Here is a 72,089-nt window from a genome sequence, read left to right on the forward strand (position 1 = left end):
AGTTTCATACAATGCTTCTGTGTAGTTTATATTTGAACATATTCTTTTTTCCACTATTACCCACTTAGCGCTACGAATGTCCAGTTGCATTTTCTACAGACAGAGTGTTTCAAAACTGCTCAATCAAAAGTATGGTTTAACTCTGTTAGCTGAATGCTCAGATCAGAAAGAAGTTTCACAGAATGCTTCTGTGTAGTTTATATTTGAATATATTCCTTTTTCCACTACTACTCTCTTAGCGCTCCAAATGTCCAGTTGCATTTTCTACAGAAAGAGTGTTCAGATCTGCTCAATCAAAAGTATGGTTTAACTCTGTTAGCTGAATGCACAGATCAGAAAGAAGTTTCACAGAATGATTCTGCGTAGTTTATATTTGGAGACATTCCTTTTTCCACTATTACCCTCTTAGCGCTCCGAAACTCCACTTGCATTTTCTACAGAAAGAGTGTTTCAGAACGGCTCAATCAAAACTAAGGTTCAACTCTTTTAGTTGAACAAACAGAACAGAAAGAAGTTTCACACAATTCTTCTGTGTAGTTTTTATTTGTAGACATTCTTTTTCCCAATATAGGCCTCTTAGCGCTCAGAATGTCCAATTGCAGTTTCTACAGAAAGAGTGTTTCAGAACGGCTCAATCAAAAGTAAGGTTGAACTCTGTTAGTTGAATGCACAGAACAGAAAGAAGTTTCATACAATGTTTCTGTGTAGCTTTTATTTGAACATATTCTTTTTTCCACTATTACCCACTTAGCGCTACGAATGTCCAGTTGCATTTTCTACAGACAGAGTGTTTCAAAACTGCTCAATCAAAAGTATGGTTTAACTCTGTTAGCTGAATGCTCAGATCAGAAAGAAGTTTCACAGAATGCTTCTGTGTAGTTTATATTTGAATATATTCCTTTTTCCACTACTACGCTCTTAGCGCTCCAAATGTCCAGTTGCATTTTCTACAGAAAGAGTGTTCAGATCTGCTCAATCAAAAGTATGGTTTAACTCTGTTAGCTGAATGCACAGATCAGAAAGAAGTTTCATACAATGCTTCTGTGTAGTTTATATTTGAACATATTCTTTTTTCCACTATTACCCATTTAGCGCTACGAATGTCTAGTTGCATTTTCTACAGACAGAGTGTTTCAAAACTGCTCAATCAAATGTATGGTTTAACTCTGTTAGCTGAATGCTCAGATCAGAAAGAAGTTTCACAGAATGCTTCTGTGTAGTTTATATTTGAATATATTCCTTTTTCCACTACTACGCTCTTAGCGCTCCAAATGTCCAGTTGCATTTTCTACAGAAAGAGTGTTCCGATCTGCTCAATCAAAAGTATGGTTTAACTCTGTTAGCTGAATGCACAGATCAGAAAGAAGTTTCACCGAATGATTCTGTGTAGTTTATATTTGCAGACATTCCTTTTTCCACTATTACCCTCTTAGCGCTCCGAATCTCCACTTGCATTTTCTACAAAAAGAGTGTTTCATAACTGCTCAATCAAAAATATGTTTTATCTCTGTTAACTGAATTTACAGATCAGAAATAAGTTTCACAGAATGCATCTGTGTAGTTTTTATTTGAATATATTCTTTTTCCCAATGTAGGCCTCTTAGCGCTTAGCATGTCCAATTGCAGTTTCTACCGAAAGAGTGTTTCAGAACGGCTCAATCAAAAGTAAGGTTCAACTCTGTTAGTTGAATGCACAGAACAGAAAGAATTTTCACAGAATGCTACTGTGTAGTTTATATTTGAATATATTCCTTTTTCCACTATTAGCCTCTTAGCGCTCTGAATGTCCACTTGCATTTTCTACAGAAAGAGTGTTCAGAACTGCGCAATCAAAAGTATGGTTTAACTCTGTTAGCTTAATGAACATATCAGAAATAAGTTTCACACAATGCTTCTGTGTAGTTTTTATTTGAAGATATTATTTTTCCCAATAGAGGCCTCTTAGCGCTCAGAATTTCCAATTGCAGTTTCTACAGAAAGAGTGTTTCAGAAAGGCTCAATCAAAAGTAAGGTTCAACTCTGTTAGTTGAATGCACAGAACAGAAAGAAGTTTCATACAATGCTTCTGTGTAGTTTATATTTAAACATATTCTTTTTTCCACTATTACCCACTTAGCGCTACGAATGTCCAGTTGCATTTTCTACAGACAGAGTGTTTCAAAACTGCTCAATCAAAAGTATGGTTTAACTCTTTTAGCTGAATGCTCAGATCAGAAAGTAGTTTCACAGAATGCTTCTGTGTAGTTGATATTTGAATATATTCCTTTTTCCACTACTACTCTCTTAGCGCTCCAAATGTCCAGTTGCATTTTCTACAGAAAGAGTGTTCAGATCTGCTCAATCAAAAGTATGGTTTAACTCTGTTAGCTGAATGCACAGATCAGAAAGAAGTTTCACCGAATGATTCTGTGTAGTATATATTTGAAGACATTCCTTTTTCCACTATTACCCTCTTAGCGCTCGGAATCTCCACTTGCATTTTCTACAAAAAGAGTGTTTCATAACTGCTCAATCAAAAATATGTTTTATCTCTGTTAACTGAATTTACAGATCAGAAATAAGTTTCACAGAATGCATCTGTGTAGTTTTTATTTGAAGAGATTCTTTTTCCCAATGTAGGCCTCTTAGCGCTTAGCATGTCCAATTGCAGTTTCTACAGAAAGAGTGTTTCAGAACGGCTCAATCAAAAGTAAGGTTCAACTCTGTTAGTTGAATGCACAGAAAAGAAAGAATTTTCACAGAATGCTACTGTGTAGTTTATATTTGAATATATTCCTTTTTCCACTATTACCCTCTTAGCGCTCCGAATGTCCACTTGCATTTTCTACAGAAAGAGTGTTCAGAACTGTGCAATCAAAAGTATGGTTTAACTCTGTTAGCTTAATGAACATATCAGAAATAAGATTCACACAATGCTTCTGTGTAGTTTTTATTTGAAGATATTATTTTTCCCCATATAGGCCTCTTAGCGCTCAGAATGTCCAATTGCAGTTTCTACAGAAAGAGTGTTTCAGAAAGGCTCAATCAAAAGTAAGGTTCAACTCTGTTAGTTGAATGCACAGAACAGAAAGAAGTTTCATACAATGCTTCTGTGTAGTTTATATTTGAACATATTCTTTTTTCCACTATTACCCACTTAGCGCTACGAATGTCCAGTTGCATTTTCTACAGACAGAGTGTTTCAAAACTGCTCAATCAAAAGTATGGTTTAACTCTGTTAGCTGAATGCTCAAATCAGAAAGTAGTTTCACAGAATGCTTCTGTGTAGTTTATATTTGAATATATTCCTTTTTCCACTACTACTCTCTTAGCGCTCCAAATGTCCAGTTGCATTTTCCACAGAAAGAGTGTTCAGATCTGCTCAATCAAAAGTATGGTTTAACTCTGTTAGCTGAATGCCCAGATCGGAAAGAGGTTTCACAGAATGATTCTGTGTAGTTTATATTTGGAGACATTCCTTTTTCCACTATTACCCTCTTAGCGCTCCGAATCTCCACTTGCATTTTCTACAGAAAGAGTGTTTCAGAACGGCTCAATCAAAACTAAGGTTCAACACTTTTAGTTGAACAAACAGTACAGAAAGAAGTTTCACACAATTCTTCTGTGTAGTTTTTATTTGTAGACATTCTTTTTCCCAATATAGGCCTCTTAGTGCTCAGAATGTCCAATTGCAGTTTCTACAGAAAGAGTGTTTCAGAACGGCTCAATCAAAAGTAAGGTTCAACTCTGTTAGTTGAATGCACAGAACAGAAAGAAGTTTCATACAATGCTTCTGTGTAGTTTATATTTGAACATATTCTTTTTTCCACTATTACCCACTTAGCGCTACGAATGTCCAGTTGCATTTTCTACAGACAGAGTGTTTCAAAACTGCTCAATCAAAAGTATGGTTTAACTCTGTTAGCTGAATGCTCAGATCAGAAAGAAGTTTCACAGAATGCTTCTGTGTAGTTTATATTTGAATATATTCCTTTTTCCACTACTACGCTCTTATCGCTCCAAATGTCCAGTTGCATTTTCTACAGAAAGAGTGTTCAGATCTGCTCAATCAAAAGTATGGTTTAACTCTGTTAGCTGAATGCACAGATCAGAAAGAAGTTTCACCGAATGATTCTGTGTAGTTTATATTTGAAGACATTCCTTTTTCCACTATTACCCTCTTAGCGCTCCGAATCTGCACTTGTATTTTCTACAAAAAGAGTGTTTCATAACTGCTCAATCAAAAATATGTTTTATCTCTGTTGACTGAATTTACAGATCAGAAATAAGTTTCACAGAATGCATCTGTGTAGTTTTTATTTGAAGATATTCTTTTTCCCAAAGTAGGCCTCTTAGCGCTTAGCATGTCCAATTGCAGTTTCTACAGAAAGAGTGTTTCAGAACGGCTCAATCAAAAGTAAGGCTCAACTCTGTTAGTTGAATGCACAGAACAGAAAGAATTTTCACAGAATGCTACTGTGTAGTTTATATTTGAATATAGTCCTTTTTCCACTATTACCCTCTTAGCGCTCCGAATGTCCACTTGCATTTTCTACAGAAAGAGGGTTCAGCACTGCGCAATCAAAAGTATGGTTTATCTCTGTTAGCTTAATGAACATATCAGAAATAAGTTTCACACAATCCTTCTGTGTAGTTTTTATTTGAAGATATTATTTTTCCCAATAGAGGCCTCTTAGCGCTCAGAATGTCCAATTGCAGTTTCTACAGAAAGAGTGTTTCAGAAAGGCTCAATCAAAAGTAAGGTTCAACTCTGTTAGTTGAATGCACAGAACAGAAAGAAGTTTCATACAATGCTTCTGTGTAGTTTATATTTGAACATATTCTTTTTTCCACTATTACCCACTTAGCGCTACGAATGTCCAGTTGCATTTTCTACAGACAGAGTGTTTCAAAACTGCTCAATCAAAAGTATGGTTTAACTCTGTTAGCTGAATGCTCAGATCAGAAAGAAGTTTCACAGAATGCTTCTGTGTAGTTTATATTTGAATATATTCCTTTTTCCACTACTACTCTCTTAGCGCTCCAAATGTCCAGTTGCATTTTCTACAGAAAGAGTGTTCAGATCTGCTCAATCAAAAGTATGGTTTAACTCTGTTAGCTGAATGCACAGATCAGAAAGAAGTTTCACAGAATGATTCTGCGTAGTTTATATTTGGAGACATTCCTTTTTCCACTATTACCCTCTTAGCGCTCCGAATCTCCACTTGCATTTTCTACAGAAAAAGTGTTTCAGAACGGCTCAATCAAAACTAAGGTTCAACTCTTTTAGTTGAACAAACAGAACAGAAAGAAGTATCACACAATTCTTCTGTGTAGTTTTTATTTGTAGACATTCTTTTTCCCAATATAGGCCTCTTAGCGCTCAGAATGTCCAATTGCAGTTTCTACAGAAAGAGTGTTTCAGAACGGCTCAATCAAAAGTAAGGTTGAACTCTGTTAGTTGAATGCACAGAACAGAAAGAAGTTTCATACAATGATTCTGTGTAGTTTATATTTGAACATATTCTTTTTTCCACTATTACCCACTTAGCGCTACGAATGTCCAGTTGCATTTTCTACAGACAGAGTGTTTCAAAACTGCTCAATCAAAAGTATGGTTTAACTCTGTTAGCTGAATGCTCAGATCAGAAAGAAGTTTCACAGAATGCTTCTGTGTAGTTTATATTTGAATATATTCCTTTTTCCACTACTACGCTCTTAGCGCTCCAAATGTCCAGTTGCATTTTCTACAGAAAGAGTGTTCAGATCTGCTCAATCAAAAGTATGGTTTAACTCTGTTAGCTGAATGCACAGATCAGAAAGAAGTTTCACAGAATGATTCTGTGTAGTTTATATTTGGAGACATTCCTTTTTCCACTATTACCCTCTTAGCGCTCCGAATCTCCACTTGCATTTTCTACAAAAAGAGTGTTTCATAACTGCTGAATCAAAAATATGTTTTATCTCTGTTAACTGAATTTACAGATCAGAAATAAGTTTCACAGAATGCATCTGTGTAGTTTTTATTTGAAGATATTCTTTTTCCCAATGTAGGCCTCTTAGCGCTTAGCATGTCCAATTGCAGTTTCTACAGAAAGAGTGTTTCAGAACGGCTCAATCAAAAGTAAGGTTCAACTCTGTTAGTTGAATGCACAGAACAGAAAGAATTTTCACAGAATGCTACTGTGTAGTTTATATTTGGATATATTCCTTTTTCCACTATTACCATCTTAGCGCTCCGAATGTCCACTTGCATTTTCTGCAGAAAGAGTGTTCAGAACTGCGCAATCAAAAGTATGGTTTAACTCTGTTAGCATAATGAACATATCAGAAATAAGTTTCACACAATGCTTCTGTGTAGTTTTTATTTGAAGATATTGTTTTTCCCAATATAGGCCTCTTAGCGCTCAGAATGTCCAATTGCAGTTTCTACAGAAAGAGTGTTTCAGAAAGGCTCAATCAAAAGTAAGGTTCAACTCTGTTAATTGAATGCACAGAACAGAAAGAAGTTTCATACAATGCTTCTGTGTAGTTTATATTTGAACATATTCTTTTTTCCACTATTACCCACTTAGCGCTACGAATGTCCAGTTGCATTTTCTACAGACAGAGTGTTTCAAAACTGCTCAATCAAAAGTATGGTTTAACTCTGTTAGCTGAATGCTCAGATCAGAAAGAAGTTTCACAGAATGCTTCTGTGTAGTTTATATTTGAATATATTCCTTTTTCCACTACTACTCTCTTAGCGCTCCAAATGTACAGTTGCATTTTCTTCAGAAAGAGTGTTCAGATCTGCTCAATAAAAGTATGGTTTAACACTGTTAGCTGAATGCACAGATCAGAAAGAAGTTTCACAGAATGATTCTGTGAAGTTTATATTTGGAGACATTCCTTTTTCCACTATTACCCTCTTAGCGCTCCGAATCTCCACTTGCATTTTCTTCAGAAAGAGTGTTTCAGAACGGCTCAATCAAAACTAAGGTTCAACACTTTTAGTTGAACAAACAGAACAGAAAGAAGTTTCACACAATTCTTCTGTGTAGTTTTTATTTGTAGACATTCTTTTTCCCAATATAGGCCTCTTAGCGCTCAGAATGTCCAATTGCAGTTTCTACAGAAAGAGTGTTTCAGAACGGCTCAATCAAAAGTAAGGTTCAACTCTGTTAGTTGAATGCACAGAACAGAAAGAAATTTCATACAATGCTTCTGTGTAGTTTATATTTGAACATATTCTTTTTTCCACTATTACCCACTTAGCGCTACGAATGTCCAGTTGCATTTTCTACAGACAGAGTGTTTCAAAACTGCTCAATCAAAAGTATGGTTTAACTCTGTTAGGTGAATGCTCAGATCAGAAAAAAGTTTCACCGAATGATTCTGTGTAGTTTATATTTGAAGACATTCCTTTTTCCACTATTACCCTCTTAGCGCTCCGAATCTCCACTTGCATTTTCTACAAAAAGAGTGTTTCATAACTGCTGAATCAAAAATATGTTTTATCTCTGTTAACTGAATTTACAGATCAGAAATAAGTTTCACAGAATGCATCTGTGTAGTTTTTATTTGAAGATATTCTTTTTCCCAATGTAGGCCTCTTAGCGCTTAGCATGTCCAATTGCAGTTTCTACAGAAAGAGTGTTTCAGAACGGCTCAATCAAAAGTAAGTTTCAAGTCTGTTAGTTGAATGCACAGATCAGAAAGAATTTTCACAGAATTCTACTGTGTAGTTTATATTTGAATATATTCCTTTTTCCACTATTACCCTCTTAGCGCTCAGAATGTCCACTTGCATTTTCTACAGAAAGAGTGTTCAGAACTGCGCAATCAAAAGTATGGTTTAACTCTGTTAGCTTAATGAACATATCAGAAATAAGTTTCACACAATGCTTCTGTGTAGTTTTTATTTGAAGATATTATTTTTCCCAATATAGGCCTCTTAGCGCTCTGAATGTCCAATTGCAGTTTCTACAGAAAGAGTGTTTCAGAAAGGCTCAATCAAAAGTAAGGTTCAACTCTGTTAGTTGAATGCAGAGAACAGAAAGAAGTTTCATACAATGCTTCTGTGTAGTTTATATTTGAACATATTCTTTTTTCCACTATTACCCACTTAGCGCTACGAATGTCCAGTTGCATTTTCTACAGACAGAGTGTTTCAAAACTGCTCAATCAAAAGTATGGTTTAACTCTGTTAGCTGAATGCTCAGATCAGAAAGAAGTTTCACAGAATGCTTCTGTGTAGTTTATATTTGAATATATTCCTTTTTCCACTACTACTCTCTTAGCGCTCCAAAAGTCCAGTTGCATTTTCTACAGAAAGAGTGTTCAGATCTGCTCAATCAAAAGTATGGTTTAACTCTGTTAGCTGAATGCACAGATCAGAAAGAAGTTTCACAGAATGATTCTGTGTAGTTTATATTTGGAGACATTCCTTTTTCCACTATTACCCTCTTAGCGCTCCGAATCACCACTTGAATTTTCTACAGAAAGAGTGTTTCAGAACGGCTCAATCAAAACTAAGGTTCAACTCTTTTAGTTGAAGAAACAGAACAGAAAGAAGTTTCACACAATTCTTCTGTGTAGTTTTTATTTTTAGACATTCCTTTTCCCAATATAGGCCTCTTAGCGCTCAGAATGTCCAATTGCAGTTTCTACAGAAAGAGTGTTTCAGAACGGCTCAATCAAAAGTAAGGTTCAACTCTGTTAGTTGAATGCACAGAACAGAAAGAAGTTTCATACAATGCTTCTGTGTAGTTTATATTTGAACATATTCTTTTTTCCACTATTACCCACTTAGCGCTACGAATGTCCAGTTGCATTTTCTACAGACAGAGTGTTTCAAAACTGCTGAATCAAAAGTATGGTTTAACTCTGTTAGCTGAATGCTCAGATCAGAAAGAAGTTTCACAGAATGCTTCTGTGTAGTTTATATTTGAGTATATTCCTTTTTCCACTACAACTCTCTTAGCCCTCCAAATGTCCAGTTGCATTTTCTACAGAAAGAGTGTTCAGATCTGCTCAATCAAAAGTATGGTTTAACTCTGTTAACTGAATGCACAGATCAGAAAGAAGTTTCACAGAATGATTCTGTGTAGTTTATATTTGGAGACATTCCTTTTTCCACTATTACCCTCTTAGCGCTCCGAATCTCCAGTTGCATTTTCTGCAGAAAGAGTGTTTCAGAACGGCTCAATCAAAACTAAGGTTGAACTCTTTTAGTTGAACAAACAGAACAGAAAGAAGTTTCACACAATTCTTCAGTGTAGTTTTTATTTGTAGACATTCTTTTTCCCAATATATGCCTCTTAGCGCTCAGAATGTCCAATTGCAGTTTCTACAGAAAGAGTGTTTCAGAACGGCTCAATCAAAAGTAAGGTTCAACTCTGTTAGTTGAATGCACAGAACAGAAAGTAGTTTCATACAATGCTTCTGTGTAGTTTATATTTGAATATATTCTATTTTCCAATATTACCCACTTAGCGCTACGAATGTCCAGTTGCATTTTCTACAGACAGAGTATTTCAAAACTGCTCAATCAAACGTATGGTTTAACTCTGTTAGCTGAATGCTCAGATCAGAAAGAAGTTTCACAGAATGCTTCTGTGTAGTTTATATCTGAATATATTCCTTTTTCCACTACTACGCTCTTAGCGCTCCAAATGTCCAGTTGCATTTTCTACAGAAAGAGTGTTCAGATCTGCTCAATCAAAAGTATGGTTTAACTCTGTTAGCTGAATGCACAGATCAGAAAGAAGTTTCACCGAATGATTCTGTGTAGTTTATATTTGAAGACATTCCTTTTTCCACTATTACACTCTTAGCGCTCCGAATCTCCACTTGCATTTTCTACAAAAAGAGTGTTTCATAACTGCTCAATCAAAAATATGTTTTATCTCTGTTAACTGAATTTACAGATCAGAAATAAGTTTCACAGAATGCATCTGTGTAGTTTTCATTTGAAGATATTCTTTTTCCCAATGTAGGCCTCTTAGCGCTTAGCATGTCCAATTGCAGTTTCTACAGAAAGAGTGTTTCAGAACGGCTCAATCAAAAGTAAGGTTCAACTCTGTCAGTTGAATGCACAGAACAGAAAGAATTTTCACAGAGTGCTACTGTGTAGTTTATATTTGAATATATTCCTTTTTCCACTATTACCCTCTTAGCGCTCCGAATGTCCACTTGCATTTTCTACAGAAAGAGTGTTCAGAACTGCGCCATCAAAAGTATGGTTTAACTCTGTTAGCTTAATGAACATATCAGAAATAAGTTTCACACAATGCTTCTGTGTAGTTTTTATTTGAAGATATTATTTTTCCCAATATAGGCCTCTTAGCGCTCAGAATGTCCAATTGCAGTTTCTACAGAAAGAGTTTTTCAGAAAGGCTCAATCAAAAGTAAGGTTCAACTCTGTTATTTGAATGCATAGAACAGAAAGAAGTTTCACACAATGCTTCTGTGTAGTTTATATTTGAAAATATTCTTTTTTCCACTATTACCCACTTAGCGCTACGAATGTCCAGCTGCATTTTCTACAGACAGAGTGTTTCAAAACTGCTCAATCAAAAGTATGGTTTAACTCTGTTAGCTGAATGCTCAGATCAGAAAGAAGTTTCACAGAATGCTTCTGTGTAGTTTATATTTGAATATATTCCTTTTTCCACTACTACTCTCTTAGCGCTCCAAATGTCCAGTTGCATTTTCTACAGAAAGTGTGTTCAGATCTGCTCAATCAAAAGTATGGTTTAACTCTGTTAGCTGAATGCACAGATCAGAAAGAAGTTTCACAGAATGATTCTGTGTAGTTTATATTTGGAGACATTCCTTTTTCCACTATTACCCTCTAAGCGCTCGGAATCTCCACTTGCATTTTCTACAGAAAGAGTGTTTCAGAACGGCTCAATTAAAACTAAGGTTCAACTCTTTTAGTTGAACAAACAGAACAGAAAGAAGTTTCACACAATTCTTCTGTGTAGTTTTTATTTGTAGACATTCTTTTTCCCAATATAGGCCTCCTAGCGCTCAGAATGTCCAATTGCAGTTTCTACAGAAAGAGTGTTTCAGAACGGCTCAATCAAAAGTAATGTTCAACTCTGTTAGTTGAATGCACAGAACAGAAAGAAGTTTCATACAATGCTTCTGTGTAGTTTCTATTTGAACATATTCTTTTTTCCACTATTACCCACTTAGCGCTACGAATGTCCAGTTGCATTTTCTACAGACAGAGTGTTTCAAAACTGCTCAATCAAAAGTATGGTTTAACTCTGTTAGCTGAATGCTCAGATCAGAAAGAAGTTTCACAGAATGCTTCTGTGTAGTTTATATTTGAATATATTCCTTTTTCCACTACTACGCTCTTAGCGCTCCAAATGTCCAGTTGCATTTTCTACAGAAAGAGTGTTCAGATCTGCTCAATCAAAAGTATGGTTTAACTCTGTTAGCTGAATGCACAGATCAGAAAGAAGTTTCACAGAATGATTCTGTGTAGTTTATATTTGGAGACATTCCTTTTTCCACTATTACCCTCTTAGCGCTCCGAATCACCACTTGAATTTTCTACAGAAAGAGTGTTTCAGAACGGCTCAATCAAAACTAAGGTTCAACTCTTTTAGTTGAAGAAACAGAACAGAAAGAAGTTTCACACAATTCTTCTGTGTAGTTTTTATTTTTAGACATTCCTTTTCCCAATATAGGCCTCTTAGCGCTCAGAATGTCCAATTGCAGTTTCTACAGAAAGAGTGTTTCAGAACGGCTCAATCAAAAGTAAGGTTCAACTCTGTTAGTTGAATGCACAGAACAGAAAGAAGTTTCATACAATGCTTCTGTGTAGTTTATATTTGAACATATTCTTTTTTCCACTATTACCCACTTAGCGCTACGAATGTCCAGTTGCATTTTCTACAGACAGAGTGTTTCAAAACTGCTGAATCAAAAGTATGGTTTAACTCTGTTAGCTGAATGCTCAGATCAGAAAGAAGTTTCACAGAATGCTTCTGTGTAGTTTATATTTGAGTATATTCCTTTTTCCACTACAACTCTCTTAGCCCTCCAAATGTCCAGTTGCATTTTCTACAGAAAGAGTGTTCAGATCTGCTCAATCAAAAGTATGGTTTAACTCTGTTAACTGAATGCACAGATCAGAAAGAAGTTTCACAGAATGATTCTGTGTAGTTTATATTTGGAGACATTCCTTTTTCCACTATTACCCTCTTAGCGCTCCGAATCTCCAGTTGCATTTTCTGCAGAAAGAGTGTTTCAGAACGGCTCAATCAAAACTAAGGTTGAACTCTTTTAGTTGAACAAACAGAACAGAAAGAAGTTTCACACAATTCTTCAGTGTAGTTTTTATTTGTAGACATTCTTTTTCCCAATATATGCCTCTTAGCGCTCAGAATGTCCAATTGCAGTTTCTACAGAAAGAGTGTTTCAGAACGGCTCAATCAAAAGTAAGGTTCAACTCTGTTAGTTGAATGCACAGAACAGAAAGTAGTTTCATACAATGCTTCTGTGTAGTTTATATTTGAATATATTCTATTTTCCAATATTACCCACTTAGCGCTACGAATGTCCAGTTGCATTTTCTACAGACAGAGTATTTCAAAACTGCTCAATCAAACGTATGGTTTAACTCTGTTAGCTGAATGCTCAGATCAGAAAGAAGTTTCACAGAATGCTTCTGTGTAGTTTATATCTGAATATATTCCTTTTTCCACTACTACGCTCTTAGCGCTCCAAATGTCCAGTTGCATTTTCTACAGAAAGAGTGTTCAGATCTGCTCAATCAAAAGTATGGTTTAACTCTGTTAGCTGAATGCACAGATCAGAAAGAAGTTTCACCGAATGATTCTGTGTAGTTTATATTTGAAGACATTCCTTTTTCCACTATTACACTCTTAGCGCTCCGAATCTCCACTTGCATTTTCTACAAAAAGAGTGTTTCATAACTGCTCAATCAAAAATATGTTTTATCTCTGTTAACTGAATTTACAGATCAGAAATAAGTTTCACAGAATGCATCTGTGTAGTTTTCATTTGAAGATATTCTTTTTCCCAATGTAGGCCTCTTAGCGCTTAGCATGTCCAATTGCAGTTTCTACAGAAAGAGTGTTTCAGAACGGCTCAATCAAAAGTAAGGTTCAACTCTGTCAGTTGAATGCACAGAACAGAAAGAATTTTCACAGAGTGCTACTGTGTAGTTTATATTTGAATATATTCCTTTTTCCACTATTACCCTCTTAGCGCTCCGAATGTCCACTTGCATTTTCTACAGAAAGAGTGTTCAGAACTGCGCCATCAAAAGTATGGTTTAACTCTGTTAGCTTAATGAACATATCAGAAATAAGTTTCACACAATGCTTCTGTGTAGTTTTTATTTGAAGATATTATTTTTCCCAATATAGGCCTCTTAGCGCTCAGAATGTCCAATTGCAGTTTCTACAGAAAGAGTTTTTCAGAAAGGCTCAATCAAAAGTAAGGTTCAACTCTGTTATTTGAATGCATAGAACAGAAAGAAGTTTCACACAATGCTTCTGTGTAGTTTATATTTGAAAATATTCTTTTTTCCACTATTACCCACTTAGCGCTACGAATGTCCAGCTGCATTTTCTACAGACAGAGTGTTTCAAAACTGCTCAATCAAAAGTATGGTTTAACTCTGTTAGCTGAATGCTCAGATCAGAAAGAAGTTTCACAGAATGCTTCTGTGTAGTTTATATTTGAATATATTCCTTTTTCCACTACTACTCTCTTAGCGCTCCAAATGTCCAGTTGCATTTTCTACAGAAAGTGTGTTCAGATCTGCTCAATCAAAAGTATGGTTTAACTCTGTTAGCTGAATGCACAGATCAGAAAGAAGTTTCACAGAATGATTCTGTGTAGTTTATATTTGGAGACATTCCTTTTTCCACTATTACCCTCTAAGCGCTCGGAATCTCCACTTGCATTTTCTACAGAAAGAGTGTTTCAGAACGGCTCAATTAAAACTAAGGTTCAACTCTTTTAGTTGAACAAACAGAACAGAAAGAAGTTTCACACAATTCTTCTGTGTAGTTTTTATTTGTAGACATTCTTTTTCCCAATATAGGCCTCCTAGCGCTCAGAATGTCCAATTGCAGTTTCTACAGAAAGAGTGTTTCAGAACGGCTCAATCAAAAGTAATGTTCAACTCTGTTAGTTGAATGCACAGAACAGAAAGAAGTTTCATACAATGCTTCTGTGTAGTTTCTATTTGAACATATTCTTTTTTCCACTATTACCCACTTAGCGCTACGAATGTCCAGTTGCATTTTCTACAGACAGAGTGTTTCAAAACTGCTCAATCAAAAGTATGGTTTAACTCTGTTAGCTGAATGCTCAGATCAGAAAGAAGTTTCACAGAATGCTTCTGTGTAGTTTATATTTGAATATATTCCTTTTTCCACTACTACGCTCTTAGCGCTCCAAATGTCCAGTTGCATTTTCTACAGAAAGAGTGTTCAAATCTGCTCAATCAAAAGTTTGGTTTAACTCTGTTAGCTGAATGCACAGATCAGAAAGAAGTTTCACCGAATGATTCTGTGTAGTTTATATTTGAAGACATTCCTTTTTCCACTATTACCCTCTTAGCGCTCCGAATCTCCACTTGCATTTTCTACAAAAAGAGTGTTTCATAACTGCCCAATCAAAAATATGTTTTATCTCTGTTAACTGAATTTACAGATCAGAAATAAGTTTCACAGAATGCATCTGTGTAGTTTTTATTTGAAGATATTCTTTTTCCCAATGTAGGCCTCTTAGCGCTTAGCATGTCCAATTGCAGTTTCTACAGAAAGAGTGTTTCAGAACGGCTCAATCAAAAGTAAGGTTCAACTCTGTTAGTTGAATGCACAGAACAGAAAGAATTTTCACAGAATGCCTCTGTGTAGTTTATATTTGAATATATTCCTTTTTCCACTATTACCCTCTTAGCGCTCCGAATGTCCACTTGCATTTTCTACAGAAAGAGTGTTCAGAACTGCTCAATCAAAAGTATGGTTTAACTCTGTTAGCTTAATGAACATATCAGAAATAAGTTTCACACAATGCTTCTGTGTAGTTTTTATTTGAAGATATTATTTTTCCCAATAGAGGCCTCTTAGCGCTCAGAATGTCCAATTGCAGTTTCTACAGAAAGAGTGTTTCAGAAAGGCTCAATCAAAAGTAAGGTTCAACTCTGTTAGTTGAATGCACAGAACAGAAAGATGTTTCATACAATGCTTCTGTGTAGTTTATATTTGAACATATTCTTTTTTCCACTATTACCCACTTAGCGCTACGAATGTCCAGCTGCATTTTCTACAGACAGAGTGTTTCAAAACTGCTCAATCAAAAGTATGGTTTAACTCTGTTAGCTGAATGCTCAGATCAGAAAGAAGTTTCACAGAATGCTTCTGTGTAGTTTATATTTGAATATATTCCTTTTTCCACTACTACTCTCTTAGCGCTCCAAATATCCAGTTGCATTTTCTACAGAAAGAGTGTTCAGATCTGCTCAATCAAAAGTATGGTTTAACTCTGTTAGCTGAATGCACAGATCAGAAAGAAGTTTCACAGAATGATTCTGTGTAGTTTATATTTGGAGACATTCCTTTTTCCACTATTACCCTCTAAGCGCTCGGAATCTCCACTTGCATTTTCTACAGAAAGAGTGTTTCAGAACGGCTCAATCAAAACTAAGGTTCAACTCTTTTAGTTGAACAAACAGAACAGAAAGAAGTTTCACACAATTCTTCTGTGTAGTTTTTATTTGTAGACATTCTTTTTCCCAATATAGGCCTCCTTGCGCTCAGAATGTCCAATTGCAGTTTCTACAGAAAGAGTGTTTCAGAACGGCTCAATCAAAAGTAAGGTTCAACTCTGTTAGTTGAATGCGCAGAACAGAAAGAAGTTTCATACAATGCTTCTGTGTAGTTTATATTTGAACATATTCTTTTTTCCACTATTACCCACTTAGCGCTACGAATGTCCAGTTGCATTTTCTACAGACAGAGTGTTTCAAAACTGCTCAATCAAAAGTATGTTTTAACTCTGTTAGCTGAATGCTCAGATCAGGAAGAAGTTTCACAGAATGCTTCTGTGTAGTTTATATTTGAATATATTCCTTTTTCCACTACAACTCTCTTAGCGCTCCAAAAGTCCAGTTGCATTTTCTACAGAAAGAGTGTTCAGATCTGCTCAATCAAAAGTATGGTTTAACTCTGTTAGCTGAATGCACAGATCAGAAAGAAGTTTCACCGAATGATTCTATGTAGTTTATATTTGAAGACATTCCTTTTTCCACTATTACCGTCTTAGCCCTCCGAATCTCCACTTGCATTTTCTACAAAAAGAGTGTTTCATAACTGCTCAATCAAAAATATGTTTTATCTCTGTTAACTGAATTTACAGATCAGAAATAAGTTTCACAGAATGCATCTGTGTAGTTTTTATTTGAAGATATTCTTTTTCCCAATGTAGGCCTCTTAGCGCTTAGCATGTCCAATTGCAGTTTCTACAGAAAGAGTGTTTCAGAACGGCTCAATCAAAAGTAAGGTTCAACTCTGTTAGTTGAATTCACAGAACAGAAAGAATTTTCACAGAATGCTACTGTGTAGTTTATATTTGAATATATTCCTTTTTCCACTATTACCCTCTTAGCGCTCCGAATGTCCACTTGCATTTTCTACAGAAAGGGTGTTCAGAACTGCGCAATCAAAAGTATGGTTTAACTCTGTTTGCTTAATGAACATATCAGAAATAAGTTTCACACAATGCTTCTGTGTAGTTTTTATTTGAAGATATTATTTTCCAATATAGGCCTCTTAGCGCTCAGAATGTCCAATTGCAGTTTCTACAGAAAGAGTGTTTCAGAAAGGCTCAATCAAAAGTAAGGTTCAACTCTGTTAGTTGAATGCACAGAACAGAAAGAAGTTTCATACAATGCTTCTGTGTAGTTTATATTTGAACATATTCTTTTTTCCACTATTACCCTCTTAGCGCTACGAATGTCCAGTTGCATTTTCTACAGACAGAGTGTTTCAAAACTGCTCAATCAAAAGTATGGTTTAACTCTGTTAGCTGAATGCTCAGATCAGAAAGAAGTTTCACAGAATGCTTCTGTGTAGTTTATATTTGAATATATTCCTTTTTCCACTACTACTCTCTTAGCGCTCCAAATGTCCAGTTGCATTTTCTACACAAAGAGTGTTCAGATCTGCTCAATCAAAAGTATGGTTTAACTCTGTTAGCTGAATGCACAGATCAGAAAGAAGTTTCACAGAATGATTCTGTGTAGTTTATATTTGGAGACATTCCTTTTTCCACTATTACCCTCTTAGCGCTCCGAATCTCCACTTGCATTTTCTACAGAAAGAGTGTTTCAGAACGGCTCAATCAAAACTAAGGTTCAAATCTTTTAGTTGAACAAACAGAACAGAAAGAAGTTTCACACAATTCTTCTGTGTAGTTTTTATTTGTAGACATACTTTTTCCCAATGTAGGCCTCTTAGCGCTCAGAATGTCCAATTGCAGTTTCTACAGAAAGAGTGTTTCAGAATGGCTCAATCAAAAGTAAGGTTCAACTCTGTTAGTTGAATGCACAGAACAGAAAGAAGTTTCATACAATGCTTCTGTGTAGTTTATATTTGAACATATTATTTTTTCCACTATTACCCACTTAGCGCTACGAATGTCCAGTTGCATTTTCTACAGACAGAGTGTTTCAAAACTGCTCAATCAAAAGTATGGTTTAACTCTGTTAGCTGAATGCTCAGATCAGAAAGAAGTTTCACAGAATGCTTCTGTGTAGTTTATATTTGAATATATTCCTTTTTCCACTAATACGCTCTTAGCGCTCCATATGTCCAGTTGCATTTTCTACAGAAAGAGTGTTCAGATCTGCTCAATCAAAAGTATGGTTTAACTCTGTTAGCTGAATGCACAGATCAGAAAGAAGTTTCACCGAATGATTCTGTGTAGTTTATATTTGAAGACATTCCTTTTTCCACTATTACCCACTTAGCGCTCCGAATCTCCACTTGCATTTTCTACAAAAAGAGAGTTTCATAACTGCTCAATGAAAAATATGTTTTATCTCTGTTAACTGAAATTACAGATCAGAAATAAGTTTCACAGAATGCATCTGTGTAGTTTTTATTTGAAGATATTCTTTTTCCCAATGTAGGCCTCTTAGCGCTTAGCATGTCCAATTGCAGTTTCTACAGAAAGAGTGTTTCAGAACGGCTCAATCAAAAGTAAGGTTCAACTCTGTTAGTTGAATGCACAGAACAGGAAGTAGTTTCATACAATACTTCTGTGTAGTTCCTATTTAACATATTCTTTTTTCCAGTATTACGCACTTAGCGCTACGAATGTCCAGTTGCATTTTCTACGGACAGAGTGTTTCAAAACTGCTCAATCAAAAGTATGGTTTAACTCTGTTAGCTGAATGCTCAGATCAGAAAGAAGTTTCACAGAATGCTTCTGTGTAGTTTATATTTGATTATATTCTTTTTCCACTACTACTCTCTTAGCGCTCCAAATGTCCAGTTGCATTTTCTACAGAAAGAGTGTTCAGATCTGCTCAATCAAAAGTATGGTTTAACTCTGTTAGCTGAATGCACAGATCAGAAAGAAGTTTCACAGAATGATTCTGTGTAGTTTATATTTGGAGACATTCCTTTTTCCACTATTACCCTCTTAGCGCTCCGAATCTCCACTTGCATTTTCTACAGAAAGAGTGTTTCAGAACGGCTCAATCAAAACTAAGGTTCAACTCTTTTAGTTTAAGAAACAGAACAGAAAGAAGTTTCACACAATTCTTCTGTGTAGTTTTTATTTGTAGACATTCTTTTTCCCAATATAGGCCTCTTAGCGCTCAGAATGTCCAATTGCAGTTTCTACAGAAAGAGTGTTTCAGAACGGCTCAATCAAAAGTAAGGTTCAACTCTGTTAGTTGAATGCACAGAACAGAAAGAAGTTTCATACAATGCTTCTGTGTAGTTTATATTTGAACATATTCTTTTTTCCACTATTACCCACTTAGCGCTACGAATGTCCAGTTGCATTTTCTACAGACAGAGTGTTTCAAAACTGCTCAATCAAAAGTATGGTTTAACTCTGTTAGCTGAATGCTCAGAGCAGAAAGAAGTTCCACAGAATGCTTCTGTGTAGTTTATATTTGAATATATTCCTTTTTCCACTACTACGCTCTTAGCGCTCCAAATGTCCAGTTGCATTTTCTACAGAAAGAGTGTTCAGATCTGCTCAATCAAAAGTATGGTTTAACTCTGTTAGCCGAATGCACAGATCAGAAAGAAGTTGCACCGAATGATTCTGTGTAGTTTATATTTGGAGACAATCCTTTTTCCACTATTACCCACTTAGCGCTCCGAATCTCCACTTGCATTTTCTACAAAAAGAGTGTTTCATAACTGCTCAAGCAAAAATATGTTTTATCTGTGTTAACTGAATTTACAGATCAGAAATAAGTTTCACAGAATGCATCTGTGTAGTTTTTATTTGAAGATATTCTTTTTCCCAATGTAGGCCTCTTAGCGCTTAGCATGTCCAATTGCAGTTTCTACAGAAAGAGTGTTTCAGAACGGCTCAATCAAAAGTAAGGTTCAACTCTGTTAGTTGAATGCACAGAACAGAAAGAATTTTCACAGAGTGCTACTGTGTAGTTTATATTTGAATATATTCCTTTTTCCACTATTACACTCTTAGCGCTCCGAATGTCCACTTGCATTTTCTACAGAAAGAGTGTTCAGAACTGCGCAATCAAACGTATGGTTTAACTCTGTTAGCTTAATGAACATATCAGAAATAAGTTTCACACAATGCTTCTGTGTAGTTTTTATTTGAAGATATTATTTTTCCCAATATAGGCCTCTTAGCGCTCAGAATGTCCAATTGCAGTTTCTACAGAAAGAGTTTTTCAGAAAAGCTCAATCAAAAGTAAGGTTCAACTCTGTTATTTGAATGCATAGAACAGAAAGGAGTTTCACACAATGCTTCTGAGTAGTTTATATTTGAAAATATTCTTTTTTCCACTATTACCCACTTAGCGCTACGAATGTCCAGCTGCATTTTCTACAGACAGAGTGTTTCAAAACTGCTCAATCAAAAGTATGGTTTAACTCTGTTAGCTGAATGCTCAGATCAGAAAGAAGTTTCACAGAATGCTTCTGTGTAGTTTATATTTGAATATATTCCTTTTTCCACTACTACTCTCTTAGCGCTCCAAATGTACAGTTGCATTTTCTACAGAAAGTGTGTTCAGATCTGCTCAATCAAAAGTATGGTTTAAATCTGTTAGCTGAATGCACAGATCAGAAAGAAGTTTCACAGAATGATTCTGTGTAGTTTATATTTGGAGACATTCCTTTTTCCACTATTACCCTCTAAGCGCTCGGAATCTCCACTTGCATTTTCTACAGAAAGAGTGTTTCAGAACGGCTCAATTAAAACTAAGGTTCAACTCTTTTAGTTGAACAAACAGAACAGAAAGAAGTTTCACACAATTCTTCTGTGTAGTTTTTATTTGTAGACATTCTTTTTCCCAATATAGGCCTCCTAGCGCTCAGAATGTCCAATTGCAGTTTCTACATAAAGAGTGTTTCAGAACGGCTCAATCAAAAGTAAGGTTCAACTCTGTTAGTTGAATGCACAGAACAGAAAGAAGTTTCATACAATGCTTCTGTGTAGTTTCTATTTGAACATATTCTTTTTTCCACTATTTCCCACTTAGCGCTACGAATGTCCAGTTGCATTTTCTACAGACAGAGTGTTTCAAAACTGCTCAATCAAAAGTATGGTTTAACTCTGTTAGCTGAATGCTCAGATCAGAAAGAAGTTTCACAGAATGCTTCTGTGTAGTTTATATTTGATTATATTCCTTTTTCCACTACTGCGCTCTTAGCGCTCCAAATGTCCAGTTGCATTTTCTACAGAAAGAGTGTTCAGATCTGCTCAATCAAAAGTATGGTTTAAATCTGTTAGCTGAATGCACAGATCAGAAAGAAGTTTCACCGAATGATTCTGTGTAGTTTATATTTGAAGACATTCCTTTTTCCACTATTACCCTCTTAGCGCTCCGAATCTCCACTTGCATTTTCTACAAAAAGAGTGTTTCATAACTGCCCAATCAAAAATATGTTTTATCTCTGTTAACTGAATTTACAGATCAGAAATAAGTTTCACAGAATGCATCTGTGTAGTTTTTATTTGAAGATATTCTTTTTCCCAATGTAGGCCTCTTAGCGCTTAGCATGTCCAATTGCAGTTTCTACAGAAAGAGTGTTTCAGAACGGCTCAATCAAAAGTAAGGTTCAACTCTGTTAGTTGAATGCACAGAACAGAAAGAATTTTCACAGAATGCTACTGTGTAGTTTATATTTGAATATATTCCTTTTTCCACTATTACCCTCTTAGCGCTCCGAATGTCCACTTGCATTTTCTACAGAAAGAGTGTTCAGAACTGCGCAATCAAAAGTATGGTTTAACTCTGTTAGCTTAATGAACATATCAGAAATAAGTTTCACACAATGCTTCTGTGTAGTTTTTATTTGAAGATATTATTTTTCCCAATAGAGGCCTCTTAGCGCTCAGAATGTCCAATTGCAGTTTCTACAGAAAGAGTGTTTCAGAAAGGCTCAATCAAAAGTAAGGTTCAACTCTGTTAGTTGAATGCACAGAACAGAAAGGTGTTTCATACAATGCTTCTGTGTAGTTTATATTTGAACATATTCTTTTTTCCACTATTACCCACTTAGCGCTACGAATGTCCAGCTGCATTTTCTACAGACAGAGTGTTTCAAAACTGCTCAATCAAAAGTATGGTTTAACTCTGTTAGCTGAATGCTCAGATCAGAAAGAAGTTTCACAGAATGCTTCTGTGTAGTTTATATTTGAATATATTCCTTTTTCCACTACTACTCTCTTAGCGCTCCAAATGTACAGTTGCATTTTCTACAGAAAGTGTGTTCAGATCTGCTCAATCAAAAGTATGGTTTAACTCTGTTAGCTGAATGCACAGATCAGAAAGAAGTTTCACAGAATGATTCTGTGTAGTTTATATTTGGAGACATTCCTTTTTCCACTATTACCCTCTAAGCGCTCGGAGTCTCCACTTGCATTTTCTACAGAAAGAGTGTTTCAGAACGGCTCAATTAAAACTAAGGTTCAACTCTTTTAGTTGAACAAACAGAACAGAAAGAAGTTTCACACAATTCTTCTGTGTAGTTTTTATTTGTAGACATTCTTTTTCCCAATATAGGCCTCCTAGCGCTCAGAATGTCCAATTGCAGTTTCTACATAAAGAGTGTTTCAGAACGGCTCAATCAAAAGTAAGGTTCAACTCTGTTAGTTGAATGCACAGAACAGAAAGAAGTTTCATACAATCCTTCTGTGTAGTTTCTATTTGAACATATTCTTTTTTCCACTATTTCCCACTTAGCGCTACGAATGTCCAGTTGCATTTTCTACAGACAGAGTGTTTCAAAACTGCTCAATCAAAAGTATGGTTTAACTCTGTTAGCTGAATGCTCAGATCAGAAAGAAGTTTCACAGAATGCTTCTGTGTAGTTTATATTTGATTATATTCCTTTTTCCACTACTGCGCTCTTAGCGCTCCAAATGTCCAGTTGCATTTTCTACAGAAAGAGTGTTCAGATCTGCTCAATCAAAAGTATGGTTTAACTCTGTTAGCTGAATGCACAGATCAGAAAGAAGTTTCACCGAATGATTCTGTGTAGTTTATATTTGAAGACATTCCTTTTTCCACTATTACCCTCTTAGCGCTCCGAATCTCCACTTGCATTTTCTACAAAAAGAGTGTTTCATAACTGCCCAATCAAAAATATGTTTTATCTCTGTTAACTGAATTTACAGATCAGAAATAAGTTTCACAGAATGAATCTGTGTAGTTTTTATTTGAAGATATTCTTTTTCCCAATGTAGGCCTCTTAGCGCTTAGCATGTCCAATTGCAGTTTCTACAGAAAGAGTGTTTCAGAACGGCTCAATCAAAAGTAAGGTTCAACTCTGTTAGTTGAATGCACAGAACAGAAAGAATTTTCACAGAATGCTACTGTGTAGTTTATATTTGAATATATTCCTTTTTCCACTATTACCCTCTTAGCGCTCCGAATGTCCACTTGCATTTTCTACAGAAAGAGTGTTCAGAACTGCGCAATCAAAAGTATGGTTTAACTCTGTTAGCTTAATGAACATATCAGAAATAAGTTTCACACAATGCTTCTGTGTAGTTTTTATTTGAAGATATTATTTTTCCCAATAGAGGCCTCTTAGCGCTCAGAATGTCCAATTGCAGTTTCTACAGAAAGAGTGTTTCAGAAAGGCTCAATCAAAAGTAAGGTTCAACTCTGTTAGTTGAATGCACAGAACAGAAAGTTGTTTCATACAATGCTTCTGTGTAGTTTATATTTGAACATATTCTTTTTTCCACTATTACCCACTTAGCGCTACGAATGTCCAGCTGCATTTTCTACAGACAGAGTGTTTCAAAACTGCTCAATCAAAATATGGTTTAACTCTGTTAGCTGAATGCTCAGATCAGAAAGAAGTTTCACAGAATGCTTCTGTGTAGTTTATATTTGAATATATTCCTTTTTCCACTACTACTCTCTTAGCGCTCCAAATATCCAGTTGCATTTTCTACAGAAAGAGTGTTCAGATCTGCTCAATCAAAAGTATGGTTTAACTCTGTTAGCTGAATGCACAGATCAGAAAGAAGTTTAACAGAATGATTCTGTGTAGTTTATATTTGGAGACATTCCTTTTTCCACTATTACCCTCTAAGCACTCGGAATCTCCACGTGCATTTTCTACAGAAAGAGTGTTTCAGAACGGCTCAATCAAAACTAAGGTTCAACTCTTTTAGTTGAACAAACAGAACAGAAAGAAGTTTCACACAATTCTTCTGTGTAGTTTTTATTTGTAGACATTCTTTTTCCCAATATAGGCCTCCTAGCGCTCAGAATGTCCAATTGCAGTTTCTACATAAAGAGTGTTTCAGAACGGCTCAATCAAAAGTAAGGTTCAACTCTGTTAGTTGAATGCACAGAACAGAAAGAAGTTTCATACAATCCTTCTGTGTAGTTTCTATTTGAACATATTCTTTTTTCCACTATTTCCCACTTAGCGCTACGAATGTCCAGTTGCATTTTCTACAGACAGAGTGTTTCAAAACTGCTCAATCAAAAGTATGGTTTAACTCTGTTAGCTGAATGCTCAGATCAGAAAGAAGTTTCACAGAATGCTTCTGTGTAGTTTATATTTGATTATATTCCTTTTTCCACTACTGCGCTCTTAGCGCTCCAAATGTCCAGTTGCATTTTCTACAGAAAGAGTGTTCAGATCTGCTCAATCAAAAGTATGGTTTAACTCTGTTAGCTGAATGCACAGATCAGAAAGAAGTTTCACCGAATGATTCTGTGTAGTTTATATTTGAAGACATTCCTTTTTCCACTATTACCCTCTTAGCGCTCCGAATCTCCACTTGCATTTTCTACAAAAAGAGTGTTTCATAACTGCCCAATCAAAAATATGTTTTATCTCTGTTAACTGAATTTACAGATCAGAAATAAGTTTCACAGAATGAATCTGTGTAGTTTTTATTTGAAGATATTCTTTTTCCCAATGTAGGCCTCTTAGCGCTTAGCATGTCCAATTGCAGTTTCTACAGAAAGAGTGTTTCAGAACGGCTCAATCAAAAGTAAGGTTCAACTCTGTTAGTTGAATGCACAGAACAGAAAGAATTTTCACAGAATGCTACTGTGTAGTTTATATTTGAATATATTCCTTTTTCCACTATTACCCTCTTAGCGCTCCGAATGTCCACTTGCATTTTCTACAGAAAGAGTGTTCAGAACTGCGCAATCAAAAGTATGGTTTAACTCTGTTAGCTTAATGAACATATCAGAAATAAGTTTCACACAATGCTTCTGTGTAGTTTTTATTTGAAGATATTATTTTTCCCAATAGAGGCCTCTTAGCGCTCAGAATGTCCAATTGCAGTTTCTACAGAAAGAGTGTTTCAGAAAGGCTCAATCAAAAGTAAGGTTCAACTCTGTTAGTTGAATGCACAGAACAGAAAGTTGTTTCATACAATGCTTCTGTGTAGTTTATATTTGAACATATTCTTTTTTCCACTATTACCCACTTAGCGCTACGAATGTCCAGCTGCATTTTCTACAGACAGAGTGTTTCAAAACTGCTCAATCAAAATATGGTTTAACTCTGTTAGCTGAATGCTCAGATCAGAAAGAAGTTTCACAGAATGCTTCTGTGTAGTTTATATTTGAATATATTCCTTTTTCCACTACTACTCTCTTAGCGCTCCAAATATCCAGTTGCATTTTCTACAGAAAGAGTGTTCAGATCTGCTCAATCAAAAGTATGGTTTAACTCTGTTAGCTGAATGCACAGATCAGAAAGAAGTTTAACAGAATGATTCTGTGTAGTTTATATTTGGAGACATTCCTTTTTCCACTATTACCCTCTAAGCACTCGGAATCTCCACGTGCATTTTCTACAGAAAGAGTGTTTCAGAACGGCTCAATCAAAACTAAGGTTCAACTCTTTTAGTTGAACAAACAGAACAGAAAGAAGTTTCACACAATTCTTCTGTGTAGTTTTTATTTGTAGACATTCTTTTTCCCAATATAGGCCTCCTTGCGCTCAGAATGTCCAATTGCAGTTTCTACAGAAAGAGTGTTTCAGAACGGCTCAATCAAAAGTAAGGTTCAACTCTGTTAGTTGAATGCACAGAACAGAAAGAAGTTTCATACAATGCTTCTGTGTAGTTTATATTTGAACATATTCTTTTTTCCACTATTACCCACTTAGCGCTACGAATGTCCAGTTGCATTTTCTACAGACAGAGTGTTTCAAAACTGCTCAATCAAAAGTATGTTTTAACTCTGTTAGCTGAATGCTCAGATCAGGAAGAAGTTTCACAGAATGCTTCTGTGTAGTTTATATTTGAATATATTCCTTTTTACACTACTACGCTCTTAGCGCTCCAAATGTCCAGTTGCATTTTCTACAGAAAGAGTGTTCAGATCTGCTCAATCAAAAGTATGGTTTAACTCTGTTAGTTGAATGCACAGATCAGAAAGACGTTTCACCGAATGATTCTGTGTAGTTTATATTTGAAGACATTCCTTTTTCCACTATTACCCTCTTAGCGCTCCGAATCTCACCTTGCATTTTCTACAAAGAGAGTGTTTCATAACTGCTCAATCAAAAATATGTTTTATCTCTGTTAACTGAATTTACAGATCAGAAATAAGTTTCACAGAATGCATCTGTGTAGTTTTAATTGAAGATATTCTTTTTCCCAATGTAGGCCTCTTAGCGCTTAGCCTGTCCAATTGCAGTTTCTACAGAAAGAGTGTTTCAGAACGGCTCAATCAAAAGTAAGGTTCAACTCTGTTAGTTGAATGCACAGAACAGAAAGAATTTTCACAGAATGCTACTGTGTAGTTTATATTTGAATATATTCCTTTTTCCACTATTACCCTCTTAGCGCTCCGAATGACCACTTGCATTTTCTACAGAAAGAGTGTTCAGAACTGCGCAATCAAAAGTATGGTTTAACTCTGTTAGCTTAATGAACATATCAGAAATAAGTTTCACACAATGCTTCTGTGTAGTTTTTATTTGAAGATATTATTTTTCCCAATATAGGCCTCTTAGCGCTCAGAATGTCCAATTGCAGTTTCTACAGAAAGAGTGTTTCAGAAGGGCTCAATCAAAAGTAAGGTTCAACTCTGTTAGTTGAATGCACAGAACAGAAAGTAGTTTCATACAATGCTTCTGTGTAGTTTATATTTGAACGTATTCTTATTTCCACTATTACCCACTTAGCGCTACGAATGTCCAGTTGCATTTTCTACAGACAGAGTGTTTCAAAACTGCTCAATCAAATGTATGGTTTAACTCTGTTAGCTGAATGCTCAGATCAGAAAGAAGTTTCACAGAATGCTTCTGTGTAGTTTATATTTGAATATATTCCTTTTTCCACTACTACTCTCTTAGCGCTCCAAATGTCCAGTTGCATTTTCTACAGAAAGAGTGTTCAGATCTGCTCAGTCAAGAGTATGCTTTAAATCTGTTAGCTGAATGCACAGATCAGAAAGAAGTTTCACAGAATGATTCTGTGTAGTTTATATTTGGAGACATTCCTTTTTCCACTATTACCCTCTTAGCGCTCCGAATCTCCACTTGAATTTTCTACAGAAAGAGTGTTTCAGAACGGCTCAATCAAAACTAAGGTTCAACTCTTTTAGTTGAACAAACAGAACAGAAAGAAGTTTCACACAATTCTTCTGTGTAGTTTTTATTTGTAGAAATTCCTTTTCCCAATATAGGCCTCTTAGCGCTCAGAATTTCCAATTGAAGTTTCTACAGAAAGAGTGTTTCAGAACGGCTCAATCAAAAGTAAGGTTCAACTCTGTTAGTTGAATGCACAGAACAGAAAGAAGTTTCATACAATGCTTCTGTGTAGTTTCTATTTGAACATATTCTTTTTTCCACTATTACCCACTTAGCGCTACGAATGTCCAGTTGCATTTTCTACAGACAGAGTGTTTCAAAATTGCTCAATCAAAAGTATGGTTTAACTCTGTTAGCTGAATGCTCAGATCAGAAAGAAGTTTCACAGAATCCTTCTGTTTAGTTTATATTTGAGTATATTCCTTTTTCCACTACTACTCTCCTAGCCCTCCAAATGTCCAGTTGCATTTTCTACAGAAAGAGTGTTCAGATCTGCTCAATCAAAAGTATGGTTTAACTCTGTTAGCTGAATGCACAGATCAGAAAGAAGTTTCACAGAATGAGTCTGTGTAGTTTATATTTGGAGACATTCCTTTTTCCACTATTACCCTCTTAGCGCTCCGAATCTCCACTTGCATTTTCTGCAGAAAGAGTGTTTCAGAACGGCTCAATCAAAACTAATGTTGAACTCTTTTAGTTGAACAAACAGAACAGAAAGAAGTTTCACACAATTCTTCTGTGTAGTTTTTATTTGTAGAGATTCTTTTTCCCAATATATGCCTCTTAGCGCTCAGAATGTCCAATTGCAGTTTCTACAGAAAGAGTGTTTCAGAACGGCTCAATCAAAAGTAAGGTTCAACTCTGTTATTTGAATGCACAGAACAGAAAGAAGTTTCATACAATGCTTCTGTGTAGTTTATATTTGAATATATTCTATTTTCCAATATTACCCACTTAGCGCTACGAATGTCCAGTTGCATTTTCTACAGACAGAGTGTTTCAAAACTGCTCAATCAAACGTATGGTTTAACTCTGTTAGCTGAATGCTCAGATCAGAAAGAAGTTTCACAGAATGCTTCTGTGTAGTTTATATCTGAATATATTCCTTTTTCCACTACTACGCTCTTAGCGCTCCAAATGTCCAGTTGCATTTTCTACAGAAAGAGTGTTCAGATCTGCTCAATCAAAAGTATGGTTTAACTCTGTTAGCTGAATGCACAGATCAGAAAGAAGTTTCACCGAATGATTCTGTGTAGTTTATATTTGAAGACATTCCTTTCTCCACTATTACCCTCTTAGCGCTCCGAATCTCCACTTGCATTTTCTACAAAAAGAGTGTTTCATAACTGCTCAATCAAAAATATGTTTTATCTCTGTTAACTGAATTTACAGATCAGAAATAAGTTTCACAGAATGCATCTGTGTAGTTTTTATTTGAAGATATTCTTTTTCCCAATGTAGGCCTCTTAGCGCTTAGCATGTCCAATTGCAGTTTCTACAGAAAGAGTGTTTCAGAACGGCTCAATCAAAAGTAAGGTTCAACTCTGTTAGTTGAATGCACAGAACAGAAAGAATTTTCACAGAGTGCTACTGTGTAGTTTATATTTGAATATATTCCTTTTTGCACTATTACCCTCTTAGCGCTCCGAATGTCCACTTGCATTTTCTACAGAAAGAGTGTTCAGAACTGCGCAATCAAAAGTATGGTTTAACTCTGTTAGCTTAATGAACATATCAGAAATAAGTTTCACACAATGCTTCTGTGTAGTTTTTATTTGAAGATATTATTTTTCCCAATAGAGTCCTCTTAGCGCTCAGAATGTCCAATTGGAGTTTCTACAGAAAGAGTGTTTCAGAACGGCTCAATCAAAAGTAAGGTTCAACTCTGTTAGTTGAATGCACAGAACAGAAAGAAGTTTCATACAATGCTTCTGTGTAGTTTATATTTGAACATATTTTTTTTCCACTATTACCCACTTAGCGCTACGAATGTCCAGTTGCATTTTCTACAGACAGAGTGTTTCAAACCTGCTCAATCAAAAGTATGGTTTAACTCTGTTAGCTGAATGCTCAGATCAGAAAGAATTTTCACAGAATGCTTCTGTGTAGTTTATATTTGAATGTATTCCTTTTTCCACTACTACGCTCTTAGCGCTCCAAATGTCCAGTTGCATTTTCTACAGAAAGAGTGTTCAGATCTGCTCAATCAAAAGTATGGTTTAAACCTGTTAGCTGAATGCACAGATCAGAAAGAAGTTTCACAGAATGATTCTGTGTAGTTTATATTTGGAGACATTCCTTTTTCCACTATTACCCTCTAAGCGCTCGGAATCTCCACTTGCATTTTCTACAGAAAGAGTGTTTCAGAACGGCTCAATCAAAACTAAGGTTCAACTCTTTTAGTTGAACAAACAGAACAGAAAGAAGTTTCACACAATTCTTCTGTGTAGTTTTTATTTGTAGACATTCTTTTTACCAATATAGGCCTCCTAGCGCTCAGAATGTCCAATTGCAGTTTCTACAGAAAGAGTGTTTCAGAACGGCTCAATCAAAAGTAAGGTTCAACTCTGTTAGTTGAATGCACAGAACAGAAAGGAGTTTCATACAATGCTTCTGTGTAGTTTATATTTGAACATATTCTTTTTTCCACTATTACCCACTTAGCGCTACGAATGTCCAGTTGCATTTTCTACAGACAGAGTGTTTCAAAACTGCTCAAACAAAAGTATGTTTTAACTCTGTTAGCTGAATGCTCAGATCAGGAAGAAGTTTCACAGAATGCTTCTGTGTAGTTTATATTTGAATATATTCCTTTTTACACTACTACGCTCTTAGCGCTCAAAATGTCCAGTTGCATTTTCTACAGAAAGAGTGTTCAGATCTGCTCAATCAAAAGTATGGTTTAACTCTGTTAGCTGAATGCACAGATCAGAAAGAAGTTTCACCGAATGATTCTGTGTAGTTTATATTTGAAGACATTCCTTTTTCCACTATTACCCTCTTAGCGCTCCGAATCTCCACTTGCATTTTCTACAAAAAGAGTGTTTCATAACTGCTCAATCAAAAATATGTTTTATCACTGTTAACTGAATTTACAGATCAGAAATAAGTTTCACAGAATGCATCTGTGTAGTTTTTATTTGAAGATATTCTTTTTCCCAATGTAGGCCTCTTAGCGCTTAGCATGTCCAATTGCAGTTTCTACAGAAAGAGTGTTTCAGAACGGCTCAATCAAAAGTAAGGTTCAACTCTGTTAGTTGAATGCACAGAACAGAAAGAATTTTCACAGAATGCTACTGTGTAGTTTATATTTGAATATATTCCTTTTTCCACTATTACCCTCTTAGCGCTCCGAATGTCCACTTGCATTTTCTACAGAAAGGGTGTTCAGAACTGCGCAATCAAAAGTATGGTTTAACTCTGTTTGCTTAATGAACATATCAGAAATAAGTTTCACACAATGCTTCTGTGTAATTTTTATTTGAAGATATTATTTTTCCCAATATAGGCCTCTTAGCGCTCAGAATGTCCAATTGCAGTTTCTACAGAAAGAGTGTTTCAGAACGGCTCAATCAAAAGTAAGGTTCAACTCTGTTAGTTGAATGCACAGAACAGGAAGTAGTTTCATACAATGCTTCTGTGTAGTTTATATTTAACATATTCTTTTTTCCAGTATTACGCACTTAGCGCTACGAATGTCCAGTTGCATTTTCTACAGACAGAGTGTTTCAAAACTGCTCAATCAAAAGTATGGTTTAACTCTGTTCGCTGAATGCTCAGATCAGAAAGAAGTTTCACAGAATGCTTCTGTGTAGTTTATATTTGATTATATTCCTTTTTCCACTACTACTCTCTTAGCGCTCCAAATGTCCATTTGCATTTTCTACAGAAAGAGTGTTCAGATCTGCTCAATCAAAAGTATGGTTTAACTCTGTTAGCTGAATGCACAGATCAGAAAGAAGTTTCACAGAATGATTCTGTGTAGTTTATATTTGGAGACATTCCTTTTTCCACTATTACCCTCTTAGCGCTCCGAATCTCCACTTGCATTTTCTACAGAAAGAGTGTTTCAGAACGGCTCAATAAAAACTAAGGTTCAAATCTTTTAGTTGAACAAACAGAACAGAAAGAAGTTTCACACAATTCTTCTGTGTAGTTTTTATTTGTAGACATTCTTTTTCCCAATATAGGCCTCTTAGCGCTCAGAATGTCCAATTGCAGTTTCTACAGAAAGAGTGTTTCAGAACAGCTCAATCAAAAGTAAGGTTCAACTCTGTTAGTTGAATGCACAGAACAGAAAGAAGTTTCATACAATGCTTCTGTGTAGTTTATATTTGAACATATTCTTTTTTCCGCTATTACCCACTTAGCGCTACGAATGTCCAGTTGCATTTTCTACAGACAGAGTGTTTCAAAACTGCTCAATCAAAAGTATGGTTTAACTCTGTTAGCTGAATGCTCAGAGCAGAAAGAAGTTCCACAGAATGCTTCTGTGTAGTTTATATTTGAATATATTCCTTTTTCCACTACTACGCTCTTAGCGCTCCAAATGTCCAGTTGCATTTTCTACAGAAAGAGTGTTCAGATCTGCTCAATCAAAAGTATGGTTTAACTCTGTTAGCTGAATGCAAAGATCAGAAAGAATTTGCACCGAATGATTCTGTGTAGTTTATATTTGAAGACAATCGTTTTTCCACTATTTCCCACTTAGTGCTCCGAATCTCCACTTGCATTTTCTACAAAAAGAGTGTTTCATAACTGCTCAAGCAAAAATATGTTTTATCTGTGTTTACTGAATTTACAGATCAGAAATAAGTTTCACAGAATGCATCTGTGTAGTTTTTATTTGAAGATATTCTTTTTCCCAATGTAGGCCTCTTAGCGCTTAGCATGTCCAATTGCAGTTTCTACAGAAAGAGTGTTTCAGAACGGCTCAATCAAAATAAGGTTCAACTCTGTTAGTTGAATGCACAGAACAGAAAGAATTTTCACAGAATGCTACTCTGTAGTTTATATTTGAATATATTCCTTTTTCCACTATTACCCTCTTAGCGCTCCGAATGTCCACTTGCATTTTCTACAGAAAGAGTGTTCAGAACTGCGCAATCAAAAGTATGGTTTAACTCCGTTAGCTTAATGAACATATCAGAAATAAGTTTCACACAATGCTTCTGTGTAGTTTTTATTTGAAGATATTATTTTTCCCAATAGAGGCCTCTTAGCGCTCAGAATGTCCAATTGCAGTTTCTACAGAAAGAGTGTTTCAGAAAGGCTCAATCAAAAGTAAGGTTCAAATCTGTTAGTTGAATGCACAGAACAGAAAGAAGTTTCATACAATGCTTCTGTGTAGTTTATATTTGAACATATTCTTTTTTCCACTATTACCCACTTAGCGCTACGAATGTCCAGTTGCATTTTCTACAGACAGAGTGTTTCAAAACTGCTCAATCAATAGTATGGTTTAACTCTGTTAGCTGAATGCTCAGATCAGAAAGAAGTTTCACAGAATGCTTCTGTGTAGTTTATATTTGAATATATTCCTTTTTCCACTACTACTCTCTTAGCGCTCCAAATGTCCAGTTGCATTTTCTACAGAAAGAGTGTTCAGATCTGCTCAATCAAAAGTATGGTTTAACTCTGTTAGCTGAATGCACAGATCAGAAAGAAGTTTCACAGAATGATTCTGTGTAGTTTATATTTGGAGACATTCCTTTTTCCACTATTACCCTCTTAGCGCTCCGAATCTCCACTTGCATTTTCTACAGAAAGAGTGTTTCAGAACGGCTCAATCAAAACTAAGGTTGAAATCATTTAGTTGAACAAACAGAACAGAAAGATGTTTCACACAATTCTATGTGTAGTTTTTATTTGTAGACATTCTTTTTCCCAATATATGCCTCTTAGCGCTAAGAATGTCCAATTGCAGTTTCTACAGAAAGAGTGTTCAGAACGGCTCAATCAAAAGTAAGGTTCAACTCTGTTAGTTGAATGCACAGAACAGAAAGAAGTTTCATACAATGCTTCTGTGTAGTTTATATTTGAACATATTCTTTTTTCCACTATTACCCACTTAGCGCTACGAATGTCCAGTTGCATTTTCTACAGACAGAGTGTTTCAAAACTGCTCAATCAAAAGTATGGTTTAACTCTGTTAGCTGAATGCTCAGATCAGGAAGAAGTTTCACAGAATGCTTCTGTGTAGTTTATATTTGAATATATTTCTTTTTCCACTACTACGCTCTTAGCGCTCCAAATATCCAGTTGCATTTTCTACAGAAAGAGTGTTCAGATCTGCTCAATCAAAAGTATGGTTTAACTCTGTTAGCTGAATGCACAGATCAGAAAGAAGTTTCACCGAATGATTCTGTGTAGTTTATATTTGAAGACATTCCTTTTTCCACTATTACCATCTTAGCACTCCGAATCTCCACTTGCATTTTCTACAAAAAGAGTGTTTCATAACTGCTCAACCAAAAATAAGTTTTATCTCTGTTAACTGAATTTACAGATCAGAAATATGTTTCACAGAATGCATCTGTGTAGTTTTTATTTGAAGATATTCTTTTTCCCAATGTAGGCCTCTTAGCGCTTAGCATGTCCAATTGCAGTTTCTACAGAAAGAGTGTTTCAGAACGGCTCAATCAAAATAAGGTTCAACTCTGTTAGTTGAATGCACAGAACAGAAAGAATTTTCACAGAATGCTACTCTGTAGTTTATATTTGAATATATTCCTTTTTCCACTATTACCCTCTTAGCGCTCCGAATGTCCACTTGCATTTTCTACAGAAAGAGTGTTCAGAACTGCGCAATCAAAAGTATGGTTTAACTCCGTTAGCTTAATGAACATATCAGAAATAAGTTTCACACAATGCTTCTGTGTAGTTTTTATTTGAAGATATTATTTTTCCCAATAGAGGCCTCTTAGCGCTCAGAATGTCCAATTGCAGTTTCTACAGAAAGAGTGTTTCAGAAAGGCTCAATCAAAAGTAAGGTTCAAATCTGTTAGTTGAATGCACAGAACAGAAAGAAGTTTCATACAATGCTTCTGTGTAGTTTATATTTGAACATATTCTTTTTTCCACTATTACCCACTTAGCGCTACGAATGTCCAGTTGCATTTTCTACAGACAGAGTGTTTCAAAACTGCTCAATAAATAGTATGGTTTAACTCTGTTAGCTGAATGCTCAGATCAGAAAGAAGTTTCACAGAATGCTTCTGTGTAGTTTATATTTGAATATATTCCTTTTTCCACTACTACTCTCTTAGCGCTCCAAATGTCCAGTTGCATTTTCTACAGAAAGAGTGTTCAGATCTGCTCAATCAAAAGTATGGTTTAACTCTGTTAGCTGAATGCACAGATCAGAAAGAAGTTTCACAGAATGATTCTGTGTAGTTTATATTTGGAGACATTCCTTTTTCCACTATTACCCTCTTAGCGCTCCGAATCTCCACTTGCATTTTCTACAGAAAGAGTGTTTCAGAACGGCTCAATCAAAACTAAGGTTGAAATCTTTTAGTTGAACAAACAGAACAGAAAGATGTTTCACACAATTCTATGTGTAGTTTTTATTTGTAGACATTCTTTTTCCCAATATATGCCTCTTAGCGCTAAGAATGTCCAATTGCAGTTTCTACAGAAAGAGTGTTCAGAACGGCTCAATCAAAAGTAAGGTTCAACTCTGTTAGTTGAATGCACAGAACAGAAAGAAGTTTCATACAATGCTTCTGTGTAGTTTATATTTGAACATATTCTTTTTTCCACTATTACCCACTTAGCGCTACGAATGTCCAGTTGCATTTTCTACAGACAGAGTGTTTCAAAACTGCTCAATCAAAAGTATGGTTTAACTCTGTTAGCTGAATGCTCAGATCAGGAAGAAGTTTCACAGAATGCTTCTGTGTAGTTTATATTTGAATATATTTCTTTTTCCACTACTACGCTCTTAGCGCTCCAAATATCCAGTTGCATTTTCTACAGAAAGAGTGTTCAGATCTGCTCAATCAAAAGTATGGTTTAACTCTGTTAGCTGAATGCACAGATCAGAAAGAAGTTTCACCGAATGATTCTGTGTAGTTTATATTTGAAGACATTCCTTTTTCCACTATTACCATCTTAGCACTCCGAATCTCCACTTGCATTTTCTACAAAAAGAGTGTTTCATAACTGCTCAACCAAAAATAAGTTTTATCTCTGTTAACTGAATTTACAGATCAGAAATATGTTTCACAGAATGCATCTGTGTAGTTTTTATTTGAAGATATTCTTTTTCCCAATGTAGGTCTCTTAGCGCTTAGCATGTCCAATTGCAGTTTCTACAGAAAGAGTGTTTCAGAACGGCTCAATCAAAAGTAAGGTTCAACTCTGTTAGTTGAATGCACAGAACAGAAAGAATTTTCACAGAATGCTACTGTGTAGTTTATATTTGAATATATTCCTTTTTCCACTACTACCCTATTAGCGCTCCGAATGTCCACTTGCATTTTCTACAGAAAGGGTGTTCAGAACTGCGCAATCAAAAGTATGGTTTAACTCTGTTTGCTTAATGATCATATCAGAAATAAGTTTCACACAATGCTTCTGTGTAGTTTTTATTTGAAGATATTATTTTTCCCAATATATGCCTCTTAGCGCTCAGAATGTCCAATTGCAGTTTCTACAGAAAGAGTGTTTCAGAAAGGCTCAATCAAAAGTAAGGTTCAACTCTGTTAGTTGAATGCACAGAACAGAAAGAAGTTTCATACAATGCTTCTGTGTAGTTTATATTTGAACATATTCTTTTTTCCACTATTACCCTCTTAGCGCTACGAATGTCCAGTTGCATTTTCTACAGACAGAGTGTTTCAAAACTGCTCAATCAAAAGTATGGTTTAACTCTGTTAGCTGAATGCTCAGATCAGAAAGAATTTTCACAGAATGCTTCTGTGTAGTTTATATTTGAATATATTCCTTTTTCCACTACTACTCTCTTAGCGCTCCAAATGTCCAGTTGCATTTTCTACACAAAGAGTGTTCAGATCTGCTCAATCAAAAGTATGGTTTAACTCTGTTAGCTGAATGCACAGATCAGAAAGAAGTTTCACAGAATGATTCTGTGTAGTTTATATTTGGAGACATTCCTTTTTCAAATATTACCCTCTTAGCGCTCCGAATCTCCACTTGCATTTTCTACAGAAAGAGTGTTTCAGAACGGATCAATCAAAACTAAGGTTCAAATCTTTTAGTTGAACAAACAGAACAGAAAGAAGTTTCACACAATTCTTCTGTGTAGTTTTTATTTGTAGACATTCTTTTTCCCAATGTAGGCCTCTTAGCGCTCAGAATGTCCAATTGCAGTTTCTACAGAAAGAGTGTTTCAGAAAGGCTCAATCAAAAGTAAGGTTCAACTCTGTTAGTTGAATGCACAGAACAGAAAGAAGTTTCATACAATGCTTCTGTGTAGTTTATATTTGAACATATTCTTTTTTCCACTATTACCCACTTAGCGCTACGAATGTCCAGTTGCATTTTCTACAGACAGAGTGTTTCAAAACTGCTCAATCAAAAGTATGGTTTAACTCTGTTAGCTGAATGCTCAGATCAGAAAGAAGTTTCACAGAATGCTTCTGTGTAGTTTATATTTGAATATATTCCTTTTTCCACTAATACGCTCTTAGCGCTCCATATGTCCAGTTGCATTTTCTACAGAAAGAGTGTTCAGATCTGCTCAATCAAAAGTATGGTTTAACTCTGTTAGCTGAATGCACAGATCAGAAAGAAGTTTCACCGAATGATTCTGTGTAGTTTATATTTGAAGACATTCCTTTTTCCACTATTACCCACTTAGCGCTCCGAATCTCCACTTGCATTTTCTACAAAAAGAGTGTTTCATAACTGCTCAATGAAAAATATGTTTTATCTCTGTTAACTGAATTTACAGATCAGAAATAAGTTTCACAGAATGCATCTGTGTAGTTTTTATTTGAAGATATTCTTTTTCCCAATGTAGGCCTCTTAGCGCTTAGCATGTCCAATTGCAGTTTCTACAGAAAGAGTGTTTCAGAACGGCTCAATCAAAAGTAAGGTTCAACTCTGTTAGTTGAATGCACAGAACAGGAAGTAGTTTCATACAATGCTTCTGTGTAGTTTATTTTTAACATATTCTTTTTTCCAGTATTACGCACTTAGCGCTACGAATGTCCAGTTGCATTTCCTACAGACAGAGTGTTTCAAAACTGCTCAATCAAAAGTATGGTTTAACTCTGTTAGCTGCATGCTCAGATCAGAAAGAAGTTTCACAGAATGCTTCTGTGTAGTTTATATTTGATTATATTCCTTTTTCCACTACTACTCTCTTAGCGCTCCAAATGTCCAGTTGCATTTTCTACAGAAAGAGTGTTCAGATCTGCTCAATCAAAAGTATGGTTTAACTCTGTTAGCTGAATGCACAGATCAGAAAGAAGTTCACAGAATGATTCTGTGTAGTTTATATTTGGAGACATTCCTTTTTCCACTATTACCCTCTTAGCGCTCCGAATCTCCACTTGCATTTTCTACAGAAAGAGTGTTTCAGAACGGCTCAATCAAAACTAAGGTTCAACTCATTTAGTTGAAGAAACAGAACAGAAAGAAATTTCACACAATTCTTCTGTGTAGTTTTTATTTGTAGACATTCTTTTTCCCAATATAGGCCTCTTAGCGCTCAGAATGTCCAATTGCAGTTTCTACAGAAAGAGTGTTTCAGAACGGCTCAATCAAAAGTAAGGTTCAACTCTGTTAGTTGAATGCACGGAACAGAAAGAAGTTTCATACAATGCTTCTGTGTAGTTTATATTTGAACATATTCTTTTTTCCACTATTACCCACTTAGCGCTACGAATGTCCAGTTGCATTTTCTACAGACAGAGTGTTTCAAAACTGCTCAATCAAAAGTATGGTTTAACTCTGTTAGCTGAATGCTCAGAGCAGAAAGAAGTTCCACAGAATGCTTCTGTTTAGTTTATATTTGAATATATTCCTTTTTCCACTACTACGCTCTTAGCGCTCCAAATGTCCAGTTGCATTTTCTACAGAAAGAGTGTTCAGATCTGCTCAATCAAAAGTATGGTTTAACTCTGTTAGCTGAATGCACAGATCAGAAAGAAGTTGCACCGAATGATTCTGTGTAGTTTATATTTGAAGACAATTCTTTTTACACTATTACCCACTTAGCGCTCCGAATCTCCACTTGCATTTTCTACAAAAAGAGTGTTTCATAAGTGCTCAAGCAAAAATATATTTTATCTCTGTTAACTGAATTTACAGATCAGAAATAAGTTTCACAGAATGCATCTGTGTAGTTTTTATTTGAAGATATTCTTTTTCCCAATGTAGGCCTCTTAGCGCTTAGCATGTCCAATTGCAGTTTCTAAGGAAAGAGTGTTTCAGAACGGCTCAATCAAAATAAGGTTCAACTCTGTTAGTTGAATGCACAGAACAGAAAGAAGTTTCATACAATGCTTCTGTGTAGTTTATATTTGAACATATTCTTTTTTCCACTATTACCCACCTAGCGCTACGAATGTCCAGTTGCATTTTCTACAGACAGAGTGTTTCAAAACTGCTCAATCAATAGTATTGTTTAACTCTGTTAGCTGAATGCTCAGATCAGAAAGAAGTTTCACAGAATGCTTCTGTGTAGTTTATATTTGATTATATTCCTTTTTCCACTACTACTCTCTTAGCGCTCCAAATGTCCAGTTGCATTTTCTACAGAAAGAGTGTTCAGATCTGCTCAATCAAAAGTATGGTTTAACTCTGTTAGCTGAATGCACAGATCAGAAAGAAGTTTCACAGAATGATTCTGTGTAGTTTATATTTGGAGACATTCCTTTTTCCACTATTACCTTCTTAGCGCTCCGAATCTCCACTTGCATTTTCTACAGAAAGAGTGTTTCAGAACGGCTCAATCAAAACTAAGGTTCAACTCTTTTAGTTGAAGAAACAGAACAGAAAGAAGTTTCACACAATTCTTCTGTGTAGTTTTTATTTGTAGACATTCTTTTTCCCAATATAGGCCTCTTAGCACTCAGAATGTCCAATTGCAGTTTCTACAGAAAGAGTGTTTCAGAACGGCTCAATCAAAAGTAAGGTTCAACTCTGTTAGTTGAATGCACAGAACAGAAAGCAGTTTAATACAATGCTTCTGTGTAGTTTATATTTGAACATATTCTTTTTTCCACTATTACCCACTTAGCGCTACGAATGTCCAGTTGCATTTTCTACAGACAGAGTGTTTCAAAACTGCTCAATCAAAAGTATGGTTTAACTCTGTTAGCTAAATGCTCAGAGCAGAAAGAAGTTCCACAGAATGCTTCTGTGTAGTTTATATTTGAATATATTCCTTTTTCCACTACTACGCTCTTAGCGCTCCAAATGTCCAGTTGCATTTTCTACAGAAAGAGTGTTCAGATCTGCTCAATCAAAAGTATGGTTTAACTCTGTTAGCTGAATGCACAGATCAGAAAGAAGTTGCACCGAATGATTCTGTGTAGTTTATATTTGAAGACAATCCTTTTTCCACTATTACCCACTTAGCGCTCCGAATCTCCACTTGCATTTTCTACAAAAAGAGTGTTTCATAACTGCTCAAGCAAAAATATGTTTTATCTCTGTTAACTGAATTTACAGATCAGAAATAAGTTTCACAGAATGCATCTGTGTAGTTTTTATTTGAAGATATTCTTTTTCCCAATGTAGGCCTCTTAGCGCTTAGCATGTCCAACTGCAGTTTCTACAGAAAGAGTGTTTCAGAACGGCTCAATCAAAATAAGGTTCAACTCTGTTAGTTGAATGCACAGAACAGAAAGAATTTTCACAGAATGCTACTGTGTAGTTTACATTTGAATATATTCACTTTTCCACTATTACCCTCTTAGCGCTCCGAATGTCCACTTGCATTTTCTACAGAAAGAGTGTTCAGAACTGCGCAATCAAAAGTATGGTTTAACTCTGTTAGCTTAATGAACATATCAGAAATAAGTTTCGCACAATGCTTCTGTGTAGTTTTTATTTGAAGATATTATTTTTCCCAATAGAGGCCTCTTAGCGCTCAGAATGTCCAATTGCAGTTTCTACAGAAAGAGTGTTTCAGAAAGGCTCAATCAAAAGTAAGGTTCAAATCTGTTAGTTGAATGCACAGAACAGAAAGAAGTTTCATACAATGCTTCTGTGTAGTTTATATTTGAACATATTCTTTTTTCCACTATTACCCACTTAGCGCTACGAATGTCCAGTTGCATTTTCTACAGACAGAGTGTTTCAAAACTGCTCAATCAATAGTATGGTTTAACTCTGTTAGCTGAATGCTCAGATCAGAAAGAAGTTTCACAGAATGCTTCTGTGTAGTTTATATTTGAATATATTCCTTTTTCCACTACTACTCTCTTAGCGCTCCAAATGTCCAGTTGCATTTTCTACAGAAAGAGTGTTCAGATCTGCTCAATCAAAAGTATGGTTTAACTCTGTTAGCTGAATGCACAGAACAGAAAGAAGTTTCACAGAATGATTCTGTGTAGTTTATATTTGGAGACATTCCTTTTTCCACTATTACCCTCTTAGCGCTCCGAATCTCCACTTGCGTTTTCTACAGAAAGAGTGTTTCAGAACGGCTCAATCAAAACTAAGGTTGAAATCTTTTAGTTGAACAAACAGAACAGAAAGAAGTTTCACACAATTCTTCTGTTTAGTTTTTATTTGTAGACATTCTTTTTCCCAATATAGGCCTCTTAGCGCTAAGAATGTCCAATTGCAGTTTCTACAGAAAGAGTGTTTCAGAACGGCTCAATCAAAAGTAAGGTTCAACTCTGTTAGTTGAATGCACAGAACAGAAAGAAGTTTCATACAATGCTTCTGTGTAGTTTATATTTGAACATATTCTTTTTTCCACTATTACCCACTTAGCGCTACGAATGTCCAGTTGCATTTTCTACAGACAGAGTGTTTCAAAACTGCTCAATCAAAAGTATGGTTTAACTCTGTTAGCTGAATGCTCAGATCAGAAAGAAGTTTCACAGAATGCTTCTGTGTAGTTTATATTTGAATATATTCCTTTTTCCACTACTACGCTCTTAGCGCTCCAAATATCCAGTTGCATTTTCTACAGAAAGAGTGTTCAGATCTGCTCAATCAAAAGTATAGTTTAACTCTGTTAGCTGAATGCACAGATCAGAAAGAAGTTTCACCGAATGATTCTGTGTAGTTTATATTTGAAGACATTCCTTTTTCCACTATTACCCTCTTAGCACTCCCAATCTCCACTTGCATTTTCTACAAAAAGAGTGTTTCATAACTGCTCAACCAAAAATATGTTTTATCTCTGTTAACTGAATTTACAGATCAGAAATATGTTTCACAGAATGCATCTGCGTAGTTTTTATTTGAAGATATTCTTTTTCCCAATGTAGGCCTCTTAGCGCTTAGCATGTCCAATTGCAGTTTCTACAGAAAGAGTGTTTCAGAACGGCTCAATCAAAAGTAAGGTTCAACTCTGTTAGTTGAATGCACAGAACAGAAAGAATTTTCACAGAATGCTACTGTGTAGTTTATATTTGAATATATTCCTTTTTCCACTATTACCTATTAGCGCTCCGAATGTCCACTTGCATTTTCTACAGAAAGGGTGTTCAGAACTGCGCAAACAAAAGTATGGTTTAACTCTGTTTGCTTAATGAACATATCAGAAATAAGTTTCACACAATGCTTCTGTGTAGTTTTTATTTGAAGATATTATTTTTCCCAATATAGGCCTCTTAGCGCTCAGAATGTCCAATTGCAGTTTCTACAGAAAGAGTGTTTCAGAAAGGCTCAATCAAATTAAGGTTCAACTCTGTTAGTTGAATGCACAGAACAGAAAGAAGTTTCATACAATGCTTCTGTGTAGTTTATATTTGAACATATTCTTTTTTCCACTATTACCCTCTTAGCGCTACGAATGTCCAGTTGCATTTTCTACAGACAGAGTGTTTCAAAACTGCTCAATCAAAAGTATGGTTTAACTCTGTTAGCTGAATGCTCAGATCAGAAAGAAGTTTCACAGAATGCTTCTGTGTAGTTTATATTTGATTATATTCCTTTTTCCACTACTACTCTCTTAGCGCTCCAAATGTCCAGTTGCATTTTCTACAGAAAGAGTGTTCAGATCTGCTCAATCAAAAGTATGGTTTAACTCTGTTAGCTGAATGCACAGATCAGAAAGAAGTTTCACAGAATGATTCTGTGTAGTTTATATTTGGAGACATTCCTTTTTCCACTATTACCCTCTCAGCGCTCCGAATCTCCACTTGCATTTTCTACAGAAAGAGTGTTTCAGAACGGCTCAATCAAAACTAAGGTTCAACTCTTTTAGTTGAAGAAACAGAACAGAAAGAAGTTTCACACAATTCTTCTGTGTAGTTTTTATTTGTAGACATTCTTTTTCCCAATATAGGCCTCTTAGCGCTCAGAATGTCCAATTGCAGTTTCTACAGAAAGAGTGTTTCAGAACGGCTCAATCAAAAGTAAGGTTCAACTCTGTTAGTTGAATGCACAGAACAGAAAGAAGTTTAATACAATGCTTCTGTGTAGTTTATATTTGAACATATTCTTTTTTCCACTATTACCCACTTAGCGCTACGAATGTCCAGTTGCATTTTCTACAGACAGAGTGTTTCAAAACTGCTCAATCAAAAGTATGGTTTAACTCTGTTAGCTAAATGCTCAGAGCAGAAAGAAGTTCCACAGAATGCTTCTGTGTAGTTTATATTTGAATATATTCCTTTTTCCACTACTACGCTCTTAGCGCTCCAAATGTCCAGTTGCATTTTCTACAGAAAGAGTGTTCAGATCTGCTCAATCAAAAGTATGGTTTAACTCTGTTAGCTGAATGCACAGATCAGAAAGAAGTTGCACCGAATGATTCTGTGTAGTTTATATTTGAAGACAATCCTTTTTCCACTATTACCCACTTAGCGCTCCGAATCTCCACTTGCATTTTCTACAAAAAGAGTGTTTCATAACTGCTCAAGCAAAAATATGTTTTATCTCTGTTAACTGAATTTACAGATCAGAAATAAGTTTCACAGAATGCATCTGTGTAATTTTCATTTGAAGATATTCTTTTTCCCAATGTAGGCCTCTTAGCGCTTAGCATGTCCAACTGCAGTTTCTACAGAAAGAGTGTTTCAGAACGGCTCAATCAAAATAAGGTTCAAATCTGTTAGTTGAATGCACAGAACAGAAAGAATTTTCACAGAATGCTACTGTGTAGTTTACATTTGAATATATTCCCTTTTCCACTATTACCCTCTTAGCGCTCCGAATGTCCACTTGCATTTTCTACAGAAAGAGTGTTTAGAACTGCGCAATCAAAAGTATGGTTTAACTCTGTTAGCTTAATGAACATATCAGAAATAAGTTTCGCACAATGCTTCTGTGTAGTTTTTATTTGAAGATATTATTTTTCCCAATAGAGGCCTCTTAGCGCTCAGAATGTCCAATTGCAGTTTCTACAGAAAGAGTGTTTCAGAAAGGCTCAATCAAAAGTAAGGTTCAAATCTGTTAGTTGAATGCACAGAACAGAAAGAATTTTCACAGAATGCTACTGTGTAGTTTATATTTGCATATATTCCTTTTTCCACTATTACCCTCTTAGCGCTCCGAATGTCCACTTGCATTTTCTACAGAAAGAGTGTTCAGAACTGCGCAATCAAAAGTATGGTTTAACTCTGTTAGCTTAATGAACATATCAGAAATAAGTTTCAGACAATGCTTCTGTGTAGTTTTTATTTGAAGATATTATTTTTCCCAATGGGGGACTCTTAGCGCTCAGAATGTCCAATTGCAGTTTCTACAGAAAGAGTGTTTCAGAAAGGCTCAATCAAATGTAAGGTTCAACTCTGTTAGTTGAATGCACAGAACAGAAAGAAGTTTCATACAATTCTTCTGTGTTGTTTATATTTGAACATATTCTTTTTTCCACTATTACCCACTTAGCGCTACGAATGTCCAGTTGCATTTTCTACAGACAGAGTGTTTCAAAACTGCTCAATCAAAAGTATGGTATAACTCTGTTAGCTGAATGCTCAGATCAGAAAGAAGTTTCACAGAATGCTTCTGTGTAGTTTATATTTGAATATATTCCTTTTTCCACTACTACTCTCTTAGCGCCCCAAATGTCCAGTTGCATTTTCTACAGAAAGAGTGTTCAGATCTGCTCAACCAAAAGTATGGTTTAAATCTGTTAGCTGAATGCACAGATCAGAAAGAAGTTTCACCGAATGATTCTGTGTAGTTTATATTTGGAGACATTCCTTTTTCCACTATTACCCTCTTAGCGCTCCGAATCTCCACTTGCATTTTCTACAGAAAGAGTGTTTCAGAACGGCTCAATCAAAACTAAGGTTCAACTCTTTTAGTTGAACAAACAGAACAGAAAGAAGTTTCACACAATTCTTCTGTGTAGTTTTTATTTGTAGACATTCTTTTTCCCAATATAGGCCTCTTAGCGCTCAGAATGTCCAATTGCAGTTTCTACAGAAAGAGTGTTTCAGAACGGCTCAATCAAAAGTAAGGTTCAACTCTGTTAGTTGAATGCACAGAACAGAAAGAAGTTTCATACAATGCTTCTGTGTAGTTTATATTTGAACATATTCTTTTTTCCACTATTACCCACTTAGCGCTACGAATGTCCAGTTGCATTTTCTACAGACAGATTGTTTCAAAACTGCTCAATAAAAAGTATGGTTTAACTCTGTTAGCTGAATGCTCAGATCAGAAAGAAGTTTCACAGAATGCTTCTGTGTAGTTTATATTTGAATATATTCCTTTTTCCACTACTATGCTCCTAGCGCTCCAAATGTCCAGTTGCATTTTCTACAGAAAGAGTGTTCAGATCTGCTCAATCAAAAGTATGGTTTAACTCTGTTAGCTGAATGCACAGATCAGAAAGAAGTTTCACCGAATGATTCTGTGTAGTTTATATTTGAAGACATTATTTTTCCACTATTACCCACTTAGCGCTCCGAATCTCCACTTGCATTTTCTACAAAAAGAGTGTTTCATAACTGCTCAATCAAAAATATGTTTTATCTCTGTTAACTGAATTTACAGATCAGAAATAAGTTTCACAGAATGCATCTGTGTAGTTTTTATTTGAAGATATTCTTTTTCCCAATGTAGGCCTCTTAGCGCTTAGAATGTCCAATTGCAGTTTCTACAGAAAGAGTGTTTCAGAACGGCTCAATCAAAACTAAGGTTCAACTCTGTCAGTTGAATGCACAGAACAGAAAGAATTTTCACAGAATGCTACTGTGTAGTTTATATTTGAATATATTCCTTTTTCCACTATTACCCTCTTAGCGCTCCGAATGTCCACTTGCATTTTCTACAGAAAGGGTGTTCAGAACTGCGCAAACAAAAGTATGGTTTAACTCTGTTTGCTTAATGAACATATCAGAAATAAGTTTCACACAATGCTTCTGTGTAGTTTTTATTTGAAGATATTATTTTTCCCAATATAGGCCTCTTAGCGCTCAGAATGTCCAATTGCAGTTTCTACAGAAAGAGTGTTTCAGAAAGGCTCAATCAAATTAAGGTTCAACTCTGTTAGTTGAATGCACAGAACAGAAAGAAGTTTCATACAATGCTTCTGTGTAGTTTATATTTGAACATATTCTTTTTTCCACTGTTACCCTCTTAGCGCTACGAATGTCCAGTTGCATTTTCTACAGACAGAGTGTTTCAAAACTGCTCAATCAAAAGTATGGTTTAACTCTGTTAGCTGAATGCTCAGATCAGAAAGAAGTTTCACAGAATGCTTCTGTGTAGTTTATGTTTGAATATATTCCTTTTTCCACTACTACTCTCTTAGCGCTCCAAATGTCCAGTTGCATTTTCTACAGAAAGAGTGTTCAGATCTGCTCAATCAAAAGTATGGTTTAAGTCTGTTAGCTGAATGCACAGATCAGAAAGAAGTTTCAAAGAATGATTCTGTGTAGTTTATATTTGGAGACATTCCTTTTTCCACTATTACCCTCTTAGCGCTCCGAATCTCCACTTGCATTTTCTACAGAAAGAGTGTTTCAGAACGTCTCAATCAAAACTAAGGTTCAACTCTTTTAGTTGAAGAAACAGAACAGAAAGAAGTTTCACACAATTCTTCTGTGTAGTTTTTATTTGTAGACATTCTTTTTCCCAATATAGGCCTCTTAGCGCTCAGAATGTCCAATTGCAGTTTCTACAGAAAGAGTGTTTCAGAACGGCTCAATCAAAAGTAAGGTTCAACTCTGTTAGTTGAATGCACAGAACAGAAAGAAGTTTAATACAATGCTTCTGTGTAGTTTATATTTGAACATATTCTTTTTTCCACTATTACCCACTTAGCGCTACGAATGTCCAGTTGCATTTTCTACAGACAGAGTGTTTCAAAACTGCTCAATCAAAAGTATGGTTTAACTCTGTTAGCTAAATGCTCAGAGCAGAAAGAAGTTCCACAGAATGCTTCTGTGTAGTTTATATTTGAATATATTCCTTTTTCCACTACTACGCTCTTAGCGCTCCAAATGTCCAGTTGCATTTTCTACAGAAAGAGTGTTCAGATCTGCTCAATCAAAAGTATGGTTTAACTCTGTTAGCTGAATGCACAGATCAGAAAGAAGTTGCACCGAATGATTCTGTGTAGTTTATATTTGAAGACAATCCTTTTTCCACTATTACCCACTTAGCGCTCCGAATCTCCACTTGCATTTTCTACAAAAAGAGTGTTTCATAACTGCTCAAGCAAAAATATGTTTTATCTCTGTTAACTGAATTTACAGATCAGAAATAAGTTTCACAGAATGCATCTGTGTAATTTTCATTTGAAGATATTCTTTTTCCCAATGTAGGCCTCTTAGCGCTTAGCATGTCCAACTGCAGTTTCTACAGAAAGAGTGTTTCAGAACGGCTCAATCAAAATAAGGTTCAAATCTGTTAGTTGAATGCACAGAACAGAAAGAATTTTCACAGAATGCTACTGTGTAGTTTACATTTGAATATATTCCCTTTTCCACTATTACCCTCTTAGCGCTCCGAATGTCCACTTGCATTTTCTACAGAAAGAGTGTTTAGAACTGCGCAATCAAAAGTATGGTTTAACTCTGTTAGCTTAATGAACATATCAGAAATAAGTTTCGCACAATGCTTCTGTGTAGTTTTTATTTGAAGATATTATTTTTCCCAATAGAGGCCTCTTAGCGCTCAGAATGTCCAATTGCAGTTTCTACAGAAAGAGTGTTTCAGAAAGGCTCAATCAAAAGTAAGGTTCAAATCTGTTAGTTGAATGCACAGAACAGAAAGAATTTTCACAGAATGCTACTGTGTAGTTTATATTTGCATATATTCCTTTTTCCACTATTACCCTCTTAGCGCTCCGAATGTCCACTTGCATTTTCTACAGAAAGAGTGTTCAGAACTGCGCAATCAAAAGTATGGTTTAACTCTGTTAGCTTAATGAACATATCAGAAATAAGTTTCAGTCAATGCTTCTGTGTAGTTTTTATTTGAAGATATTATTTTTCCCAATGGGGGACTCTTAGCGCTCAGAATGTCCAATTGCAGTTTCTACAGAAAGAGTGTTTCAGAAAGGCTCAATCAAATGTAAGGTTCAACTCTGTTAGTTGAATGCACAGAACAGAAAGAAGTTTCATACAATTCTTCTGTGTTGTTTATATTTGAACATATTCTTTTTTCCACTATTACCCACTTAGCGCTACGAATGTCCATTTGCATTTTCTACAGACAGAGTGTTTCAAAACTGCTCAATCAAAAGTATGGTATAACTCTGTTAGCTGAATGCTCAGATCAGAAAGAAGTTTCACAGAATGCTTCTGTGTAGTTTATATTTGAATATATTCCTTTTTCCACTACTACTCTCTTAGCGCCCCAAATGTCCAGTTGCATTTTCTACAGAAAGAGTGTTCAGATCTGCTCAACCAAAAGTATGGTTTAAATCTGTTAGCTGAATGCACAGATCAGAAAGAAGTTTCACCGAATGATTCTGTGTAGTTTATATTTGGAGACATTCCTTTTTACACTATTACCCTCTTAGCGCTCCGAATCTCCACTTGCATTTTCTACAGAAAGAGTGTTTCAGAACGGCTCAATCAAAACTAAGGTTCAACTCTTTTAGTTGAACAAACAGAACAGAAAGAAGTTTCACACAATTCTTCTGTGTAGTTTTTATTTGTAGACATTCTTTTTCCCAATATAGGCCTCTTAGCGCTCAGAATGTCCAATTGCAGTTTCTACAGAAAGAGTGTTTCAGAACGGCTCAATCAAAAGTAAGGTTCAACTCTGTTAGTTGAATGCACAGAACAGAAAGAAGTTTCATACAATGCTTCTGTGTAGTTTATATTTGAACATATTCTTTTTTCCACTATTACCCACTTAGCGCTACGAATGTCCAGTTGCATTTTCTACAGACAGATTGTTTCAAAACTGCTCAATAAAAAGTATGGTTTAACTCTGTTAGCTGAATGCTCAGATCAGAAAGAAGTTTCACAGAATGCTTCTGTGTAGTTTATATTTGAATATATTCCTTTTTCCACTACTATGCTCCTAGCGCTCCAAATGTCCAGTTGCATTTTCTACAGAAAGAGTGTTCAGATCTGCTCAATCAAAAGTATGGTTTAACTCTGTTAGCTGAATGCACAGATCAGAAAGAAGTTTCACCGAATGATTCTGTGTAGTTTATATTTGAAGACATTATTTTTCCACTATTACCCACTTAGCGCTCCGAATCTCCACTTGCATTTTCTACAAAAAGAGTGTTTCATAACTGCTCAATCAAAAATATGTTTTATCTCTGTTAACTGAATTTACAGATCAGAAATAAGTTTCACAGAATGCATCTGTGTAGTTTTTATTTGAAGATATTCTTTTTCCCAATGTAGGCCTCTTAGCGCTTAGAATGTCCAATTGCAGTTTCTACAGAAAGAGTGTTTCAGAACGGCTCAATCAAAAGTAAGGTTCAACTCTGTCAGTTGAATGCACAGAACAGAAAGAATTTTCACAGAATGCTACTGTGTAGTTTATATTTGAATATATTCCTTTTTCCACTATTACCCTCTTAGCGCTCCGAATGTCCACTTGCATTTTCTACAGAAAGGGTGTTCAGAACTGCGCAAACAAAAGTATGGTTTAACTCTGTTTGCTTAATGAACATATCAGAAATAAGTTTCACACAATGCTTCTGTGTAGTTTTTATTTGAAGATATTATTTTTCCCAATATAGGCCTCTTAGCGCTCAGAATGTCCAATTGCAGTTTCTACAGAAAGAGTGTTTCAGAAAGGCTCAATCAAATTAAGGTTCAACTCTGTTAGTTGAATGCACAGAACAGAAAGAAGTTTCATACAATGCTTCTGTGTAGTTTATATTTGAACATATTCTTTTTTCCACTATTACCCTCTTAGCGCTACGAATGTCCAGTTGCATTTTCTACAGACAGAGTGTTTCAAAACTGCTCAATCAAAAGTATGGTTTAACTCTGTTAGCTGAATGCTCAGATCAGAAAGAAGTTTCACAGAATGCTTCTGTGTAGTTTATGTTTGAATATATTCCTTTTTCCACTACTACTCTCTTAGCGCTCCAAATGTCCAGTTGCATTTTCTACAGAAAGAGTGTTCAGATCTGCTCAATCAAAAGTATGGTTTAAGTCTGTTAGCTGAATGCACAGATCAGAAAGAAGTTTCAAAGAATGATTCTGTGTAGTTTATATTTGGAGACATTCCTTTTTCCACTATTACCCTCTTAGCGCTCCGAATCTCCACTTGCATTTTCTACAGAAAGAGTGTTTCAGAACGTCTCAATCAAAACTAAGGTTCAAATCTTTTAGTTGAACAAACAGAACAGAAAGAAGTTTCACACAATTCTTCTGTGTAGTTTTTATTTGTAGACATTCTTTTTCCCAATGTAGGCCTCTTAGCGCTCAGAATGTCCAATTGCAGTTTCTACAGAAAGAGTGTTTCAGAACGGCTCAATCAAAAGTAAGGTTCAACTCTGTTAGTTGAATGCACAGAACAGAAAGAAGTTTCATACAATGCTTCTGTGTAGTTTATATTTGAACATATTCTTTTTTCCACTATTACCCACTTAGTGCTACGAATGTCCAGTTGCATTTTCTACAGACAGAGTGTTTCAAAACTGCTCAATCAAAAGAATGGTTTAACTCTGTTAGCTGAATGCTCAGATCAGAAAGAAGTTTCACAGAATGCTTCTGTGTAGTTTATATTTGAATATATTCCTTTTTCCACTACTACTCTCTTAGCGCTCCAAATGTCCAGTTGCATTTTCTACAGAAAGAGTGTTCAGATCTGCTCAATCAAAAGTATGGTTTAACTCTGTTAGCTGAATGCACAGATTAGAAAGAAGTTTCACCGAATGATTCTGTGTAGTTTATATTTGAAGACATTCCTTTTTCCACTATTACCCTCTTAGCACTCCGAATCTCCACTTGCATTTTCTACAAAAAGAGTGTTTCATAACTGCTCAATCAAAAATATGTTTTATCTCTGTTAACTGAATTTACAGATCAGAAATATGTTTCACAGAATGCATCTGTGTAGTTTTTATTTGAAGATATTCTTTTTCAGAATGTAGGCCTCTTAGCGCTTAGCATGTCCAATTGCAGTTTCTACAGAAAGAGTGTTTCAGAACGGCTCAATCAAAAGTAAGGTTCAGCTCTGTTAGTTGAATGCACAGAACAGAAAGAATTTTCACAGAATGCTACTGTGTAGTTTATATTTGCATATATTCCTTTTTCCACTATTACCCTCTTAGCGCTCCGAATGTCCACTTGCATTTTCTACAGAAAGAGTGTTCAGAACTGCGCAATCAAAAGTATGGTTTAACTCTGTTAGCTGAATGCTCAGATCAGAAAGAAGTTTCACAGAATGCTTCTGTGTAGTTTATATTTGAATATATCCCTTTTTCCACTACTACTCCCTTAGCGCTCCAAATGTCCAGTTGCATTTTCTACAGAAAGAGTGTTCAGATCTGCTCAATCAAAAGTATTTTTTAACTCTGTTAGCTGAATGCACAGATCAGAAAGAAGTTTCACAGAATGATTCTGTGTAGTTTATATTTGGAGACATTCCTTTTTCCACTATTACCCTCTTAGCGCTCCGAATCTCCACTTGCATTTTCTACAGAAAGAGTGTTTCAGAACGGCTCAATCGAAACTAAGGTTCAACTCTTCTAGTTGAACAAACAGAACAGCAAGAAGTTTCACACAATTCTTCTGTGTAGTTTTTATTTGTAGACATTCTTTTTCCCAATATAGGCCTCTTAGCGCTCAGAATGTCCAATTGCAGTTTCTACAGAAAGAGTGTTTCAGAACGGCTCAATCAAAAGTAAGGTTCAACTCTGTTAGTTGAATGCACAGAACAGAAAGAAGTTTCATACAATGCTTCTGTGTAGTTTATATTTGAACATATTCTTTTTTCCACTATTACCCACATAGCGCTACGAATGTCCAGTTGCATTTTCTACAGACAGAGTGTTTTTAAACTGCTCAATCAAAAATATGGTTTAACTCTGTTAGCTGAATGCTCAGATCAGAAAGAAGTTTCACAGAATGATTCTGTGTAGTTTATATTTGAATATATTACTTTTTCCACTACTACGCTCTAAGCGCTCCAAATGTCCAGTTGCATTTTCTACAGAAAGAGTGTTCAGATCTGCTCAATCAAAAGTGTGGTTTAACTCTGTTAGCTGAATGCACAGATCAGAAAGAAGTTTCACCGAATGACTCTGTGTAGTTTATATTTGAAGACATTCCTTTTTCCACTATTACCTTCTTAGTGCTCCGAATCTCCTCTTGCATTTTCTACAAAAAGAGTGTTTCATAACTGCTCAATCAAAAATATGTTTTATCTCTGTTAACTGAATTTACATATCAGAAATAAGTTTCACAGAATGCATCTGTGTAGTTTTTATTTGAAGATATTCTTTTTCCCAATGTAGGCCTCTTAGCGCTTAGCATGTCCAATTGCAGTTTCTCCAGAAAGAGTGTTTCAGAACGGCTCAATCAAAAGTAAGGTTCAACTCTGTTAGTTGAATGCACAGAACAGAAAGAATTTTCACAGAATGCTACTGTGTAGTTTATATTTGAATATATTCCTTTTTCCACTATTACCCTCTTAGCGCTCCGAATGTCCACTTGCATTTTCTACAGAAAGAGTGTTCAGAACTGCGCAATCAAAAGTATGGTTTAACTCTGTTAGCTTAATGAACATATCAGAAATAAGTTTCACACAATGCTTCTGTGTAGTTTTTATTTGAAGATATTATTTTTCCCAATATAGGCCTCTAAGCGCTCAGAATGTCCAATTGCAGTTTCTACAGAAAGAGTGTTTCAGAAAGGCTCAATCAAAAGTAAGGTTCAACTCTGTTAGTTGAATGCACAGAACAGAAAGTAGTTTCATACAATGCTTCTGTGAAGTTTATATTTGAACATATTCTTTTTTCCACTATTACCCACTTAGCGCTACGAATGTACAGTTGCATTTTCTACAGACAGAGTGTTTCAAAACTGCTCAATCAAAAGTATGGTTTAACTCTGTTAGCTGAATGCTCAGATCAGAAAGAAGTTTCACAGAATGCTTCTGTGTAGTTTATATATGAATATATCCCTTTTTCCACTACTACTCCCTTAGCGCTCCAAATGTCCAGTTGCATTTTCTACAGAAAGAGTGTTCAGATCTGCTCAATCAAAAGTATGGTTTAACTCTGTTAGCTGAATGCACAGATCAGAAAGAAGTTTCACAGAATGATTCTGTGTAGTTTATATTTGAAGACATTCCTTTTTCCACTATTACCCTCTTAGCGCTCCGAATCTCCACTTGCATTTTCTACAGAAAGAGTGTTTCAGAACGGCTCAATCAAAACTAAGGTTCAACTCTTTTAGTTGAACAAACAGAACAGAAAGAAGTTTCACACAATTCTTCTGTGTAGTTTTTATTTGTAGACATTCTTTTTCCCAATATAGGCCTCTTAGCGCTCAGAATGTCCAATTGCAGTTTCTACAGAAAGAGTGTTTCAGAACGGCTCAATCAAAAGTAAGGTTCAACTCTGTTAGTTGAATGCACAGAACAGAAAGAAGTTTCATACAATGCTTCTGTGTAGTTTATATTTGAACATATTCTTTTTTCCACTATTACCCACTTAGCGCTACGAATGTCCAGTTGCATTTTCTACAGACAGAGTGTTTCAAAACTGCTCAATCAAAAGTATGGTTTAACTCTGTTAGCTGAATGCTCAGATCAGAAAGAAGTTTCACAGAATGCTTCTGTGTAGTTTATATTTGAATATATTCCTTTTTCCACTACTACGCTTTTAGCGCTCCAAATGTCCAGTTGCATTTTCTACAGAAAGAGTGTTCAGATCTGCTCAATCAAAAGTATGGTTTAACTCTGTTAGCTGAATGCACAGATCAGAAAGAAGTTTCACCGAATGATTCTGTGTAGTTTATATTTGAAGACATTCCTTTTTCCACTATAACCCTCTTAGCGCTCCGAATCTCCACTTGCATTTTCTACAAAAAGAGTGTTTCATAACTGCTCAATCAAAAATATGTTTTATCTCTGTTAACTGAATTTACAGATCAGAAATAAGTTTCACAGAATGCATCTGTGTATTTTTTATTTGAAGATATTCTTTTTCCCAATGTAGGCCTCTTAGCGCTTAGCATGTCCAATTGCAGTTTCTCCAGAAAGAGTGTTTCAGAACGGCTCAATCAAAAGTAAGGTTCAACTCTCTGAGTTGAATGCACAGAACAGAAAGAATTTTCACAGAATTCTACTGTGTAGTTTATATTTGAATATATTCCTTTTTCCACTATTACCCTCTTAGCGCTCCGAATGTCCACTTGCATTTTCTACAGAAAGAGTGTTCAGAACTGCGCAATCAAAAGTATGGTTTAACTCTGTTAGCTTAATGAACATATCAGAAATAAGTTTCACACAATGCTTCTGTGTAGTTTTTATTTGAAGATATTGTTTTTCCCAATATAGGCCTCTTAGCGCTCAGAATGTCCAATTGCAGTTTCTACAGAAAGAGTGTTTCAGAAAGGCTCAATCAAAAGTAAGGTTCAACTCTGTTAGTTGAATGCACAGAACAGAAAGAAGTTTCATACCATGCTTCTGTGTAGTTTATATTTGAACATATTCTCTTTTCCACTATTACCCACTTAGCGCTACGAATGTCCAGTTGCATTTTCTACAGACAGAGTGTTTCAAAACTGCTCAATCAAAAGTATGGTTTAACTCTGTTAGCTGAATGCTCAGATCAGAAAGAAGTTTCACAGAATGCTTCTGTGTAGTTTATATTTGAATATATTCCTTTTTCCACTACTACGCTTTTAGCGCTCCAAATGTCCAGTTGCATTTTCTACAGAAAGAGTGTTCAGATCTGCTCAATCAAAAGTATGGTTTAACTCTGTTAGCTGAATGCACAGATCAGAAAGAAGTTTCACCGAATGATTCTGTGTAGTTTATATTTGAAGACATTCCTTTTTCCACTATTACCCTCTTAGCGCTCCGAATCTCCACTTGCATTTTCTACAAAAAGAGTGTTTCATAACTGCTCAATCAAAAATATGTTTTATCTCTGTTAACTGAATTTACAGATCAGAAATAAGTTTCACAGAATGCATCTGTGTAGTTTTTATTTGAAGATATTCTTTTTCCCAATGTAGGCCTCTTAGCGCTTAGCATGTCCAATTGCAGTTTCTCCAGAAAGAGTGTTTCAGAACGGCTCAATCAAAAGTAAGGTTCAACTCTCTGAGTTGAATGCACAGAACAGAAAGAATTTTCACAGAATGCTACTGTGTAGTTTATATTTGAATATATTCCTTTTTCCACTATTAACCTCTTAGCGCTCCGAATGTCCACTTGCATTTTCTACAGAAAGAGTGTTCAGAACTGCGCAATCAAAAGTATGGTTTAACTCTGTTAGCTTAATGAACATATCAGAAATAAGTTTCACACAATGCTTCTGTGTAGTTTTTATTTGAAGATATTATTTTTCCCAATAGAGGCCTCTTAGCGCTCAGAATGTCCAATTGCAGTTTCTACAGAAAGAGTGTTTCAGAAAGGCTCAATCAAAAGTAAGGTTCAACTCTGTTAGTTGAATGCACAGAACAGAAAGAAGTTTCATACAATGCTTCTGTGTAGTTTATATTTGAACATATTCTTTTTTCCACTATTACCCACTTAGCGCTACGAATGTCCAGTTGCATTTTCTACAGACAGAGTTTTTCAAAACTGCTCAATCAAAAGTATGGTTTAACTCTGTTAGCTGAATGCTCAGATCAGAAAGTAGTTTCACAGAATGCTTCTGTGTAGTTTATATTTGAATATATTCCTTTTTCCACTACTACTCTCTTAGCGCTCCAAATGTCCAGTTGCATTTTCTACAGAAAGAGTGTTCAGATCTGCTCAATCAAAAGTATGGTTTAACACTGTTAGCTGAATGCACAGATCAGAAAGAAGTTTCACAGAATGATTCTGTGTAGTTTATATTTGAAGACATTCCTTTTTCCACTATTACCCTCTTAGCGCTCCGAATCTCCACTTGCATTTTCTACAGAAAGAGTGTTTCTGAACGGCTCAATCGAAACTAAGGTTCAACTCTTCAAGTTGAACAAACAGAACAGCAAGAAGTTTCACACAATTCTTCTGTGTAGTTTTTATTTGTAGACATTCTTTTTCCCAATATAGGCCTCTTAGCGCTCAGAATGTCCAATTGCAGTTTCTACAGAAAGAGTGTTTCAGAACGGCTCAATCAAAAGTAAGGTTCAACTCTGTTAGTTGAATGCACAGAACAGAAAGAAGTTTCATACAATGCTTCTGTGTAGTTTATATTTGTACATATTCTTTTTTCCACTATTACCCACTTAGCGCTACGAATGTCCAGTTGCATTTTCTACAGACAGAGTGTTTTTAAACTGCTCAATCAAAAGTATGGTTTAACTCTGTTAGCTGAATGCTCAGATCAGAAAGAAGTTTCACAGTTTGCTTCTGTGTAGTTTATATTTGAATATATTCCTTTTTCCACTACTACGCTCTTAGCGCTCCAAATGTCCAGTTGCATTTTCTACAGAAAGAGTGTTCAGATCTGCTCAATCAAAAGTATGGTTTAACTCTGTTAGCTGAATGCACAGATCAGAAAGAAATTTCACCGAATGATTCTGTGTAGTTTATATTTGAAGACATTCCTTTTTCCACTATTACCCTCTTAGCGCTCCGAATCTCCTCTTGCATTTTCTACAAAAAGAGTGTTTCATAACTGCTCAATCAAAAATATGTTTTATCTCTGTTAACTGAATTTACATATCAGAAATAAGTTTCACAGAATGCATCTGTGTAGTTTTTATTGGAAGATATTCTTTTTCCCAATGTAGGCCTCTTAGCGCTTAGCATGTCCAATTGCAGTTTCTCCAGAAAGAGTGTTTCAGAACGGCTCAATAAAAAGTAAGGTTCAACTCTGTTAGTTGAATGCACAGAACAGAAAGAATTTTCACAGAATGCTACTGTGTAGTTTATATTTGAATATATTCCTTTTTCCACTATTACCCTCTTAGCGCTCCGAATGTCCACTTGCATTTTCTACAGAAAGAGTGTTCAGAACTGCGCAATCAAAAGTATGGTTTAACTCTGTTAGCTTAATGAACATATCAGAAATAAGTTTCACACAATGCTTCTGTGTAGTTTTTATTTGAAGATATTATTTTTCCCAATATAGGCCTCTTAGCGCTCAGAATGTCCAATTGCAGTTTCTACAGAAAGAGTGTTTCAGAAAGGCTCAATCAAAAGTAAGGTTCAGCTCTGTTAGTTGAATGCACAGAACCGAAAGAAGTTTCATACCATGCTTCTGTGTAGTTTATATTTGAACATATTCTCTTTTCCACTATTACCCACTTAGCGCTACGAATGTCCAGTTGCATTTTCTACAGACAGAGTGTTTCAAAACTGCTCAATCAAAAGTATGGTTTAAATCTGTTAGCTGAATGCTCAGAACAGAAAGAAGTTTCACAGAATGCTTCTGTGTAGTTTATATTTGAATATATTCCTTTTTCCACTACTACTCCCTTAGCGCTCCAAATGTCCAGTTGCATTTTCTACAGAAAGAGTGTTCAGATCTGCTCAATCAAAAGTATGGTTTAACTCTGTTAGCTGAATGCACAGATCAGAAAGAAGTTTCACAGAATGATTCTGTGTAGTTTATATTTGAAGACATTCCTTTTTCCACTATTACCCTCTTAGCGCTCCGAATCTCCACTTGCATTTTCTACAGAAAGAGTGTTTCAGAACGGCTCAATCAAAACTAAGGTTCAACTCTTTTAGTTGAACAAACAGAACAGAAAGTAGTTTCACACAATTCTTCTGTGTAGTTTTTATTTGTAGACATTCTTTTTCCCAATATAGGCCTCTTAGCGCTCAGAATGTCCAATTGCAGTTTCTACAGAAAGAGTGTTTCAGAACGGCTCAATCAAAAGTAAGGTTCAACTCTGTTAGTTGAATGCACAGAACAGAAAGAAATTTCATACAATGCTTCTGTGTAGTTTATATTTGAACATATTCTTTTTTCCACTATTACCCACTTAGCGCTACGAATGTCCAGTTGCATTTTCTACAGACAGAGTGTTTCAAAACTGCTCAATCAAAAGTATGGTTTAACTCTGTTAGCTGAATGCTCAGATCAGAAAGAAGTTTCACAGAATGCTTCTGTGTAGTTTATATTTGAATATATTCCTTTTTCCACTACTACGCTTTTAGCGCTCCAAATGTCCAGTTGCATTTTCTACAGAAAGAGTGTTCAGATCTGCTCAATCAAAAGTATGGTTTAACTCTGTTAGCTGAATGCACAGATCAGAAAGAAGTTTCACCGAATGATTCTGTGTAGTTTATATTTGAAGACATTCCTTTTTCCACTATTACCCTCTTAGCGCTCCGAATCTCCACTTGCATTTTCTACAAAAAGAGTGTTTCATAACTGCTCAATCAAAAATATGTTTTATCTCTGTTAACTGAATTTACAGATGAGAAATAAGTTTCACAGACTGCATCTGTGTAGTTTTTATTTGAAGATATTCTTTTTCCCAATGTAGGCCTCTTAGCGCTTAGCATGTCCAATTGCAGTTTCTCCAGAAAGAGTGTTTCAGAACGGCTCAATCAAAAGTAAGGTTCAACTCTCTGAGTTGAATGCACAGAACAGAAAGAATTTTCACAGAATGCTACTGTGTAGTTTATATTTGAATATATTCCTTTTTCCACTATTACCCTCTTAGCGCTCCGAATGTCCACTTGCATTTTCTACAGAAAGAGTGTTCAGAACTGCGCAATCAAAAGTATGGTTTAACTCTGTTAGCTTAATGAACATATCAGAAATAAGTTTCACACAATGCTTCTGTGTAGTTTTTATTTGAAGATATTATTTTTCCCAATAGAGGCCTCTTAGCGCTCAGAATGTCCAACTGCAGTTTCTAAAGAAAGAGTGTTTCAGAAAGGCTCAATCAAATGTAAGGTTCAACTCTGTTAGTTGAATGCACAGAACAGAAAGTAGTTTCATACAATGCTTCTGTGTAGTTTATATTTGAACATATTCTTTTTTCCACTATTACCCACTTAGCGCTACGAATGTCCAGTTGCATTTTCTACAGACAGAGCGTTTCAAAACTGCTCAATCAAAAGTATGGTTTAACTCTGTTAGCTGAATGCACAGATCAGAAAGAAGTTTCACAGAATGCTTCTGTGTAGTTTATATTTGAATATATTCCTTTTTCCACTACTACTCTCTTAGCGCTCCAAATGTCCAGTTGCATTTTCTACAGAAAGAGTGTTCAGATCTGCTCAATCAAAAGTATGGTTTAACTCTGTTAGCTGAATGCACAGATCAGAAAGAAGTTTCACAGAATGATTCTGTGTAGTTTATATTTGGAGACATTCCTTTTTCCACTATTACCCTCTTAGCGCTCCGAATCTCCACTTGCATTTTCTACAGAAAGAGTGTTTCAGAACGGCTCAATCAAAACTAAGGTTCAACACTTTTAGTTGAACAAACAGAACAGAAAGAAGTTTCACACAATTCTTCTGTGTAGTTTTTATTTGTAGACATTCTTTTTCCCAATATAGGCCTCTTAGCGCTCAGAATGTCCAATTGCAGTTTCTACAGAAAGAGTGTTTCAGAACGGCTCAATCAAAAGTAAGGTTCAACTCTGTTAGTTGAATGCACAGAACAGAAAGAAGATTCATACAATGCTTCTGTGTAGTTTATATTTGAACATATCCTTTTTTCCACTATAACCCACTTAGCGCTACGAATGTCCAGTTGCATTTTCTACAGACAGAGTGTTTCAAAACTGCTCAATCAAAAGTATGGTTTAACTCTGTTAGCTGAATGCTCAGATCAGAAAGAAGTTTCACAGAATGCTTCTGTGTAGTTTATATTTGAATATATTCCTTTTTCCACTACTACGCTCTTAGCGCTCCAAATGTCCAGTTGCATTTTCTACAGAAAGAGTGTTCAGATCTGCTCAATCAAAAGTATGGTTTAACTCTGTTAGCTGAATGCACAGATCAGAAAGAAGTTTCACCGCATGATTCTGTGTAGTTTATATTGGAAGACATTCCTTTTTCCACTATTACCCTCTTAGCGCTCCGAATCTCCACTTGCATTTTCTACAAAAAGAGTGTTTCATAACTGCACAATCAAAAATATGTTTTATCTCTGTTAACTGAATTTACAGATCAGAAATAAGTTTCACAGAATGCATCTGTGTAGTTTTTATTTGAAGATATTCTTTTTCCCAATGTAGGCCTCTTAGCGCTTAGCATGTCCAATTGCAGTTTCTACAGAAAGAGTGTTTCAGAACGGCTCAATCAAAAGTAAGGTTCAACTCTGTTAGTTGAATGCACAGAACAGAAAGAAGTTTCATACAATGCTTCTGTGTAGTTTACATTTGAACATATTCTTTTTTCCACTATTACCCACTTAGCGCTACGAATGTCCAGTTGCATTTTCTACAGACAGAGTGTTTCAAAACTGCTCAATCAAAAGTATGGTTTAACTCTGTTAGCTGAATGCTCAGATTAGAAAGAAGTTTCACAGAATGCTTCTGTGTAGTTTATATTTGAATATATTCCTTTTTCCAATACTACGCTCTTAGCGCTCCAAATGTCCAGTTGCATTTTCTACAGAAAGAGTGTTCAGATCTGCTCAATCAAAAGTATGGTTTAACTCTGTTAGCTGAATGCACAGATCAGAAAGAAGTTTCACCGAATGATTCTGTGTAGTTTATATTTGAAGACATTGCTTTTTCCACTATTACCCTCTTAGCGCTCCGAATGTCCACTTGCATTTTCTACAGAAAGAGTGTTCAGAAATGCGCAATCAAAAGTATGGTTTAACTCTGTTAGCTTAATGAACATATCAGAAATAAGTTTCACACAATGCTTCTGTGTAGTTTTTATTTGAAGATATTATTTTTCCCAATATAGGCCTCTTAGCGCTCAGAATGTCCAATGGCAGTTTCTACAGAAAGACTGTTTCAGAAAGGCTCAATCAAAAGTAAGTTTCAACTCTGTTAGTTGAATGCACAGAACAGAAAGAAGTTTCATACAATGCTTCTGTGTAGTTTATATTTGAACATATTCTTTTTTCCACTATTACCCACTTAGCGCTACGAATGTCCAGTTGCATTTTCTAGAGACAGAGTGTTTCAAAACTGCTCAATCAAAAGTATGGTTTAACTCTGTTAGCTGAATGCTCAGATCAGAAAGAAGTTTCACAGAATGCTTCTGTGTAGTTTATATTTGAATATATTCCTTTTTCCACTACAAATTTCTTAGCGCTCCAAATGGCCAGTTGCATTTTCTACAGAAAGAGTGTTCAGATCTGCTCAATCAAAAGTATGGTTTAACTCTGTTAGCTGAATGCACAGATCAGAAAGAAGTTTCACAGAATGATTCTGTGTAGTTTATATTTGGAGACATTCCTTTTTCCACTATTACCCTCTTAGCCCTCCGAATCTCCACTTGCATTTTCTACAGAAAGAGTGTTTCAGAACGGCTCAATCAAAACTAAGGTTCAACTCTTTTAGTTGAACAAACAGAACAGAAAGAAGTTTCACACAATTCTTCTGTGTAGTTTTTATTTCTAGACATTCTTTTTCCCAATATAGGCCTCTTAGCGCTCAGAATGTCCAATTGTAGTTTATACAGAAAGAGTGATTCAGAACGGCTCAATCAAAAGTAAGGTTCATCTCTGTTAGTTGAATGCACAGAACAGAAAGAATTTTCATACAATTCTTCTGTGTAGTTTATATTTGAACATATTATTTTTTCCACTATTACCCACTTAGTGCTACGAATGTCCAGTTGCATTTTCTACAGACAGAGTGTTTCAAAACTGCTCAATCAAAATTATGGTTTAACACTGTTAGCTGAATGCTCAGATCAGAAAGAAGTTTCACAGAATGCTTCTGTGTAGTTTATATTTGAATATATTCCTTTTTCCACTACTATGCTCTTAGCGCTCCAAATGTCCAGTTGCATTTTCTACAGAAAGAGTGTTCAGATCGGCTCAATCAAAAGTATGGTTTAACTCTGTTAGCTGCATGCACAGATCAGAAAGAAGTTTCACCGAATGATTCTGTGTAGTTTATATTTGAAGACATTCCTTTTTCCACTATTACCCTCTTAGCGCTCCGAATCTCCACTTGCATTTTCTACAGAAAGAGTGTTTCATAGCTGCTCAATCAAAAATATGTTTTATCTCTGTTAACTGAATTTACAGATCAGAAATAAGTTTCACAGAATGCATCTGTGTAGTTTTTATTTGAAGATATTCTTTTTCCCAATGTAGGCCTCTTAGCGCTTAGCATGTCCAATTGCAGTTTCTACAGAAAGAGTGTTTCAGAACGGCTCAATCAAAAGTAAGGTTCAACTCTGTTAGTTGAATGCACAGAAGAGAAAGAATTTTCACAGAATGCTACTGTGTAGTTTATATTTGAATATATTCCTTTTTCCACTATTACCCATTAGCGCTACGAATGTCCAGTTGCATTTTCTACAGACAGAGTGTTTCAAAACTGCTCAATCAAAAGTATGGTTTAACTCTGTTAGCTGAATGCTCAGATCAGAAAGAAGTTTCACAGAATGCTTCTGTGTAGTTTATATTTGAATATATTCCTTTTTCCACTACTACTCTCTTAGCGCTCCAAATGTCCAGTTGCATTTTCTACAGAAAGAGTGTTCAGATCTGCTCAATCAAAAGTATGGTTTAACTCTGTTAGCTGAATGCACAGATCAGAAAGAAGTTTCACAGAATGATTCTGTGTAGTTTATATTTGGAGACATTCCTTTTTCCACTATTACCCTCTTAGCGCTCCGAATCTCCACTTGCATTTTCTACAGAAAGAGTGTTTCAGAACGGCTCAATCAAAACTAAGGTTCAACTCTTTTAGTTGAACAAACAGAACAGAAAGAAGTTTCACACAATTCTTCTGTGTAGTTTTTATTTGTAGACATTCTTTTTCCCAATATAGGCCTCTTAGCGCTCAGAATGTCCAATTGCAGTTTCTACAGAAAGAGTGTTTCAGAACGGCTCAATCAAAAGTAAGGTTCAACTCTGTTAGTTGAATGCACAGAACAGAAAGAAGTTTCATACAATGCTTCTGTGTAGTTTATATTTGAACATATTCTTTTTTCCACTATTACCCACTTAGCGCTACGAATGTCCAGTTGCATTTTCTACAGACAGAGTGTTTCAAAACTGCTCAATCAAAAGAATGGTTTAACACTGTTAGCTGAATGCTCAGATCAGAAAGAAGTTTCACAGAATGCTTCTGTGTAGTTTATATTTGAATATATTCCTTTTTCCACTACTACGCTCTTAGCGCTCCAAGTGTCCAGTTGCATTTTCTACAGAAAGAGTGTTCAGATCTGCTCAATCAAAAGTATGGTTTAACTCTGTTAGCTGAATGCACAGATCAGAAAGAAGTTTCACCGAATGATTCTGTGTAGTTTATATTTGAAGACATTCCTTTTTCCACTATTACCCCCTTAGCGCTCCGAATCTCCACTTGCATTTTCTACAAAAACAGTGTTTCATAACTGCTCAATCAAAAATATGTTTTATCTCTGTTAACTGAATTTACAGATCAGAAATAAGTTTCACAGAATGCATCTGCGTAGTTTTTATTTGAAGATATTCTTTTTCCCAATATAGGCCTCTTAGCGCTTAGGATGTCCAATTGCAGTTTCTACAGAAAGAGTGTTTCAGAACGGCTCAATCAAAAGTAAGGTTCAACTCTGTTAGTTGAATGCACAGAACAGAAAGAATTTTCACAGAATGCTACTGTGTAGTTTATATTTGAATATATTTCTTTTTCCACTATTACCCTCTTAGCGCTCCGAATGTCCACTTGCATTTTCTACAGAAAGAGTGTTCAGAACTGAGCAATCAAAAGTATGGTTTATCTCTGTTAGCTTAATGAACATATCAGAAATAAGTTTCACAAAATGCTTCTGTGTAGTTTTTATTTGAAGATATTTTTTTTCCCAATATAGGCCTCTTAGCGCTCAGAATGTCCAATTGCAGTTTCTACAGAAAGAGTGTTTCAGAAAGGCTCAATCTAAAGTAAGGTTCAACTCTGTTAGTTGAATGCACAGAACAGAAAGCAGTTTCATACAATGCTTCTGTGTAGTTTATATTTGAACATATTCTTTTTTCCACTATTACCCACTTAGCGCTACGAATGTTCAGTTGCATTTTCTACAGACAGAGTGTTTCAAAACTGCTCAATCAAAAGTATGGTTTAACTCTGTTAGCTGAATGCTCAGATCAGAAAGTAGTTTCACAGAATGCTTCTGTGTAGTTTATATTTGAATATATTCCTTTTTCCACTACTACTCTCTTAGCGCTCCAAATGTCCAGTTGCATTTTCTACAGAAAGAGTGTTCAGATCTGCTCAATCAAAAGTATGGTTTAACTCTGTTAGCTGAATGCACAGATCAGAAAGAAGTTTCACAGAATGATTCTGTGTAGTTTATATTTGGAGACATTCCTTTTTCCACTATTACCCTCTTAGCGCTCCGAATCTCCACTTGCATTTTCTACAGAAAGAGTGTTTCAGAACGGCTCAATCAAAACTAAGGTTCAACTCTTTTAGTTGAACAAACAGAACAGAAAGAAGTTTCACACAATTCTTCTGTGTAGTTTTTATTTGTAGACATTCTTTTTCCCAATATAGGCCTCTTAGCGCTCAGAATGTCCAATGGCAGTTTCTACAGAAAGAGTGTTTCAGAACGGCTCAATCAAAAGTAAGGTTCAACTCTGTTAGTTGAATGCACAGAACAGAAAGAAGTTTCATACAATGCTTCTGTGTAGTTTATATTTGAACATATTCTTTTTTCCACTATTACCCACTTAGCGCTACGAATGTCCAGTTGCATTTTCTACAGACAGAGTGTTTCAAAACTGCTCAATCAAAAGAATCGTTTAACTCTGTTAGCTGAATGCTCAGATCAGAAAGAAGTTTCACAGAATGCTTCTGTGTAGTTTATATTTCAATATATTCCTTTTTCCACTACTACGCTCTTAGCGCTCCAAATGTCCAGTTGCATTTTCTACAGAAAGAGTGTTCAGATCTGCTCAATCAAAAGTATGGTTTAACTCTGTTAGCTGAATGCTCAGATCAGAAAGAAGTTTCACAGAATGCTTCTGTGTAGTTTATATTTGAATATATTCCTTTTTCCACTACTACTCTCTTAGCGCTCCAAATGTCCAGTTGCATTTTCTACAGAAAGAGTGTTCAGATCTGCTCAATCAAAAGTATGGTTTAACTCTGTTAGCTGAATGCACAGATCAGAAAGAAGTTTCACAGAATGATTCTGTGTAGTTTATATTTGGAGACATTCCTTTTTCCACTATTACCCTCTTAGCGCTCCGAATCTCCACTTGCATTTTCTACAGAAAGAGTGTTTCAGAACGGCTCAATCAAAACTAAGGTTCAACTCTTTTAGTTGAACAAACAGAACAGAAAGAAGTTTCACACAATTCTTCTGTGTAGTTTTTATTTGTAGACATTCTTTTTCCCAATATAGGCCTCTTAGCGCTCAGAATGTCCAATTGCAGTTTCTACAGAAAGAGTGTTTCAGAACGGCTCAATCAAAAGTAAGGTTCAACTCTGTTAGTTGAATGCACAGAACAGAAAGAAGTTTCATACAATGCTTCTGTGTAGTTTATATTTGAACATATTCTTTTTTCCACTATTACCCACTTAGCGCTACGAATGTCCAGTTGCATTTTCTACAGACAGAGTGTTTCAAAACTGCTCAATCAAAAGAATGGTTTAACACTGTTAGCTGAATGCTCAGATCAGAAAGAAGTTTCACAGAATGCTTCTGTGTAGTTTATATTTGAATATATTCCTTTTTCCACTACTACGCTCTTAGCGCTCCAAGTGTCCAGTTGCATTTTCTACAGAAAGAGTGTTCAGATCTGCTCAATCAAAAGTATGGTTTAACTCTGTTAGCTGAATGCACAGATCAGAAAGAAGTTTCACCGAATGATTCTGTGTAGTTTATATTTGAAGACATTCCTTTTTCCACTATTACCCCCTTAGCGCTCCGAATCTCCACTTGCATTTTCTACAAAAACAGTGTTTCATAACTGCTCAATCAAAAATATGTTTTATCTCTGTTAACTGAATTTACAGATCAGAAATAAGTTTCACAGAATGCATCTGCGTAGTTTTTATTTGAAGATATTCTTTTTCCCAATATAGGCCTCTTAGCGCTTAGGATGTCCAATTGCAGTTTCTACAGAAAGAGTGTTTCAGAACGGCTCAATCAAAAGTAAGGTTCAACTCTGTTAGTTGAATGCACAGAACAGAAAGAATTTTCACAGAATGCTACTGTGTAGTTTATATTTGAATATATTTCTTTTTCCACTATTACCCTCTTAGCGCTCCGAATGTCCACTTGCATTTTCTACAGAAAGAGTGTTCAGAACTGAGCAATCAAAAGTATGGTTTATCTCTGTTAGCTTAATGAACATATCAGAAATAAGTTTCACAAAATGCTTCTGTGTAGTTTTTATTTGAAGATATTTTTTTTCCCAATATAGGCCTCTTAGCGCTCAGAATGTCCAATTGCAGTTTCTACAGAAAGAGTGTTTCAGAAAGGCTCAATCTAAAGTAAGGTTCAACTCTGTTAGTTGAATGCACAGAACAGAAAGCAGTTTCATACAATGCTTCTGTGTAGTTTATATTTGAACATATTCTTTTTTCCACTATTACCCACTTAGCGCTACGAATGTTCAGTTGCATTTTCTACAGACAGAGTGTTTCAAAACTGCTCAATCAAAAGTATGGTTTAACTCTGTTAGCTGAATGCTCAGATCAGAAAGTAGTTTCACAGAATGCTTCTGTGTAGTTTATATTTGAATATATTCCTTTTTCCACTACTACTCTCTTAGCGCTCCAAATGTCCAGTTGCATTTTCTACAGAAAGAGTGTTCAGATCTGCTCAATCAAAAGTATGGTTTAACTCTGTTAGCTGAATGCACAGATCAGAAAGAAGTTTCACAGAATGATTCTGTGTAGTTTATATTTGGAGACATTCCTTTTTCCACTATTACCCTCTTAGCGCTCCGAATCTCCACTTGCATTTTCTACAGAAAGAGTGTTTCAGAACGGCTCAATCAAAACTAAGGTTCAACTCTTTTAGTTGAACAAACAGAACAGAAAGAAGTTTCACACAATTCTTCTGTGTAGTTTTTATTTGTAGACATTCTTTTTCCCAATATAGGCCTCTTAGCGCTCAGAATGTCCAATGGCAGTTTCTACAGAAAGAGTGTTTCAGAACGGCTCAATCAAAAGTAAGGTTCAACTCTGTTAGTTGAATGCACAGAACAGAAAGAAGTTTCATACAATGCTTCTGTGTAGTTTATATTTGAACATATTCTTTTTTCCACTATTACCCACTTAGCGCTACGAATGTCCAGTTGCATTTTCTACAGACAGAGTGTTTCAAAACTGCTCAATCAAAAGAATCGTTTAACTCTGTTAGCTGAATGCTCAGATCAGAAAGAAGTTTCACAGAATGCTTCTGTGTAGTTTATATTTCAATATATTCCTTTTTCCACTACTACGCTCTTAGCGCTCCAAATGTCCAGTTGCATTTTCTACAGAAAGAGTGTTCAGATCTGCTCAATCAAAAGTATGGTTTAACTCTGTTAGCTGAATGCACAGATCAGAAAGAAGTTTCACCGAATGATTCTGTGTAGTTTATATTTGAAGACATTCCTTTTTCCACTATTACCCCCTTAGCGCTCCGAATCTCCACTTGCATTTTCTACAAAAACAGTGTTTCATAACTGCTCAATCAAAAATATGTTTTATCTCTGTTAACTGAATTTACAGATCAGAAATAAGTTTCACAGAATGCATCTGTGTAATTTTTATTTGAAGATATTCTTTTTCCCAATATAGGCCTCTTAGCGCTTAGCATGTCCAATTGCAGTTTCTACAGAAAGAGTGTTTCAGAACGGCTCAATCAAAAGTAAGGTTCAACTCTGTTAGTTGAATGCACAGAACAGAAAGAATTTTCACAGAATGCTACTGTGTAGTTTATATTTGAATATATTTCTTTTTCCACTATTACCCTCTTAGCGCTCCGAATGTCCACTTGCATTTTCTACAGAAAGAGTGTTCAGAACTGAGCAATCAAAAGTATGGTTTATCTCTGTAAGCTTAATGAACATATCAGAAATAAGTTTCACAAAATGCTCATTGAAAGTTTGCTTTTGAATAAACAAAATGTCCAGTAGACTGATTCTACCCCATTCGTTTTTACTATTTTTGTCAAAGGAAATTTCCACCTAATTTTTGTTTATCTTGAAAACAACAGCTAGAAACTGCCAATTCAATTTCTAGAAACATTGAGACAGGAAAAACAAAACAAAACAAAATAAAAAAACCCAAAAAACCTTGGCCACAGGGGTCTCTCACACATATTAAGTAGAATAATGAAGTGATTGAAGAGATTGTAATGGATGCTCCAATTGCCAATTCATGTATAAAATGTTAAATTATTGAATTTGGAAAATGGTTATGGAAAATAAAGTCTCTTCACATTAAAAAAAAAAAAAAAAAAAAAAAAAAAAAAAAAAAAAAAGAAGTTTCACAGAATGATTCTGTGTAGTTTATATTTGGAGACATTCCTTTTTCCACTATTACCCTCTTAGCGCTCCGAAACTCCACTTGCATTTTCTAGAGAAAGAGTGTTTCAGAACGGCTCAATCAAAACTAAGGTTCAACTCAGTTAGTTGAATGCACAGAACAGAAAGAAGTTTCATACAATGCTTCTGTGTAGTTTATATTTGAACATATTCTTTTTTCCACTATTACCCTCTTAGCGCTCCGAATGTCCACTTGCATTTTCTACAGAAAGAGTGTTCAGAACTGAGCAATCAAAAGTATGGTTTAACTCTGTTAGCTTAATGAACATATCAGAAATAAGTTTCACACAATGCTTCTGTGTAGTTTTTATTTGAAGATATTATTTTTCCCAATATAGGCCTCTTAGCGCTCATTATGTCCAATTGCAGTTTCTACAGAAAGAGTGTTTCAGAAAGGCTCAATCAAAAGTAAGGTTCAACTCTGTTAGTTGAATGCACAGAACAGAAAGAAGTTTCATACAATGCTTCTGTGTAGTTTATATTTGAACATATTCTTTTTTCCACTGTTACCCACTTAGCGCTACGAATGTCCAGTTGCATTTTCTACAGACAGAGTGTTTCAAAACTGCTCAATCAAAAGTATGGTTTAACTCTGTTAGCTGAATGCTCAGATCAGAAAGAAGTTTCACAGAATGCTTCTGTGTAGTTTATATTTGAATATATTCCTTTTTCCACTACTACTCTCTTAGCGCTCCAAATGTCCAGTTGTATTTTTTCTACAGAAAGAGTGTTCAGATCTGCTCAATCAAAAGTATGGTTTAACTCTGTTAGCTGAATGCACAGATCAGAAAGAAGTTTCACAGAATGATTCTGTGTAGTTTATAGTTGGAGACATTCCTTTTTCCACTATTACCCTCTTAGCGCTCCGAATCTCCACTTGCATTTTCTACAGAAAGAGTGTTTCAGAACGGCTCAATCAAAACTAAGGTTCAACTCCTTTAGTTGAACAAACAGAACAGAAAGAAGTTTCACACAATTCTTCTGTGTAGTTTTTATTTGTAGACATTCTTTTTCCCAGTATAGGCCTCTTAGTGCTCAGAATGTCCAATTGCAGTTTCTACAGAAAGAGTGTTTCTGAAAGGCTCAATCTAAAGTAAGGTTCAACTCTGTTAGTTGAATGAACAGAACAGAAAGAAGTTTCATACAATGCTTCTGTGTAGTTTATATTTGAACATATTCTTTTTTCCACTATTACCCACTTAGCGCTACGAATGTCCAGTTGCATTTTCTACATACAGAGTGTTTCAAAACTGCTCAATCAAAAGTATGGTTTAACTCTGTTAGCTGAATGCTCAGATCAGAAAGTAGTTTCACAGAATTCTTCTGTGTAGTTTATATTTGAATATATTCCTTTTTCCACTACTACTCTCTTAGCGCTCCAAATGTCCAGTTGCATTTTCTACAGAAAGAGTGTTCAGATCTGCTCAATCAAAAGTATGTTTTAACTCTGTTAGCTGAATGCACAGATCAGAAAGAAGTTTCACAGAATGATTCTGTGTAGTTTATATTTGAAGACATTCCTTTTTCCACTATTACCCTCTTAGCGCTCCGAATCTCCACTTGCATTTTCTACAGAAAGGGTGTTTCAGAACGGCTCAATCAAAACTAAGGTTCAACTCTTTTAGTTGAACAAACAGAACAGAAAGGAGTTTCACACAATTCTTCTGTGTAGTTTTTATTTGTAGACATTCTTTTTCCCAATATAGGCCTCTTAGCGCTCAGAATGTCCAATTGCAGTTTCTACAGAAAGAGTGTTTCAGAACGGCTCAATCAAATGTAAGGTTCAACTCTGTTAGTTGAATGCACAGAACAGAAAGAAGTTTCATACAATGCTTCTGTGTAGTTTATATTTGAACATATTCTTTTTTCCACTATTACCCACTTAGCGCTACGAATGTCCAGTTGCATTTTCTACAGACAGAGTGTTTCAAAACTGCTCAATCAAAAGTATGGTTTAACCCTTTTAGCTGAATTCTCAGATCAGAAAGAAGTTTCACAGAATGCTTCTGTGTAGTTTATATTTGAATATATTCCTTTTTCCACTACTACGCTCTTAGCGCTCCAAATGTCCAGTTGCATTTTCTACAGAAAGATTGTTCAGATCTGCTCAATCAAAAGTATGGTTTAACTCTGTTAGCTGAATGCACAGATCAGAAAGAATTTTCACCGAATGATTCTGTGTAGTTTATATTTGAAGACATTCCTTTTTCCACTATTACCAACTTAGCGCTCCGAATCTCCACTTGCATTTTCTACAAAAAGAGTGTTTCATAACTGCTCAATCAAAAATATGTTTTATCTCTGTTAACTGAATTTACAGATCAGAAATAAGTTTCACAGAATGCATCTGTGTAGTTTTTATTTGAAGATATTCTTTTTCCCAATGTAGGCCTCTTAGCGCTTAGCATGTCCAATTGCAATTTCTACAGAAAGAGTGTTTCAGAACGGCTCAATCAAAAGTAAGGTTCAACTCTGTTAGTTGAATGCACAGAACAGAAAGAATTTTCACAGAATGCTACTGTGTAGTTTATATTTGAATATATTCCTTTTTCCACTATTACCCTCTTAGCGCTCCGAATGTCCACTTGCATTTTCTACAGAAAGAGTGTTCAGAACTGCGCAATCAAAAGTATGGTTTAACTCTGTTAGCTTAATTAACATATCAGAAATAAGTTTCACACAATGCTTCTGTGTAGTTTTTATTTGAAGATGTTATTTTTCCCAATATAGGCCTCTTAGCGCTCAGAATGTCCAATTGCAGTTTCTACAGAAACAGTGTTTCAGAAAGGCTCAATCAAAAGTAAGTTTCAACTCTGTTAGTTGAATGCACAGAACAGAAAGAAGTTTCATACAATGCTTCTGTGTAGTTTATATTTGAACATATTATTTTTTCCACTATTACCCACTTAGCGCTACGAATGTCCAGTTGCATTTTCTAGAGACAGAGTGTTTCAAAACTGCTCAATCAAAAGTATGGTTTAACTCTTTTAGCTGAATGCTCAGATCAGAAAGAAGTTTCACAGAATGCTTCTGTGTAGTTTATATTTGAATATATTCCTTTTTCCACTACTACTCTCTTAGCGCTCCAAATGTCCAGTTGCATTTTCTACAGAAAGAGTGTTCAGATCTGCTCAATCAAAAGTATGGTTTAACTCTGTTAGCTGAATGCACAGATCAGGAAGAACTTTCACAGAATGATTCTTTGTAGTTTATATTTGGAGACATTCCTTTTTCCACTATTAACCTCTCAGCGCTCCGAATCTCCACTTGCATTTTCTACAGAAAGAGTGTTTCAGAACGGCTCAATCAAAACTAAGGTTCAACTCTTTTAGTTGAACCAACAGAACAGAAAGAAGTTTCACACAATTCTTCTGTGTAGTTTTTATTTGTAGACATTCTTTTTCCCAATATAGGCCTCTTAGCGCTCAGAATGTCCAATTGCAGTTTCTACAGAAAGAGTGTTTCAGAACGGCTCAATCAAAAGTAAGGTTCAACTCTGTTAGTTGAATGCACAGAACAGAAAGTAGTTTCATACAATGCTT

This window comes from Symphalangus syndactylus, chromosome 22 (genome assembly GCF_028878055.3).
Source record: "Symphalangus syndactylus isolate Jambi chromosome 22, NHGRI_mSymSyn1-v2.1_pri, whole genome shotgun sequence".
Classification (NCBI taxonomy): Eukaryota; Metazoa; Chordata; class Mammalia; order Primates; family Hylobatidae; genus Symphalangus; species Symphalangus syndactylus.